This window comes from Vicia villosa, linkage group LG6 (assembly GCF_029867415.1).
Source record: "Vicia villosa cultivar HV-30 ecotype Madison, WI linkage group LG6, Vvil1.0, whole genome shotgun sequence".
In the NCBI taxonomy this organism is placed as follows: domain Eukaryota; kingdom Viridiplantae; phylum Streptophyta; class Magnoliopsida; order Fabales; family Fabaceae; genus Vicia; species Vicia villosa.
In genome coordinates this window covers 156,431,585-156,503,673 of record NC_081185.1, presented here as the reverse complement: position 1 = coordinate 156,503,673, position 72,089 = coordinate 156,431,585, and the positions used below count along the sequence as shown (strand labels likewise).

General features: G+C 32.8%; 2 protein-coding genes and 2 long non-coding RNA genes across 4 annotated transcripts; 1 reads left to right on the top strand and 3 right to left on the bottom strand.

The window, feature by feature from the left end:
- The first annotated feature begins 6,960 nt into the window (after window positions 1-6,960).
- Window positions 6,961-7,787, top strand: LOC131612907 (uncharacterized). Its single transcript, XR_009287497.1, has 4 exons — window positions 6,961-7,043; window positions 7,218-7,295; window positions 7,502-7,587; window positions 7,680-7,787. It is a non-coding gene; the product is annotated as an uncharacterized LOC131612907 (long non-coding RNA).
- A 28,920-nt stretch (window positions 7,788-36,707) lies between these two features.
- On the bottom strand, window positions 36,708-39,512 carry LOC131615085 (BTB/POZ domain-containing protein POB1-like). Its single transcript, XM_058886592.1, has 6 exons — window positions 39,299-39,512; window positions 38,626-38,718; window positions 38,191-38,315; window positions 38,048-38,111; window positions 37,668-37,947; window positions 36,708-37,524 (listed from the first exon to the last, which is right to left on the bottom strand). Exons 1-6 carry the CDS (start codon window positions 39,510-39,512, stop codon window positions 36,708-36,710), a joined length of 1,593 nt encoding a protein of 530 aa, XP_058742575.1.
- Window positions 39,513-41,483: 1,971 nt separating this feature from the next.
- LOC131612906 (pentatricopeptide repeat-containing protein At4g37170) lies at window positions 41,484-42,058 on the bottom strand. Its single transcript, XM_058884651.1, is given in 2 exon segments — window positions 41,484-41,737; window positions 41,740-42,058. Coding segments are annotated over 2 exon segments (465 nt in total). The 5' UTR covers window positions 41,993-42,058; the 3' UTR covers window positions 41,484-41,525.
- A 10,445-nt stretch (window positions 42,059-52,503) lies between these two features.
- LOC131612905 (uncharacterized) lies at window positions 52,504-53,326 on the bottom strand. Its single transcript, XR_009287496.1, has 2 exons — window positions 52,955-53,326; window positions 52,504-52,704 (listed from the first exon to the last, which is right to left on the bottom strand). It is a non-coding gene; the product is annotated as an uncharacterized LOC131612905 (long non-coding RNA).
- Window positions 53,327-72,089: the final 18,763 nt, after the last annotated feature.

Sequence of the window (72,089 nt, the reverse complement as noted above, 5' to 3'; positions counted from 1 at the left end):
TTCTATATGCATTTGTGGAGTGACTCTTATTAACATCTGGGAAAACTTCAATAAAATCCTTCATGATTTTGAGATGAATGATTCTATCGGAACCTCTGTTTCTAGAGGTATCTGAGTTGAAAGCAAAGTCATAATTAAATTGCAGAATATTTTCTCGAATAAAATTATTTTGCTCGAAATCATGTAGATCTTATTGTGGTTTTTGGGGATCTGCGCATTAGTTCTAGAGTTTTGTTTACCGTAAACTCATGAGCAATATATGAGTTTTTTCAATACTTTATTTTCTATTATGTGTTATGTCTAAAATGTTTTAATAGTGAATTCTTGTGATTATAGTTAAATATGATTAGTTATGATAGGAGCAAAAGAATGTTAAAATGTAATTACGTGCATAGGTGTTTGCCTAAAAGGTCTCATTTAATACGACTTTTCTAAATTGTTTGTGACATAGATTTAGAGTTAAACCAGAGATATTGAATAGATTTAATGTAGCAGTCTAAAAAAAAGATATAGCTTTAGAACAACTATTAATTATGTCACAAAACACTAAATTTAGACTATGACAACAACATGAAGCATAAAATGATTCTAAATCTTGGATGTTATATATATATATATATATATATATATATATATATATATATATATATATATATATATATATATATATATATATATATATATATATATATATATATATATATATATATATATATATATACGTATCATATGAGAATGACATTTTTATGCGAGAATATGAGAATGAATCTAAACCATTAGATTTTAAAATAAATGGTGAAGATTTTGTGTCATTATTTTTTTCTCTTTCCTCAATTATTAAAATAAATGATGCAAGAGAGAGAAAAAAGATAATGACACAAAATCTCCACCATTTATTTTAAAATTCAATGGTTCAGATTCATTCTCATATATATATATATATATATATATATATATATATATATATATATATATATATATATATATATATATATATAAGGATATATAGAAAGAGAAACCAATACAGTCAATTAAAATTAATAAAATCAAAATCTAATGGTCGTGATTCATTGTTCTCATTTCTCATAATAATCAAGTGTTCTCACTTGAGTCGTCCCCTATATATATATATATATATATATATATATATATATATATATATATATATATATATATATATATATATATATATATATATATATATATATATATATATAACATCCAAGATTTAGAATCATTTTATGCTTCATGTTGTTGTCATAGTCTAAATTTAGTGTTTTGTGACATAATTAATAGTTGTTCTAAAGCTATATCTTTTTTTTAGACTGCTACATTAAATCTATTCAATATCTCTGGTTTAACTCTAAATCTATGTCACAAACAATTTAGAAAAGTCGTATTAAATGTGTAAAATCTTTGAGATTTTAAATATTACAAATAAAAGTTGCTTTATTGGAATTAGGTGAAGTTAAAGACTTAAGAGCTACAAAAGTTTAAATTTTAGACATGACCATTTGGTATATGAGATAGTGTTTGAAGTAAATTTACTTAGTAAAATTTTTCATTCTATGGATATGCATATTGACGCTGCTATAGATCAATTGAAAGGTCTAATTATAATTTAAAAAAAAAATAGGGAATATGGTTTTGAAAATGCTAAAGAAGTCGTTTTTGAAATTGATATAATTCAAATTTCATAAAAAAGTTAACTATTCGTAAAAAGAAATAATTTTAGGAAAATATCAATAATGAAGTTGTTAAATCTCCTTAAAAATTATTTAAAGTTGATTATCTTTTATATAAAATAGATAAAACAATGACTTCATTTCAAAATAGGTGTGAAAATTTTAAATTGTATAATGTGTTATGAAATTAATCAAAACAATATAGATGAAGGAGAGATAAATGAGAGAAAAGAAGAGAAAAAGTAATATTGTATTATCATCTTTTAAGTAGATAGTTTTACATTGCAAAGTGGTCTCTATTTATATGACATTAGGAAGGTGAAAAATCATAACCTTACTATACCACTTAATAGGGAATATGAAGATGAAAGATAAGAATATATATGGGCATCCACAATAATATTTATTCATAACACTCCCCCTTGGATGTCCATTGAGGATATGCCTCGTTAAAACCTTTCTAGAGAAAACCCAGTGGAAAAAATCTAGTGAAGAAAAAAGAGTACAATATCCTTTGAATGTGAACTCCCTCGTTAAAAATCTTACCAGAAAAACTCAGTGGGACAAAACCATGGTGAAGGGAAAAAGAGTGCAGAAAATATTTATTTCTCCCCCTCATACATACATTTATATGTGAGACGATATTATTTCTAGTAGTTACTTAAAATGTCTTCTTCGAAGTGACTTCATGTAGTGTTAATAGTTATGCGAGACTTTATGAAGTTGTTGCTATGATTTGTTTCATAGATCTCCATGAAATGGTTGTACCATCACATGTAAACAAATAACTTCTTTCTGATCTACCATTGTGAGAATACAAGGACAAATTGAGTTATTTGTATATCCATCCTTTAGTAGATATTCATTGTGGTGATTATACCACATGCGTCCAGATTGTTTCAACCCATAGAGAAACTTGTTCAATTTGATGGAATAGTTTTCTCGAGATCTAAAATTATGTGCCTCTAGTATATTGAACCTTTCAATAACTTTCATGTAAATGTCACTATTAAATGAACCATATAAATAATATGTCATAACATCCATCATATTTGAATTAAGCCCTTCATGTGTTACGAGGCTAATTAATTATAAAAAATCGATTGAATCCACTACAGGTGAATATGTTTTATCAAAATCAATATTAGGTCTTTGTGAAAATAATTGAGCAATAAATAAAACTTTATATCATTCTTTTATTTTTCACAAAAACTAATTTATATCCAATTAGTTTCACACCTTGAGCTGTTCGGACTACAGGTCCAAAAGTGAGTCAATTGTAAAGTGATTTTAATTCTTCTTCAATTGAATATATTTATTTTGATCAATTTTCACTTAGACTCTAATCTTTAATAGACTTTGAATCATGATCCTCGTTATCATTGATCACTTTTAGCGCTATATTGTATACAAAGACATTGTCAATATTGACATTATTTGGCTATCTCAATTTTGGTTCCATTCCATTTCATCCGTGACATAATTTATCAAGATCTTTTTATTTCATATTTTAAGCACTTGATTTGTTCTTCTGGAACTGAAAATTAAATTAGATCAAAGTGCTCTTAGCATTTTCATATCCTCACTTGGGTCATCTTTAGTTTCTTTTCTTAGTAGAGGACTTTTAATATTGGAACCGACTTTCATACCACGCTTCAGGCGCAACTACAACTCATTTGCAATATTATATTATCCAATAGGAGAATCCACTTTGATTGGAGTATTACCAGTTGATAATTTATTTCATAAACTTTGCAAATGAATAATATTTTGAATTTTTTGTTCATATTGATTTGTAAGAGGATCAAGACAACAATTTATTTTAACTTGTTCATTTGAACTTCTTGTTCATGATTTCAGCTGTTCATTTCCCTCCCCCTAATATTGGGAAAATTAATTTATCAAGTGATAATCAGCCTACTGGGCTACAATCGAGTATTTGATTATTTTCTCAAATTGTATCCTCAAAATTGATAGTCATATTAATTATATTTTTCCAATATTCTTTCATGACTCATCTTAATGTATTATATTAGAGCAATTGGAATGTACACAACACATCCAAATGTTCACTAAGATTGAAAATATTAGAATAAACTAGGGAAGACTAAGATATAGTATCTTGTTGGCTTAATGCGAATAAATATCTTAATATCATAGTTTGGGTGTTTCAAATATATAATTTAGAATTGATGATCTCATAAGTATCAACCATATAAGTAACTTTAGACGTCTAAAGAATGGATCTTCGGGTCCATTTTCTTTTTATGAACATATATTACATGATATTCAATATCAATTTTAATAATATATGTGATACTTATACAGGAATTTCTATAAAAGAATCCAAAAAACAAGATCTTAGTCTAATTAGTTGAGAAAATATTTTCACAAACTTCTAGTTGTGAGGAGAGACATATGCATGATATTTTAGTCAATGCAACAATTAATGTCATAAAAACGCAATTTCCCAAATTTTTATTTTCCTTTAGAAACACACAAAAATTAACTGGATTGAAGAAACTTCTGATTCTTCAATACAAATTATTCGCATCATATTATATCCGAGATGACCCAACCGGTTTTACCAACGACACATTTAAGTGTAATTTGTAAATTACTGGTTTACAATGATATGTGCTTCAATTATACTAATATAAGTGTAGTACAAGCCCGAGGGAAAAGTCGATAGCTTTTCTATTATACATTTTATGTCCAAATTCATTGGTGTAATACAAAAATATTCAATACCTTCAATATAATTCATGTGAATTATCTATGACGAAAATATTTGGCAAGACATAAAGAGAACACACAAAAATAAAATGTAAAGGATTAAAGTTCATTCGAATTTCGACTCTATCAAAATGTGAGATTACTTTCGTGTGCCTTTAAGATGGACTAACAAATGTCATCCATACACTATACTTGTAAAAAGAAAAGAATAGTATAATTAAGATTTATATGAGAAATCTAAACAATATTATAACAACTTTAAAATATGTAGCAACTTTCACTACTAGAAATTTGGCCTAAGGCCACGCTAAAATTTTCCACGGCTCATAAACTGTGGCCACATATATGATTTGGCCGAGGTTTTCAAAACGTAGAATTATGTTATAAAATATTGAATCCGGAGTATGAAACTGTGGCCTTTACTTCAATTGCCACGGTTAAACAACTGCAGATATTTTTAACCGCAAAGGAAAACTGCGGCCTTATAATCTTCACTTCAAACTATGGCCCAAATCCAAAAAAATATATCCCTCCAAAATTTCCCTCTTCTTTTTTAGTTTCCCTCTCATAATTATTTTTTTTCTAAATTATTTTAATTAAAAATATATAAAAAGAATTGAAAAGGTAAATACATCTTTCACCTCCTCCACCGAATCAGTTCCTTTCTTCAGATTTTCCAAACCCTAAAATCTCTCTCACACCTCACGTCTCTTCTCACCACAAATTTCTCTCACCCTAACCACAAATTTCTCTCACACCTCTCGCCGTTGTGTGTTGCTTCAAATCCCTAACCACAAATCTCTCTCACACCTCACGCCATTGTGAAAGCACTCTCCGCTTCACTAAGATCTCTCCAACGACTGCGATTAAAGAGAGGATTCAGTAGAGAATTCGTTATCACAATCATCGATTTATGGAATCAAATTTTCAGGTAAGGTTCACGGATCACTCGCTCGTGCCGGTAAGGTGAGAGGCCAAATAGGACAAGAAGAAGAAGTCCCATGGTCGTGCCCACAAGCGCTTGCAGTACAATCGTAGATTCGTCACTGCTGGTATGCATCGAAACCCTAATTTGTGTCTTTAAATTTTTGAGATTTGCAAACCCTATCAAATAGTTTTGTGTTGGTTTTTACATGCTTTGCATCCCGTGATATTTTCCCTTGCGTTTTCACGCTTTGAAGCGGAATGAGTTTGATGTTGCGTTTTCAAAACATTAATAAGTCATGGGATGATATGTCTCTAATTTACTAGTTTGTGAATTTCTTTTGATGAAAAACTGTTTCAAAACATATTGAGAAAATTAATTATCAGCAATAGGAGTATTTGTATTCCTATTTTCCCTTTTGTAGCATAATTCTAGTAGGTAATTATTGTCAACGATCTAGTGCAGACATTGCTTGCAGTAAGTATTGATATATTTTTTCTCATTATCTACATTTGTCTGTCAGCGGATGTGTTCTTCAATCCTATATTATTGTTTTTGCTTTATTCCCAAGTGACCTTAGTGAAATAATGTGCAATAACTATTCGAGGGTTAGTTTGCTCTTCTATTGATTATAATACTATAAATCTTATTATATATTTCTGTTTTTGTGCTATTTTGATAGCTGCACGGCCTTGAAGGTGAACTTGAATGCAGAACAGTGACCTATACTTTGTGGAACCAATCGGCAACAAAAACAGATAATAAAGGCTGGCATCCTCGGTTGTCTCTTCCTCAAGGTTTCAATGAAGTGCCATTTGTTGTACCACATTTAAGTAAGTTAAAGGACTGTCTTTGTTTTTCTCATGATTTCCGAAAAACTCATTTTGTAATTTGGCAAATGAAGGAATTTGGAGTTGAAGAGTCTTGGACACAATTCTTTAAAATTAGATATCATGATCTTCAAATATATGATAACTTTTGTATCCGGCAGATTAAGTTGCTGCCATTATGCTTATTTGAGAAGAGAAATACTCTATTATTGACAAATCCAAAGAATTCAATTCTCTATAACTGGAGATATAACAAAATAGAGAGTACGGATATACTTTGGCCGTTTGGTAGCCCTTATTACAATGAAAGCTTGGTTTCATATCATTGAAAGTAAGTTTCTTTACTATGATTTATTTGTTTGAATTTAATTGACTTGTGTGATCTTTTTCTCATGATGGTTTTTATTTGATTTTACTATTGAATGATTATGTATTGGATATTGTTAGCAAGTTAGAAGATGACTTTACTTTGACAACAAGACCTAATACTCATAATTAATTCTATACTTAATAATTATATGTGTATGTAATCTAATCAGTGGTGTAGGCTTGTATTCATGGTAGCATCGTTGAAGGTTTTTGCAGCACACTTGAACGTGGATCAACTCCTTGCCAAGCATATTGATCAATGAAATTTGTTCTCTTTCTTTAATTTTGTATTATATATGCATTGATACAAAGTTATTTGGTTTCAATTTAGTTTTCTGAAACATGTTCTTAACTCATCTGAGATTGATGGAGGAAACAACTGAAATATGGCCCTAATGTACGTTAGTGCATCTATATAGAAGGGCAATGTAAGAGTTTGTGAGTGTCCTATTGTGGAAGGTGTTCAATATAAGGGTGATGGTTATACAACATGTGAAGGTATTCCTTCTAGAATATATTAAAGTTTCATCTTCATTTTATTTTTCAAATATGAAAATATATATTCTGGTTTCGGATCATTATTCACTGCAGTCACCGGCTTGTTATCTGTAATCAAAATGATAAGCAAGTTTCCATGTTGTTGATGATATGTTTACTCTTCCCATATGACAGCTTTTGGACCTGCAAGATGTGAACAATGGAGGCTGTTGGTCAGAAACTGGAAATAAAATTACTTTCTCAGCTTGTTCAGTTAGTACTGCTTAACTAAATCTTCATCTTTTCTTCTTTTATTTCATCTTGTTTAATTGTAAATATAGCTTTTGATCCATGTAATTGAAGCTATAGTATTGACGTCTTCTTTCTGTCCAAGTTTGATGATATGTAGTTTTTGTCTTGTAAAAAACTTGATGATTAATGGTCCAAGCTCAGTTTTCTGTCTCCTTTTCTTCTTGTAGTCATGCAACATTGGGACTCTACAAAAAGGTTCTTTATCGAGCTCCAAAAGCTTTAAATAGGTACTGTGATGGTTCTGATCTATAAGGTAACATTGCTATAAATTGTGTGGTAACATACTAGTAATCTCCTAATCATTCTAATATAAGGAAACTTACGCAAGTATTGATTTGATTGCAGAGATAGGAATACATGAATTTGGGATGAAGTTTCCATTTCTGTTACTGGGGTAAGTCGCCTGAACTATAATTGATGATACTTCCAGCAACCCTTTGGTACGATGATTCTGGTTTCTGTGTTTGGTGCAGCCAGTAAAAATAATTGATCCCCACTTGGTGTCGTCATTTTTTGACAATTATAAGAGAGTATATCTACATGCAACTACTGAGTTGGAAAATCGAAGCTCCTGAGCTGCTGAATGCTCTTTGAGTATCCATGTCACAACAGAACTTGAGGGGAGCATTCACTTGGTAGAGCAGCTTCAAACGCAAAATGTTTCGGTTCCAGCAAAATCACGAATGCAATATACATTTCCCGAGGTCAGTGACACCATTTATTCTGTTAAAGACCTCGATCCACTATCTAAATGCATCTGGCTTTTAATACATGAGAAGAACTCGTATGCCATATTTCTTTCATTTGTTTCCCTAAGTTAAGAAAATGTGTAATCCAGGATTGACAACATTTTGTATCCTCGTCTTACTATTGATCATGTTAACTTGCATAACTTGGGGTTTAAGTTTTAATACTTACTTTCAAGTTGTCTGAATGGGCAGCTCTTTTTCTACAAGCCTGATTTATGGTGGCCCAATGGAATGGGGAAGCAATCTTTGTACAATGTTGTTATTAACATTGATGTTAAAGGATTTGGTGAATCTGTTTCATGGAGCCATTACTTTGGATTCCACAAAATTGAGTCATATTGATAGTGCCCTCTGTCATAGTGTTAGATTTTCTACTAATTTTTTTTATGCATTTGCTGTTTTGCAGAAAAGCTACTACCAATGGGAAGAATCAAGGTTCTTGAAATAATATGTTATGGTGATTGAGGTATTGTTTTTCCACTCAATGGTAACTATAGTTATATTAACCTCAATATCTTTGAAATATGTTAAAGTTGGGACATCAACACTTTGCTTATTGTTTGGGTTGTACTTTGATTATTTTGTCATGTAATCTTAATTTTGCCATTCTGATGGTGACCTTTTTACTCTTCTCTCTGTGTACAAAGAATGGGAGGCTCTGCCTCGGGAGAGGAGGAATAAATGGTGTTGGGAAAATAACATCAATGCTAAATGTATGATAAATGGTGTTGATGTTAGATATAGTTTGAATTCTATTAGTGAAGTTAGTTTAGAAGTTAAACTGTTATTATAGAACTGTTATGCAGAGTTATGAAGGGAAATTTTAAATTCTGTTAAGACTAAAAAAACAGTTAAAGTTAACCTCTTTTCTTCTTCTTTTGAATATGATTTGTGGGCTGCTGAGTGGTTGTGTGCAGGGAGTTGATTTTTGTTTGATGTGCATTGTGTTGTTATGGTTGGCTGGATGAATTTTAATGTGCCTTCATTCTGATTTTCTGTCTTAAGCAAGTGTAGGTTCTGACTTTGGTTTATGTTTTTTTCTATCAAGTGCAGGGCTGTTGAAGGCTTTCTTCTCAATATGAGTAAGCTTGAACTTTTTCTTCTGTTGTTTGCAAGAAAATGAGTCTTGGAAGAGAATGCAGTAGCTGCTGAAGAAAAGAAGTGTGATAATAAATGTTTGAGAAGTAATGGTAGATAGCTTAGGGATTTATAATTTGGGAAGTTAGTTTTAGATGCATAGGTTCTGTTATTGTGGATTCAGTTTTCTGTTTGAGAACTATATGGCAGCTAGCTAGGTTAACATGTATTTTCAATCATTGAACAAAATATTAAAATATTTGTATCATTTGATGCAGCTGGTAATAATTATTGGTTTTTGATTATTAATACATGTGCATATATATATATATATATATATATATATATATATATATATATATATATATATATATATATATATATATAATATGATACAGAAATAAACTGTGGCAAGATTAATGGTTTAGAATGCATAACATATAACCACGGTTTTACATTTGTGGTCATAACCAAACCGTGGCTATATCTTGAACCAAAACTGTATGTTAATTAAACGTTAAACGTGAAACTGTGGCTTTATCATATGGCCACAGTTCTGTAATCATGGCAAATATAAACCGCGACCTTAATCAAGCTACCTAAAACGTGGCCTAAAAAAGCCACGGTTGTAAAAAAGGCGTGGTCTATATCAAAAAACCGTGGACTTTACTTTAGGCCACGGCCGTATACTCCACAGTTGGATTTCCGTGGCCAAACCGTGGCGCCACGGTTATTTTGCATATAGCCTCGGTTTTCTGGGCGTGGCAGGAGGCCTTTTTTCCTGTAGTGTTTAGACTATTGATATATTCTTTAATAGATTGCAATGTCTTAATTCTCTTGGTAAAATATCAATATTTAGAAATAATATGAATAAAGAAATTGTATCAGCAAGACTTTGTTTAATATGAGGTATTACAATTGAGTACATAAATTAAACACTGATCATCCTAATTTTGGAGCATCAAGAACTATATCTAACTTGTGTAATGATTGACAATATATTCAAAACCAATATGATAGTATCCCATGATTAATAATTTTAATCATACACACGCATATGAACATATTATCATATAATTATCAAAATTATACAAAATCATATCATCAAAATTATATCATCATATAATTATGTTGTTTTACTATCCTTCAAGGATGTTTGATAAGATCTTCAGTAACTATATAAATAATTTGTTATAAATAATGATCAAAAACATATAACCATCCTGCCGGGATGCGTTAAAATTATTTGTGTTACTCTTGCAATATTTTTGGGATGCATGAAGATCATCCTCAAAATCATACCTCAAAATCATCCTTCTAGGATACTTCAATATTATTGATTCAATCATTTTAGAATTCGATAATATTATTGAAGCAATCATTTTGTTAGTTTTTAACATAATTGATACAATCCTTCTAGGATTCAATAATATTATAGATGCGGCCTTTTAAAGGTGATTGAAAGTTGAATTCTTCTGGAATTCATCAATTTTTATAAACACAATAATCGATTAAGCTCAATCTTTGAAAAATAATTGAAAGATAGTTTAATATTAATCTTTAGTTCTACAAATATCACATCACTAACTATTTCCATAAACAACGCTCAAGAAAAATTATTCTTTGTGTAATCCTTCAGGGATATGTTATTAGTATAGATGCAATCCTTCTGGGATTCACTAATATCATGATGAAATTCTTCTAATATTATAGATACAATATTTTAAGGTGTGAGAAATCCTTATTTTAAAACTTTAACTCTTAGGGAATTATATATCACAAATGATCTTCGTAGTGATAAAAAGTTTTTTTGTGTGTGTAGTTCTTCAGGAACTCAATCACAATCAACATTTTTTTTATAGTTCTTCAGGAATTATATATCAAACTCAATAATATCCTTCTAGGATATTTTATATGTTCTTCAAGAACTATATAACAAACTTAATACTATCTTTAATGGATATTTGATAAGTTCTTCAGGAACTATATAACAAACACGTTGTTTTGTAATCCTTTAGAGATTATTGATAATTTAATAAGATATAATGTCAAAATTCAATACGGATAATGAGAAAGTAAAATAATAAAATAATTAACTTATATTACCTATAACAGTTAGAGCTTCAAAAAATTTTTCAAGTTTGATAGAGCTTCGTGCTGATAACGTGTTATGAAATTAACCAAAACAATATAGATGAAGGAGAGATAAATGAGAGAAAAGAAGAGAAAAAATAATATTGTATTATCATATTTCAAGTAGATAGCTTTACATTGCAAAGTGGTCTCTATTTATAGGACATTAGAAAGGTGAAAAATCATAACCTTACTATACCACTTAATAGGAAATATGAAGATGAAAGATAAAAATATATATGGACATCCACAATAATATTTATTCATAACATAATGATATTTTTTGGATTTGTTTTTAGCATTGAGAAAATAAAGTCATTTGATAATGAAAAGTTGAAATTAATGGTGTCTTAATCTTGAAAGTTCATTATAACATATTGATGGATTCAATTTATTTACATAATATATATTTTAAAAGAAACTATACATGTAGAAAATGATACATTAATTGACATACTTAGGTAGAAAAAATTGATTCTTTCCAAATGCGTAAATTGTTTATAGAGTAATTTAACAATCCCTGTAAATGTTGTTTCTGGAGAACCAAATTTTTCAAAATTAAAATTAATAAAATTCTATCTAAGATTAATAATTTCTCGAAAAAAATTAAAAGTGTTGACTTTATTAGCTTTTAAAAAAGAAATTTCATAAAAAAATCAATTATAATAATTTAATAAACAATTTTGTATCTCAAAATACTTGAGAAATACAATTTATTTAAATTATTTATATAAAAAATTAATTTTATAAAGGCTTAGTTCTTAGAATTTGCTTTAAGTCTTAATAATGATTGAGACGACCCTGCTTACTGGAATTTAAAAGGACGATTAGTCAAAAAAATTCCTCGATTGTTAGCTAAACCAAGAGAATAAATCATAAAAAAAGTAGTAAAGGACAATTTTGAGATTCGAAGATGTGTTTCCTAAAAGTTTTTTTCCTCGGTTGTCGGCCTAAATAATGGAATTGATATTAAATAAAATAAATAATTGTTTTTAAAATTTAATTGTTAATATTCAAAAGGAGAGGGGTTGATCAATACTTTTTTCTCGGTTGTCAGTTCAACCGAGAAAATAGATAATATTCTATTTTTAAAAAAAAAATTAAAATGTATGTGCATATAACTTATACATTGGTTGGTTTGTTTTTTTTTAAACAAGATATATTAGATATATTAGATGGAGAAATAAGAATTCTCAACACCAATTACACAAGCGCGAGATAAATTTGACAACTTTATTATAGAGTCTATTATTTATTTAATTTATACATAACTTTAATTTTTTTATTCGGAATATCCAAGTTTACAAAAAATTTATACACTGTACCCAACTTTCATTAATTTATAATTGAAAATATATATAGGAAATGAAATTTTAGTCTGGAAACTACTATCCTAATAAAAAATGAAAATTTCTTTACCCACCTCCCTATGGGGGTCACCCCCAGCGAAAAACCAAAACTGCCCCTGCTTCGGAGATTCATCTCCGAAGTTATTTTTTTTTGAATTTTTTTTAACTTCGGAAATGCATCTCCGAAAACACCAAAAAAGTGGTGTTTCCGGAGATACATCTCCGAAGTTAAAAAAATTTAAAAACGTGAATATTTTCGGAAGTTCATTTCCGAAAATATTCCTGCATATACAAATTTCCCTCCTTCACTATTTCATCATTTTTCTCCAAAACATCTCAAAACCCTCTCCAAAACCCAATCAATCTCCATCCATTTTTCGCCCTAAAATCAAGTTTCAAACCGTTGATCACGTTAAAGGGAGCATAGAAAGCTACAATTTCAGGTAAACATCACTCATTTCATCCCCTATTTCACTACATTGATTGATAAATTTTATGCTGAAACTGATATGGTTCGGAAGTTCATTTCCGAAATATATTACCTAATAAATTTCGGAAATGAACTTCCGAAATATGCCCTGGCAGTTAAAAAAAACAGTTTTGGCCAATTTTGCTAATTTATTCATTTGTTAGGTATGGTGCATCCGGACAACATTGTGCAAGACGATGGAGTATTAGTTCCGGAAATTGTCAACGTTAATAACGATCCAATTATTGACGTTACTCCTATGATCAATGTTGTCGATGTTCGGCAACATTTTACAAATGATCGGAGCTTCGGTAGTCGCGAACAATTGATTGATTGGGTTCGGAAGGAAGCTAACAAACATGGATTTGGAATTGTTATTTTAAGGTCGGACAACGGAAATAGTAGGCGGAAAGCTTTCTTTGTTTTGAATTGCGAACGGGGTGGTAGTTATGTACAATCAAACCGGGTGCTAAAACACGAGGACACGGGATCGAGAAAGTGCGGGTGTCTGTTTAAGTTGCGTGCTACTCGGAGGGTTGATGATTTGTGGCGGTTAACCGTAATTTGTGGAATTCATAATCATGCCTTGGATGTCAAGTTACACGGACATCCAATGGCGTGTCGTTTGTCCCGCGAAGAGAGGAATGTGATATCGGACCTAACGATAGTCAAAGTGGCGCCTCGCAACATACTTGCCAATTTGAAGCGTAAGAATCCGGATAGCGTTTCAAATATCAAGCAAGTTTACAATGAATGGCACAATCTCAAAGTATTGAATATGGGCCCTCGGTCGGAAATGCAACAACTTTTGAAACTACTAGGCGATAACAAATATGTTTCAAGCTTCCGAACCTCCGAGGATAAAGTTACGGTGCGTGATATTTTTTGGACTCATCCCGAAAGTATCAAATTATTCAACACATTTCCAACCGTTCTAGTCATGGATTCGACGTACAAGACAAACAAATATAGGCTTCCGCTTCTAGAGATAGTCGGTGTGACCTCGACGGACAAGACTTATTCGGTGGGGTTTGCTTTTTTGAAGTGTGAAAAAGAAGACAACTTTACGTGGGCCTTGGGAATTTGCAAGTCTTTGTTAGTTGATCAAGAGGTTATGCCAAACGTCATTGTCATCGATCGGGACAATGCTTTGATGAATGCGGTCGATACCGTCTTCCCGACATCTACCGCTTTACTTTCCCGGTATCACATAACTTGCAACGTGAGAAGCAAGTTGAAACCCACGGTTGGGACAAAAGATAGACCGGATGAAAATCGTAAAGTTGTCAAAGCCGGTGTTGTGGTTGATAGGATAATGGCGGCATTGAGGGAAATTTTGGATGCATACTCCGAAGAGGTGTATACCAAGAAATTGGTACACTTTAGGTCTTTGTGTGGTTCCATTAAAACTTTTTGTCATTACGTCGAATCCACCATTCTTGACAAAGTTAGAGAAAAAGTCGTGTGCGCTTGGACAAATCGGGTTAGACATCTTGGTTGCACCACGACTAACCGAGTTGAATCCGCACATGCGGTCTTCAAGAGGTGGTTGGGTGATAGCAAGGGAGATTTGTGTCGGGGATGGGACACCGTCAACCAAATGCTCCAAAATCAACACAATGAAATTCAAACATCGTTCGGTCGGAGCAAGACGGTTATGAAACACCGGTATAAGGGCCAAATTCTATTCTCCCAATTGATTTACAACATATCTCGAACGGGTTTGAATTTTTTGTTTCATGAAGCTAAGCGGTCGGAGACCACGGGGACGGATAGTTCATTATGTGGGTGCACCATTAGAAAGACATACGGCCTTCCATGTGCTTGTATACTTGCAAAAAAGAAAAAGTTGAATTCACCCATACGCATGGATGAGGTAGCCGACCATTGGAAGAAACTTCGTTTTGATGATTTTGACCCGCCGAAAGAAAATGACTCCAAAATCACCATCTCCGACGAGTTGGAAGTGATAATGGAGAAGTTTGCTAAAGCGGACGACATAACAAAAATGCATATAAAAGAACAATTGCGAAAGATCGCATTTCCGGAGACCACCGATTTGAAACCGCCATCTCAACCGGTTAAGACGAAAGGTGCACCGAAAAAGTCCAAAATTACACAAGATGACATGTCAACAAAACGATCTCCTTCCTACTTTGAACATGTTGATGCATCGTTCCCGGAAATTCATGAGACACCTAAGTCCAAGTGTAGTGGTAACAAAGGTGCCCGTATTTCGAAGCCACCTCGCACACCGCCGATAAAAAAATCACCCATTGTCTACATTGATGAGATGCCACTTTTTATGCACAAATATATCGATAACATCGTTGATGTTGGAGGCGACGATAATTGTGGATATCGGGCCGTTGCGGGTTTGCTCGGTAAAGGGGAAAATAATCACACTTTAGTCCGACAGGAACTTATTGCGGAGTTGACTTCGTATCGGGACATCTACGGCCGACTATATGAAAATCAAGAAAAGTTTGCGAAAGTTCATGATTCACTTGTTCCATCACATACCGGTATCGCTCCGGTCTCGAAGTGGATGTCATTCCCCGATATGGGTCATCTAATAGCAAGTGCATATGATATTGTATGCATCGATTTGACGAGGTTTGGACTAAGTGAGACTTTCTTTCCACTTCATAGTCGACCGCCATTGGACTCGTCGGGCCGGATCATATGCATCGGGTATCTACGATCGCGGCACTTCGTCCAAGTGTTTTTGAAACCGGGGTGTCCTATACCGGCTACTTGTTGTCAATGGACCGCACATCGTTCAAATGAGGCGGAGACTTGACCGGATCCTTTCGTTTCAAGAATGGCGGAGTTTGAAGAAATGATGAGCCAAGAGCGCGAGCAAAATAGAGAGCGGTCGAAGAACGTGCCTATTTTGGACTTAGGATCCACCGATTGGTTCGGTGAATTTTAGTTCGTTCCTATTCGTTTTTTGTTTGTAATGACCATTTTTGTATGTATTGTTGTTTATCATGTAAAATCGGACCGATTCAATACATATATAATATAAGTATGTTTTATGTCATCTTTGTCTAATTTATGTTTAATGTCAATTCCATTTGTTCAATTTACACAACACACTAAGCAATCAACAAAATGTAAAATTTATGTTTGTTTCTGCATAATTCGGAAATGAACTTCCGAAATATACATGTCTGCCTCCAATTTTCGGAAGTTCATTTCTGAAAAGTCCCCTGAGGCAGGATAAGGTTTGTTGGGCCATCAATGCTCCAATAATTCTATAAATACTACACACTCTTCTTCATCCTCTTCACACCACAAAACACAAATGACACAAACCTACCCCCACCTAGCATTCGTCTACTTTGAAACCGGCTACCCGATGCCGTTCCAATTTCGCTTCTCGCGCGACACGCCGTTTGCGGAGTTGATACCGTCGCTTAACACGCTTTTGCACTATCCCGAGAATCGAAAGGTTGTCAAGCTCGAGTACCGCTCGCCATCGCTTAACGACGAGGGAGCCAAAACTTTGTTCTTCTTATTATGAGTGGTATAAGTTACCGCTTAGGTGTTTTATTTCCTTGTAATTCTGTAAAAGGGTTGCACCCCTAGTGCGATTTCTTTAATCAATTGCCTATTGAAAAAAAAAAAATTCACACCTTTTGAGATCAAGAACGACGAAGATTTAGCGGTTTTGTGGACAACGTTCGACCGATTTTCTTCGAAAGGCCCGATCGAGTTGGACGCGAAACTTCAAAGATCGGCGGACGACGTTATCAAAATGTTGACTCATCCCCACCTACCCGTGTTCAACAATATGTAACTTTAATTTTCAGTAATATTATCGTTGTAATCTTCACCCGATTAAATAAAGCGAATCGTTGTTGTTTTTCATTTTTCTTCTGTCCAGACATAAATTCGGAGGTTCATTTCCGAATTCCCTCAAGGGGGGGCGTTCGGAGATGAACTTCCGAAAACACCACATTTTCTAAAAAGTAACTTTATTTCGGAGATGCATCTCCGAAATCAATATTTTATATTAAAAAAAACACGTTTTCGGAGATACATTTCTGAAAACACCTTTTTTTACAAAAAAAGTACCTTTTCGGAAATGAACTTCCGAAACAAGGGGTAGTGTGGTAAATTCACCAGGGGTGGGCAAGAAGGTTAGGAGGTGGGTGAAGAAATTTTCTAAAAAATTGAATACATATTTTTTAATCAAATACTTTGAATGATGACAAATATAAATGGAAGAATCGATTACATGTTGATATCTGATTTTGTTGTAAAAATATCATATTATTCTACTTACCAAAAGTTTCGAATTTACTATCTTTTAAAAAGAAAATGAAAAAAAATAGTTTTGATAATAACTTTTATTACTAAATTTCATTTTTATTTTAATTTTAAACTTTATGATATTTTCTTTCCATTTTTTATTTGTTTCAATCCCTTTAATATTTTTATTCCTTATAACATATAACTAACATTTGTTATACGGAATCATCTTTATATATTTATTTTTTTTATAAAAAAAATATATGTTTTAAAATAAAATATGAGAAAAAAATTATCCAGACAATATAAAATATTTTTATACTTTCAATCAATTACGGGTGTGTCCATCAAATCACACTTTTAATTTTAAAATATTAATAACTTGATTGAATGTTATAATTTTATTAGATGATGGTATGAAATTAATTAACACTGACAATGCACTCACTATCTTTAATCTCATAAATATATGAGTCCGTTTGGTTAGGTGGTTAGGGGGTTAAGGAGGGGAGGGGAGGGGAGGGAATATTTTAAGTTAAGTATGTTTGGTTCAATTTTTTATGAGGAGAGGGAAGAGGATTGGAGGTAATCAGATTCCCTCCTGAAGTAACTTTTCGTTCTCCCAAATCAGAGGAATTTGGAGGGGAGGGGAGGGAGATGAGTTATGATAAAATCTATATTGACAAAATCACCCTCACTTTTTAATTAACACTTTGATGTCAAAAAGTGTTGAAGAAGCAATTGCTATCATTGATAGAATGGACTTGAATGATCATCAAAGGCAACACAACCGTAGTACATTACAAAGAAAGCCGAGAGTTCTCGAGTTGAACACGAATGATGCAATACTTGCTCAAAACAAGTTATTGACACAACAAGTAGAATTGCTTACTCAACAAATGACGAAACTCCCTCAACACCTCAAAGAGATACATGGGATCCCTACTAAAAATCAACAAGTGATGTGTTGTAATTTGTGTAGGGGTGATCATCAAACTGGTTTTTATCCTCTACCCGGTGAAGAAGTGGATTATGTTTCAAATCCTAATCAAGGCTATGGCGGGCGACAACAACAACCTTACAACAATAACCAAGATTACCAACAAAGAGGTAATCAAGGTTATCAACAAGGATGGAGGCCGGATGCGGGTCCTTCAAATCGTCAAAATCCTTATCTAGGTGGTTACAATCAACAACCTCAACAACCTCAACAAACAAAGCTTTCAATGAAGGACACTCTTAGTCAATTCATGCAATTGTCAATTGCGAACAACAAGAGTACGGATGCGGCCATTAAGAACCTTGAGACACAAGTCGGGCAATTGTCAAAACAACTTGCCGAACAAAACAAAGGTCCTTTTCCGGCCACTACTCAAGAGAATCCTCGAGAGCATTGTAAGTCTATTCTAACCCGTAGCGGTAGAACTATTGATATGGGGGTAGGAGAGGTGGATGAGGAAGAAATTGTTGAAGTTGAAAAAGATCAAGTGATTGAAGTAGAAAAAAATGTTGAGGGTGACTTAGTTGAAAATGAGAAAGAGAAAGAATTAGTTGAGAAAGAAAATCTTGAAAAAGAAAAGAAAAAATTGAGTGAGAGTGAGAAAGGGAAGAAAAAAGAGGATTCAATTCCTGTGAAAAGATTGCCTTATCCTCTAGGTCAGTCAAAGAAAGATGATGCCAAGCACTATGCTCGGTTCTTGGACATTTTCAGTAAATTGCAAATAAATGTTCCTTTTTTAGAGGCTTTAGAGCAAATGCCGATGTATGCTAAATTTATCAAATACATCATCACCAAAAAGAGAAGATTCTTGGATCCTGAGTTAGTGACAGTGAGCTCTTGTTGTAATGCGTTAATTCAACGCACTACACCGATTAAATCAAATGATCCTGGAAGGGTAACGTTGTCGGTGTCTATTGGCAATGTTCGTATAGGCAAAGGTTTGGTGGATACCGGTTCTAGTATAAATTTGATCCCATTGTCTATGGTGAGAAGATTAGGAATTGATGATTTGAAGGAAAATCGAATGACGTTATCATTAGCTGATAAATCCATAGCTCATCCTTATGGAGTTGCGGAAGACTTGCTTGTCAAGGTAGACAAATTTTGGTTTCCTGTTGATTTTGTTGTCATAGACATGGAAGAAGATCCAGATATATCGTTGATCCTAGGAAGGCCTTTCATGAAGACGGCCAGAATGATGATAGACATTGACGATGGCTTAATGAAATTGCGATACCAAGACGAGGAATTATGTCTTGATCTCTTTGAAGCTATCAAGCATCCGAGTGATGAAGATGATTATTTTAGAATTGATGCTACAGAAAAAGCTATTATGAAAGTGGAGAATCAAATGCATTTGTCTAATCCTCTTGAGAAAACTTTGATGGAAGCTCTTGAAATGCTTAATGAAAATCAAGAGAAAGAAATTGAAGAATGCTTGAGAAATCTTGAGGCATGTGATGAAATAAATCCTTTTGAAGCTCAAATTAAGAATATCACATTGTTTTTATTTGATTTAGCATGAGTGTTATATTATTTTAAGAGTTAAAAGGTAAATTAGTTTTAAAATCATTCCCCTTTCCTCCTCTTTTAATTAAAATACCTCCCTCCCCTACCCTACCTTCCCCTCCCCTTTATTAAATTCCCTCCTCTTCCTTCCCCTCCCCTTTATTAAATTCCCTGTAACAGGTCAAAAAAAATTTAATCACATAAAAATTATACATTTTTAGATTACAATCAGCAAAAAAAAAAATAGTAAATTTTCATCTTAGTTTTACTATTTTTTTTAAATATTGTTATATTTAATCCTTATAAAAAATAGGACAATAATTAACATTTATAATTTTAAGTCTTCTTCTACCTCGCGAACCCGATCATTATATTTGATATCTCAATCATTTGATCTTGTCTGTATATAGAGACATGGTTCATCTTCAACCCAAAGATATTTTATAATCTAAAAAATCTTATGTTCAGTGGTCTCAAATGTTTGTAATATCCCTCTTTTACAACTTCCCTAACCTTAAATAAAGGGAGATAGAATGAGTTACATAATCTTTGACTTTTGAATTTATTTTTAAAATAATAATTCTTGCATATCTCAAAATTACAATTCCAAATTTTTTTATAAATTATGAAATTTATTTAATTTAAAATTACTTAAATAATTAGACAACAATAATTTCTTCCTTTTAACAAAAATTTTGAATTTTAACCGATCAACAAAAAATTAAATTATTTTCAATCAAACTCTAAGACTGATTTTAATTTACTATCACTATAAAGTATTTTATATTTTCAAACAATCAATACTGTCACTTGTATTACTTTTAAATGAATTTTATTAATTTTAAATAACTTTTCATTAAATATAAATTTATACTATTATTACAAATGTATCAAAGATCACATTTATTTACCCAAAGTAAAATTCTAAACAATTTCATTGAATATAAATTGCAAAATAAATCAACATTTGTAGAAATAATTTGTTTTTTTTTTTAGTAATCAAGATATATTAAAAGGGAGAACTAAGGGTTCTCCAACCCGATTACAAAAAGATCGGTAAAAACCGACAAAAAGAAAATTACAAACCAATTACAATTACGATAATTTGTAACAGTAGTCTGATTAAATGTATCGATAAACAAATTGTATATTTTATAAATTCTATGAATAAAGCCTTGACCAAAAAAATATTCTATGAATAAAGTCATAAAATAAAACAAAATTGTAGATAAAATTTTATATTAGCATTTTAATTTTCTTTATAAATAGAGAGACACTGAAAGTTAGTACCTTACTACTCATAGTTAGAGAGGTTATACCTTCATTCCTCATCCTCTTTCCCATTTTCCTGTTCTTCTTTGCAACAAAAAAAAATTGTGTTCCTTTATCCAAGTCTTCCCTTTTTCTTTCATTGCAGTTACTTCGATTGGCATTTATGGAGCGACTCTTAACATCTGGAAAAACTTCAATAAGTTCCTTTATGATTTCGAGATGAATGATTCTATCAGAACCTTCGTTTCTAGAGGTATCCGAGTTGAAAGAAAGTCATATCTAAATTGTAAGATATTTTCTCGAAAAGAATCATTTTACTCGAAATCATGAAGATCTTATTGAAGTTTTTGGAGATCTGTTGAATAATTTTAGAATTTTTTCTACGGTGAAGTGATGATCAATATCTGAGTTTTTTCTATACTTTATTTTCTATTATATGTTATGTCTAAATTATTTACTAGTGGATTTGTGATTATAGTTCAATATGATTTGGCTTGCCTAAAAAGAAGTGTCACTCTATTTATATTAGGTTTTCGTCATACTAATATATGCTTTCTCCCTTTTTTTTTTTTTAGCAAAATTATTGTCGGACCAGCATGATGTAAACGATAATGCGGCGCGTAAACCTCATGATTCAGAGGCGGATGCAATGGTTGAAGCACTCAGGACTCATAATCATTTTATGATCCATGTTTTTGTCATAGTCTAAATTTAATGTTTTGTGATATGATTAATTGTTCTCCTAAAGCTGTATATATTTTTAGAGTGCTACAATGAATCTATTCAATATTTTTTTCTATTAAAAGATGGAAAATTCTACCAGATGATATTCCTAGCTTAACTCTTAAATTTACGGCACAAATGATTTAGAAAAATTGTCTTAAGTGAGTAACATGTTTGAGATTTCAAACATTACAAATAAAAGATGTTTTATTGGAATTAGTAGAAGTTAAAAACATATGAGCAAGAAAATTTTAAATTTTTGGTACGCATGACTATTTAGTATATGAGATATTGTTTGAAGTAAATTTACTTAGTAAAACTTTTCATTCTATGGATATAGGTATTGAGGCTGCTATAGATCAATTGTCTAATTACAATTTTTTTTTTTATAAAAAGAAAAATAGAACATGGTTATGAAAATGCTTAAGAAATTGTTTTTGAAATTAATATATAATTCAAATTTTGTAAAAAAAAAAAATTAACTATTCGTAGAAAAACAAATACTCTCTTGGTTGAGCTATGCACTGACAGCATAAAGTATTTTTACACTGTTAATCAATCATGTATGTGTATCCCGACAAACCACACATTTAATTTTAAAATATTTATATGACATGGCTGAATGTTATAATTTTATTGGATGATGGTGTAAAAACAATTTTCACTGACATTGCTTAGATTGAATAGGTTTTTAATCTCACTAAAATTATGAGTTTTTAGATTATTATCAGAAAAAAATAAAAATAGTAAATTTTAATCTTAGTTTTATTAATTTTTTTAAAACATAAATATTTTGTTATATTTAATCCTTATAAAACTTTAGGTTTCTTTCCACCATCGGACATTAGAACTAGGTTTTCTACCCTGGTCATTATATCTGATATCTCAATCCTTTGACCCAGTCTATATGGAGACATGGTTCATTCAATTCAACTCAATGATATTCTAACAATTCAACTCAATAATATTCTAAAATCTAAAACATCTTATGTTCAGGTGGTCTCAAATGTTTGTAACATCCTTCTTTTGCAACTTCCCCGACCTTGAGTAAAGGGAGATAGAATAAGTTTACATATTTTTGATTTTTGAATTTATTTTTAAAATAATGTTTCTTGCATATCTCAAAATTATAACTTCAAAATAATTTTTTTATATATTGTTAAAATTTATTTTATCTAAAAATACTTAAATAATTAGACAACAATAATTTCTTTCTTTTAACTATAAACTTTGAATTTTAACGAATAAAAAAAATAAATAGGTGACCAACTTTATTTGAAGAAGTCACAGTGGGTTCCTGTCCCGATGGTATTCTAGAACCCGTCAAGTTATAGATATGGAGAGGTCGAAAAGTCCTATCGGGATTCCGACTCATTTGTTAATTCTTTTATTCATTCAATGTTTGGCCTTGCGATTTATGATCGCAACAGATCATGAAAGGCTTTAGATGCTCTAAAGCCTAGAAACTCATGAGTAGACCTTGCTTATTTTTTACATGAGCCTCGGGGTATCAAGATTTGTTCCTTGGAGATTCTTTTAAGCCTATTTATGACCTTTGTTGATAACCCAGGTGTATATGAATAGATTAATTTCTGCCCGATCTGTATATGCATTTGGGCGCTTAACCCGATCACATAGGTTAAATAACTTGCTAGAGGTTTTGATAACTTGGTCTCGGACGGAGGTCTTCTTGATCTTAACCGGTGCCAAAAAAGCATTTGTTTAGCATAATAAGTAAGTTATTCGACAAAGTCTTTTTATCGAATATGATCAATGTTTAAACGCTTTGTTAGGTTCAACTAAAAATAGTGTTAGAGGCGCGAGGGCGTGACCGACGTCAGAGTCCCTTGCGAGATGATGTTGTAAAGTAGGTTAGATGCGTGAAGGCGTGATTGCGTGCAGTGAAGGATAGAAAAACACTTAGAAAGGGGGGGTTTGAATAAGTGTATCTTTAAAAACTTGACAGATAAAAATAAATTGCACAGTTATTTTTATCCTGGTTCGTTGTTAACTAAACTACTCCAGTCCACCCCCGCAGAGATGATTTACCTCAACTGAGGATTTAATCCACTAATCGCACGGATTACAATGGTTCTCCACTTAGTCAGCAACTAAGTCTTCCAGAGTCTTCTGATCACACACTGATCACTCCAGGAACAACTGCTTAGATACCCTCTAAGACTTTCTAGAGTATTCTGATCCACACGATCACTCTAGTTACAACCTGCTTAGATAACCTCTAAGACTTCCTAGAGTATTCTGATCCACACGATCACTCTAGTTCCTTACAACTTAATGTAATCAATTCTAAGAGTATTACAATTGCTTCTTGAAAGCTATAATCACAAACTGTGATATTTCTCTTAACGTTTAAGCTTAATCTCACTAATATATTACAACAGCAATGTAGTGAGCTTTGATGAAGATGAAGATTCTGAGCTTTGAGTAGAACAGAGTTTCAGCAAGTTAATATGAGTTGTTTTTGTTCAGGATCGTTAACCTTGCTTCTCATCAGAACTTCATATTTATAGGCGTTGGAGAAGATGACCGTTGAGTGCATTTAATGCTTTGCGTGTTCCGTACAGCATCGCATTTAATGTTATACGCTTTTGTCAACTACCTCGAGCCTTGTTCACGCTGTGTCTACTGACGTTGCCTATAATAGCTTTTAACGTTCCTTTTGTCAGTCAGCGTAGCTTGCCACGTGTACTTCCTTCTGATCTGATGTTTGTGAATACAATGTTTGAATATCATCAGAGTCAAACAGCTTGGTGCAAAGCATCTTCTGATCTTCTGACCTTGAAGTGCTTCTGAGCGTGATACCATCAGAACTTCAGTGCTTCTGATCTCATGTTCTTCTGATGCTTCCATAGACCCATGTTCTGATTCTGCTTCGACCATCTTCTGATGTCTTGCCAGACCATGTTCTGATGTTGCATGCTGAACCCTTTGAGACAAAGCTTCTGAGCGCTGAATTATGCATACTCTTTATATATTTCCTGAAAAGGAAATTGCATTGGATTAGAGTACCATATTATCTTAAGCAAAATTCATATTATTGTTATCATCAAAACTAAGATAATTGATCAGAACAAATCTTGTTCTAACAATCTCCCCCTTTTTGATGATGACAAAAACATATATAAATGATATGAATTTGCGATCAGAAAGAGCAGACGGCAAAATACAAATTACACAGCTATAGCATAAGCATATGAATATGTCTCCCCCTGAGATTAACAATCTCCCCCTGAGATAAATAATCTCCCCCTGAAATAAATACTCGAAGAACTTTAATAAAAGACTTCCCTGATTATTTCGGTAGAGACGATCACATAAGCTTCTGTCTTCAGAGAATTTGTAGCTTCTGACTTCTGCTTCCATTGGACAGCTTCAGAACTAGAATTTCTTTAGATCCTTAGAATACTCACAGCTTCTGATTCCTGCTTCCATCTAGGACAGCTTCAGAACTTGAATTTCTTTGATCTTCAGAACATTCACAGCTTCTGATTTCTGCTTCCATTTAGGACAGCTTCAGAACTTGAGTTTTCTGGATCTTTAGAACAATCACAGCTTCTGATTTCTGCTTCCCTCGGATAGCTTCAGAGCTTTGAATTTCTACCAACATCACTTCATGCTAGATTTGTATCAGAACATTGTTGAATGTACCAGAGCATCATCAGAGCATCTCTACATCCTGAAATGTTACAGAACAAAAAACTAAACGACAAAAGTCAGCATGAACGAGTCAGAACATAAAATGTATATACACATGATATGTATCAGAGCCATATAGGCTAAAATAATGTTATCAGAGCAAATAGAATTTTGTCAGAGCAAATAGACAAATATGGATCAAATTCTATTATCAGTGCTTCTGATTCATTCTTCTTTCTTGCTTCTGATTTCTGAAACTTGACAGCACTCAGCTTGCTTCAGTTTCCATGAGCTTATTCTTTTTACAGAATAACACTTCTTATGGTTTTGCTTTGAAGATTCTCTTCACTTCTTTATACCTGCAAAACACTTAAACCATATAGAACTTGCAGTTCTTGTTAGAAAATGTGTGGGAGCTTTACCCAGCAACTGATAGATTAATCAAATCATTTATCATTTATTTTTCTCCCCCTTTTTGTCATAACATCAAAAAGAATACATCAAAAGATTCAGATGAATAAAACGACAAATAAAATCACTGGAATGTAAAAACAAAGAAACTTTTCATTGATAATCAAAGGATATTACAAAAGGTTCCTATGTTTAACAAGCAGATGCAACAAGGAAAGAAAACTACTAAGACCAAAGAGGAAGAGAGGGACAGTTCACAGACAGAGAACTGCTGTTGCAAACGGGGCTTTCCCTTAACATAGAAGTTAAGAATATCATTCTTAACCTCTTCCCATAACTCACGAAAGTCTTCTGTCTTTGGGTGAAAGTTGATAACAACATCACAGAAGAGGTCTGACTTGAGAGGTATTAGGAGAGCCATCCCGAGATATGCAGAGATCTGCCGCCTTTGAGTCATAGATCTTCAACAGGCTTAGAGCAAGATTAAGAGATCCAGACAAAGGATTCAAGATGAATGCTAGGTTTGAACTAGGATTTTAAAAAAAACTTTATAAGGAATGCAAAGAGATAGAGAAGGAAAAACAAAGACAGAGTGTAATATAGAAAATATAAGAGGCAAGGAGAAGCGTTTGAAGAGTATTTAAAAGAAAATAAAATGAAACAACTGATGGATAGCATTTAATGTTACGTGACATGAGGAGAGATAATAAAGACAAATGAGGTGACTAGCACAGTTACCTATGGTCGGCGTCCCTCCAACTGCACGCGCACTTATCCATGAACAGTAACGACAGGTTTACCATCCCGAGATAAAACGTTACAGCTGTTTTGCTTTAAAAGAGGTTCTGAATCAACTTAGACAATGAAACGTTAGTAATAACCGAATCATAATTTCTAAAAGATTTCAATCAGAACTTCTGATTAAAAAAAACTTTCATTTCAGAAGATACTCATACATAAGAACTTTTCATCTTTTCATTCTGGGCATAAATCCATACTGATGTTCTTCAGAATGAACTTAAACCTATCTTCAGCCAGGGGTTTTGTAAAGATATCAGCCCATTGATGGTCTGTATCAACAAAGTTTAAAGATATAACACCCTTCTGAACATAGTCCCTTATGAAATGATGTTTAATCTCAATATGTTTAGCCTTTGAATGAAGAATAGGATTCTTAGATAAACATATAGCAGAAGTATTATCACAGAATATAGGAATGTTACTCTCATATATCTGATAATCTTCTAACTGACTCTTCATCCAGAGCATCTGTGTACTGCAACCAGCAGCAGCGACATATTCTGCTTCTGTTGTTGAGAGAGCAATAGTTGCTTGCTTCTTGCTATACCAGGAGATCAAATGACTTCCAAGAAATTGGCAACTTCCTGAAGTACTCTTTCTTTCAATTCTGTCTCCAGCATAGTCAGTATCGCAGAATCCTACTAAGTTGTATTCTTTAGATTTTCTGTAAACTAAGCCAACATTAGTAGTACCTTTCAGATACCTTAGAATTCTATTAACAGCAGTTAAATGAGATTCTCTAGGATCTGATTGGAATCTAGCACACAAACAAACACTGAACAGAATGTCAGGTCTAGAAGCAGTCAAATATAGAAGAGATCCAATCATACCTCTGTATAACTTCTGATCTACCTTCTTACTTACCTCATCCTTACCTAGGATGCATGTTGGATGCATAGGAGTTTTGGCTTCTTTGCAGTCTAGAAGATTAAACTTCTTCAGAAGTTCCCTCACATACTTGGTTTGGTGAACATACGTTCCTTCTGATGTTTGATTTATTTGTATTCCAAGGAAATACTTGAGTTCTCCCATCATGCTCATTTCAAACTCAGCCTGCATAGACTCAGCAAACTCCTTTCCAAGTGTAGCATTAGATGTTCCAAAAATAATATCATCTACATATATTTGACAAATTAAAATATCCCTTTTAAAGGTTTTACAAAAGAGAGTAGTGTCCACTTTTCCTCTAGTGAAACCATTATCCAGAAGGAAAGAACTTAAGCGTTCATACCAAGCTCTGGGAGCTTGTCTCAATCCATACAACGATTTCTTTAGTTTAAAAACATGATTAGGAGACATAGAGTCTTCAAAACCAGGAGGTTGATGGACATAAACTTCTTCATCTATATAACCATTTAAGAAGGCACTCTTAACATCCATCTGATAGAGAGTGATGTTATGTTGAGTGGCAAATGAAATTAATAGACGAATAGATTCTAACCTGGCCACTGGTGCAAAGGTTTCTGTATAGTCAATCCCTTCTTGCTGAATATAACCCTGAGCCACCAGTCTGGCTTTGTTCCTTACCACTTCACCTTTCTCACTGAGCTTGTTTCTGAAGACCCATTTTGTACCGATTATATTGAATCCATCTGGTCTAGGAACAAGATCCCAAACATCATTCCTTGTAAACTGATTCAGTTCTTCTTGCATAGCAATTATCCAGTCTGGATCTTCTAGAGCATGATCAACAGAAGATGGCTCGATCAAAGATACAAGACCTAATTGACAGTCTGCATTGTTCTTAAGGAATGCTCTTGTTCTGATTGGATCATCCTTCTTTCCAAGAATGACATCTTCTGAATGACCAGAGATGAGTCTGGATGATCTTCTGACAGATGGTTCTTCAGAAATGTTTAGATTCTCCAGAGAAGATGATACTTGATCTTCCGATTCTTTGCTTCTGAGAAGCTCTGCTTCTGATGCGTTGCTTCTTGGCTCAACAACTTCTGATATATCAATATCACAATCTGCAAAATTATCAAACTGCTTTGGTTTTACAGAACCAAGCTTATCATCAAACCTGATATTGATTGATTCTTCTACAATCAATGTTTCAGTATTGTATACTCTGTAGCCTTTTGAGCGTTCAGAATATCCAAGAAGGAAACATTTTTGTGCTTTGGAATCAAACTTACCAAGATGATCTTTAGTGTTCAGAATAAAGCATACACATCCAAAAGGATGGAAATATGAAATGTTGGGCTTTTTATTCTTCCACAATTCATAAGGAGTCTTATTTAGAATAGGTCTGATAGAGATTCTATTCTGAATATAGCATGCAGTGTTTATTGCTTCTGCCCAGAAATGCTTAGCCATATTGGTTTCATTGATCATGGTTCTGGCCATTTCTTGCAGAGTCCTATTCTTTCGTTCTACAACTCCATTTTGCCGTGGAGTTCTAGGACAAGAGAAATCATGGGCAATACCATTTTCTTTGAAGAATTCTTCAAAGAATCTGTTCTCAAATTCACCACCATGATCACTTCTGACCTTTATGATTTTACACTCTTTTTCAGATTGAATCTGAATGCAGAAATCAAAGAACATTGAATAAGTCTCATCCTTGTGTTTCAAGAATTTTACCCACGTCCAGCGGCTATAATCATCTATGATGACTAATCCATATTTCTTCCTTCTGACAGATGCTGTTTTGACTGGGCCAAACAGATCAATGTGCAAGAGTTCTAATGGCCTTGAGGTAGAAACAACATTCTTGGACTTGAATGCAGGTTTGGAGAACTTGCCCTTCTGACATGCTTCACAAAGAGCATCTGATTTGAATTTCAGATTAGGGAGTCCTCTGACAAGATCCAGTTTGTTAATCTGAGAAATCTTTCTCAAACTAGCATGACCTAATCTTCTGTGCCAGACCCATGCTCTTCAGAAACAGACATAAGACAAGTCACCTTCTGACTCATAAGATCTTGCAGATCTGTCTTATAAATGTTGTTCTTCCTCTTGCCTGTAAATAGAATTGAGCCATCCTTCTGATTTACAGCCTTGCAAGACTTTTGATTAAAGATTATATCATAACCATTGTCACTCAATTGACTGATAGATAAGAGGTTATGTGTTAATCCTTCTACAAGAAGTACATTAAAAATGGAAGGAGAGTTACCAGACTTTATAGATCCAGAGCCAATTATCTTGCCCTTCTGATCTCCTCCAAACTTGACTTCTCCTCCAGACTTAAGCACCAGGTCTTGGAACATAGACCTTCTTCGTGTCATGTGTCGTGAGCATCCAGAGTCCAGGTACCATGACATGTTGTGCTTTGTCCTTTTTGCAGCCAAGGATATCTGCAATAGGAATAATCTTATCCTTAGGTACCCACATCTTCTTGGGTCCTTTCTTGTTAGATTTTCTCAAGTTCTGATTGAACTTGGGTTTAACATTGTAAGCAATAGGAGGAACAGCATGATAATTTTTAATGTGAGTTTCATGATATTTCCTAGGTTGTGTCACATGCTTTTTGGTGTGTGTTATGTAAAAACTTTGAGCATGTGAAGTGTGCCTAATATCATGGGAGTGGCCATACTTGAACTGATCATACAATGGCTTGTATGTGAATTTCATTTCATCAACAGGTTCAAGTTTGTATGGGGTTTCACCCTCAAAACCAATGCCAACTCTTTTGTTTCCAGACACAGCATATATCATAGAAGCTAGCTGACTTCTGCCAATACTTCTAGATAAGAACTTCCTGAAACTTAAATCATATTCTTTCAGAATATGGTTTAGACTAGGAGTGGATTTTTCTGAATCAGAAGGAGATCCAACATTATTGGATAATTTTAAAAGTTTTTCTTTTAATTCAGAATTCTCCAACTCAAGCTTCTTTGTTTCAAATTCAAATAGCTTTTTCAGCTCTTTGTATTTGAGACTAATCTGAGACTTGAATTCCAGAAGTTCAGTTAGACCGGAAACTAACTCATCTCTAGTAAGTTCAGAAAATACCTCTTCAGAATCTGATTCTGATGTAGATTCTGATCCGTCATCTTCTGTCGCCATCAGCGCACAGTTAGCCTGCTCATCTTCAGAGTCTGAATCATCTTCTGACTCATCCCAGGTTGCCATAAGACCTTTCTTCTTATGAAACTTCTTCTTGGGATTTTCCTTCTGAAGTTTTGGACATTCATTCTTGAAGTGTCCAGGCTCATTGCATTCATAGCACATGACCTTCTTCTTGTCAAATCTTCTGTCATCAGAAGATTCTCCACGTTCAAATTTCTTTGAACTTCTGACGCCTCTGAACTTCCTTTGCTTGTTCTTCCAGAGTTGATTTAGCCTTCTAGAGATCAAGGACAGTTCATCTTCTTCTTCAGATTCTGATTCTTCAGGATCTTCTTCTCTAGCCTGAAAAGCGTTAGTGCATTTCTTGATATTGGATTTTAATGCAATAGACTTACCTTTCTTTTGAGGCTCATTTGCGTCCAGCTCTATTTCATGGCTTCTCAAGGCACTGATAAGCTCTTCCAGAGAAACTTCATTCAGATTCTTTGCAATCTTGAATGCAGTCACCATAGGACCCCATCTTCTGGGTAAGCTTCTGATGATCTTCTTTACGTGATCAGCCTTGGTGTATCCCTTGTCAAGAACTCTCAATCCAGCAGTAAGAGTTTGAAATCTTGAAAACATCTTTTCAATGTCTTCATCATCCTCCATCTTGAAGGCTTCATACTTCTGGATTAAAGCGAGAGCTTTAGTCTCCTTGACTTGAGCATTTCCTTCATGAGTCATTTTCAAGGACTCATATATGTCATAGGTCGTTTCCCTGTTAGATATCTTCTCATACTCAGCATGAGAGATAGCATTCAGCAAAACAGTTCTGCATTTATGATGATTCCTGAAAAGCTTCTTCTGATCATCATTCATTTCTTGCCTTGTCAGCTTTACGCCACTGGCATTTACTGGATGTTTGTAACCATCCATCAGAGGATCCCATAGATCACCATCTAGACCAAGAAAGTAACTTTCCAGTTTATCTTTCCAGTATTCAAAGTTTTCACCATCAAATACCGGCGGTCTAGTATAACCATTGTTACCGTTGTGTTGCTCAGCAGAGCCAGATGTAGATGCAGGTGTAGACTTTGCAGTTTCATCAACCATCTTTTACTGAAGCGTTTTTCTCTTCCTGAATCTTTTCTAAACACGGTTAAGTGCTTGCACCTTAGAACCGGCGCTCTGATGCCAATTGAAGGATAGAAAAACACTTAGAAAGGGGGGGTTTGAATAAGTGTAGCTTTAAAAACTTGACAGATAAAAATAAATTGCACAGTTATTTTTATCCTGGTTCGTTGTTAACTAAACTACTCCAGTCCACCCCCGCAGAGATGATTTACCTCAACTGAGGATTTAATCCACTAATCGCACGGATTACAATGGTTCTCCACTTAGTCAGCAACTAAGTCTTCCAGAGTCTTCTGATCACACACTGATCACTCCAGGAACAACTGCTTAGATACCCTCTAAGACTTTCTAGAGTATTCTGATCCACGCGATCACTCTAGTTACAACCTGCTTAGATAACCTCTAAGACTTCCTAGAGTATTCTGATCCACACGATCACTCTAGTTCCTTACAACTTAATGTAATCAATTCTAAGAGTATTACAATTGCTTCTTGAAAGCTATAATCACAAACTGTGATATTTCTCTTAACGTTTAAGCTTAATCTCACTAATATATTACAACAGCAATGTAGTGAGCTTTGATGAAGATGAAGATTCTGAGCTTTGAGTAGAACAGAGTTTCAGCAAGTTAATATGAGTTGTTTTTGTTCAGGATCGTTAACCTTGCTTCTCATCAGAACTTCATATTTATAGGCGTTGGAGAAGATGACCGTTGAGTGCATTTAATGCTTTGCGTGTTCCGTACAGCATCGCATTTAATGTTATACGCTTTTGTCAACTACCTCGAGCCTTGTTCACGCTGTGTCTACTGACGTTGCCTATAATAGCTTTTAACGTTCCTTTTGTCAGTCAGCGTAGCTTGCCACGTGTACTTCCTTCTGATCTGATGTTTGTGAATACAACGTTTGAATATCATCAGAGTCAAACAGCTTGGTGCAAAGCATCTTCTGATCTTCTGACCTTGAAGTGCTTCTGAGCGTGATACCATCAGAACTTCAGTGCTTCTGATCTCATGTTCTTCTGATGCTTCCATAGACCCATGTTCTGATTCTGCTTCGACCATCTTCTGATGTCTTGCCAGACCATGTTCTGATGTTGCATGCTGAACCCTTTGAGACAAAGCTTCTGAGCGCTGAATTATGCATACTCTTTATATATTTCCTGAAAAGGAAATTGCATTGGATTAGAGTACCATATTATCTTAAGCAAAATTCATATTATTGTTATCATCAAAACTAAGATAATTGATCAGAACAAATCTTGTTCTAACATGCAGTTCAGAGGCCCAAAGGCCTAACTAGTTTAAGTGCAGTTTAGAGGCCCGAGGGCTTAACCGATTTAGGTGCGGTTCAGAGGCGTAAAGGCTTAACCGGTTTAACCAACGTCACATGCATAGGGAGTGACGCTGTATTATTTGAATCATGAGGAGGAACGCAAACTCAGCCCGGGTTGGATTAGGGAGCACAGTAGGTAGGAATTTAACCTTGATCTGGTAAAGTATTCGACTCCCAAAGGAGGAATGTAAACTCGACCCGGGTTTGATATGGGAGCACAGCCGGAAGGGACTTAACCATGATCGGGTACTCAACTCTCGAAGAAGGAGTGCCGTCGGATGAGACTTAACTCGGATCTGGTATCTAAGCGCGATCGTGACTCCTTTCCTGTAAAATTGACAAACAACAAAGAGAATTTCAATATGTTATTAGTAATGATTTTATCAGTTTCTTTCACTAATAAGATGAGTCGACTTTGTCCAATCATTGACTTTCCTTCTTTAATTTATGATTTACTTTTACCGTAATGTACGGTATTTGACTTCTTTAGTAGGATATAGATTCCTCCGATGACACTCTTGTATAATTTCTAAGAATTCAGAAAAAGAGAAGGTGCCTCCCGCCCGCGCAGGAAAATGAGCGACACTTATAATTTGATTGAGCTCTAAAAAAATCTTTAAAATAATTACCAACGGAAAAGATCGTATAAATACCGGACTTTTAATTGTATAAATTTATTAATTGTATTATTTAGTTTTGAATTCAATAATAATAATTTTATTCAACATTATAATTATCATTTAATTTAATTTCAGTCAAACCTTAAAATTTATCCAGAAGGATATACAATAGATTAATTAAAACGAAAGTGATTTAAAATGAAATAAAAGCAAGCACGCACACACATAGAGACTATCTAGCAAACTCACGTAGGGGTACGAAACCAAATAGCAAAAAAATTCTTGTGTGAGCCTTTACTTTTTAAGATGGCGAACAAACCAATCCCCAACACGGATTAATTCACGAACCAATAACTTGTTTAAAAAATCAGCATGCAAGAAAGTATCTTTCAAGACAAACAATCCAACATCAAAAATATAGAATGATATGAATATTAAATCAATTCAACAACAATCACGTTGAGTGATGCGAATATTGAGTCAGCTCCAGCATAGAGGAGACCGTCCTTAATTCTTAAAACTTACATTTTCAACAGATATGGAGATAATGAGAATCAAAAGCTCAAGATATCAACTTTGCACCAGAAACACAAACATGTGACTATGGCTAAACCATTTTCGTTTAAAATTACTTACAGCACACAACAATCTGCCGGCGAAAAGCTACGCCTCAAGCAGGGGCGGCTCAACCCGTTTAGAGGCCTAAAGCAAATTTTAAAGTGAGGTCTTTAAAATGTATTTCAAAATATTAATTTTGTGGTTGTTAAGATCATACCAATAGGAAAAGAGGCCTATATATTAACAATTCAACTACAATAATATATGTACTTCAAATGTTATTATATCTAAATAAAAAAATTTGAGGCCTTTTTTAAGCCCAAACTTGTGAGGCCTAAAGCCCTAGCTTTAGCAGTTTGGCCTTGGGCCGGCCCTGGCCTCAAGAGATCCATACTCTGTTGTGAACTCAACCGAAAAAAATCTCACTAGTGAAACAGAAACACAACTCGAATTTGACCAACCGGTTTCTGATCTGCCTGCAATGTTCGTTTACCAACGATACCAGATGCCGCCAGAACAAAATCATTGGAATAAAGGGAACTAAGAAGCAACCAAAATGAAGGTCTGAAGGAAAGAAACATGATGAGATGCATGCGGCGGTGCCGTTCTGAGATAACCACCCGAAGACTACATCAAAACTATCGATGATGATGATGATTGTTCAACTTCAAGGGTAAAAGAATGTTGCGGAAGAAGAACATCATTGCACCGCCAAGCATAGCTACATGTTGAATCTAGAAAATTGGATTTTGGGAGATGAAACGTGGTGAGCGGCGGAAAGGGTTCCCACATGTAATCAACCTTCAAAAATAATAAAATAACATTTTTGTTTTATGATATAGCTCGGAAAACAAAATTAAAACAAAATTTATTTTTAAATATTTAAATTTTAAAAGAGATCACCTATAAATTTTTTATTAAATATTACATGCACATTTTAAAGTTAATAACATTTATTACAAGGAAGTAATTAAAGAGCAGATAAATAATTATTAGTTAATTATTAGAATATTTTTCAAGGGATCCAACTTTCTATTATTATTTTTTAACTAATGAAATTTATTATTAGTTAGTTATTAGAAAATAAGTCACCCATTATTAGCAACTAATTAGATAATTAAAGACAAAAGTTGTCTTATCATTTTCACCATCCCAACCTTAAGTAATTGAAAACTAGAAAAGAAAAATCTTAAACACCCTAACAAACATTAGTAAATTAAAAAACAAGCCAATAATAAAACTTATAATTAGAGATATTTGTTGTCTTAATCCTCTCAACCTTAGTTAATAAAAAAATAGAAGTTGGGATGAAAATTTGGCTCATACGGGTACCTGTCAAAAATGTCTATAACGAGTAGGGTAAAAATTCGTAAAATGACTACTAATACGGGCACGTGTAATTATTCATTAAAATAAGCAAGTATGATGAGTGTGGGCATGTGTATCTAACTACTCACCCCGCCTCATAACCGCACTACATATTTATATCATGTCATTTATACTATTATATAAAAATATATTTATCAATTTTTAAAAAATATATCGCAATTAAACTATTACACATTGTGTTTATTTATTTCTTAACTCAACAATAACATCCATAATTTTTTTAATTTTGTTAAAAAACTTAAAATTATATGAGATTTTATAATTTATCGATTTAATTTTATTAAAAACACGGATAACCGGGTATGGGTATTGAGGTACCCGTATGATATAGATACGGGTACGAACATTGATGTCCATGCGGGTATGGACTCAGGTACATGGGTTTTTTTAAACCGCAGATATGGGTAATGTAGTACCCTGCCCAAACCCTGGTCATTGCCATCCCTAAATAGAAGGAAAAAAATCATAAAACCCTAACACATATTAGTAAGTGCAAAACACAAGTCAATAATAAAACTTACAATTAAAGACATTTGTTTCAATTGTTGATCGTGACCCTCTAACCACAAGTCATCCAAAATAACTTTTACAATATATTAACAAATCACACTAAATTCTGAATCAAAATCACTTAATATAACACAAATTAACAAAAGTCAATTAATTTTATTTCAAACTCAAATTCAACCAAATAAATTTACAAAATTGAAATCATTCATCCCAAATAGACATTATAAAAGAACAAGTTTTGACAAACCATAGCTAGATTGCAGGATATTTTTTACTGTGAATTATGATGCCCCACTAACTAAATAAGAATAATTTGCCAAAAATTTATAACTAAACAATTACTGAGGATTAAAGGGAAATAAGAAAAAAATGCTACAAAATATCAGAAATACAAAATTAAAAGACTATTAAAATAAAGCTAGTTTCTCATTGTTATCTCAACTCTAAGATGGAGAACACCGTTAATGAAGAAAATTAGGTTGTCCTCTGCCATGAACGATGTCCAAGGTGTGGACAAAAAATTTCTGTAACCGACCGCTGCTCGTCCCCCGGTAAATATAAAGTTGCCTTTATATTTGCTAATGTATTCTAAGGTAGGCCTCGACCGAACAGCAAATTCATACTCAACACTGAAGTTCGCAGAGTCCTTCTCCTGCATGCCAAAATAAAAACCGAAGCAATGGTAGAAGCTCTGTTGGTCCATACTACAATGCGCTGACAAGAAAAACCTATGACCGCCTAATTGGAAGGCCTGTGAACAAACTTGGCCAGAGGGGAACAAGTTGGCACACTCCTCCCGCCTTAGGTCTAAGTAGACCACACACTGTTGAAGTGGAAATTCAAATTCCACAACTTTAATGGGACGATACTTGTATGACCGCTCAATAAAGAAGCGGTTAATGGAAGTCGATTCCGCCGCTAGTATTCGTTTCTGGTGTGGTGCCTGAGCCTTGAAATACAAGGCATCAAATACTAGCTTAGAAGTGACTTCATGTTCGAATTCATTGCAACTCTGGACCATCTTCAGCTTGCGACATGTCATGTATGGGAAGCGGATGAAGGGGATAAGTTTTGCTCTTATAACTTCTTTCCTCTCTTCCAGTCTTGGGTATTGGGTTCGAGCCCACATCAGCATGAAGTCGCACACTACATCCTCAGATGCGACCTGCAACTCATCGCTGGATAATAATGCTACAACCCCAGCAAGTGGAAATCCCATCAACTCCTCCCGATGCCTGATCATTAATAAAACTTATTAACATTAAAAAAAATCAGCAGTGATCAATAGACAATTATAAATATATCAATTATGTCCTAAATATCATTTGCAACATATATCGTATAAATTATTTAAACTACACAGAATAAAGAAACATACTTTATGATGTCCTTGTAACGAGAAACGAGATACTGTTTTGCTGCTACAATCAATGGCAGAACAACATCATCCATCACGACACTATAAGGAAGCTCTAGGTAGAGCAATGCATACTCTAGTTTCATGGGTATGTTCAACAATACCCGGATACAGTATCTCATGCAAGACGCTACATTGAACTTGTCTGCTGCCATTAAGACATCCAGTAAGCTAGGCGGTGAGGTGACGTTTAGAGAACTGTTGTACATAAATTTCAAAAGTTCCATGAATGGAGCTTCCTCTGAAACATGAAAATTAAATCAGCATTAGTTTACAAATTGTTGGAGAAAACAAATCTAATTAAAAAAATAATCTATAAAGCTTTTTAAATATGTTTATACCAGATGCAGTGATTCTTAGGATGATGTGCTTCTGCTTGGACTCCATCATCCCGTTAGAAAAGAGCTGCAAAATAATACACATAATAAGCAAACAATATTTAGCAAAAATATTCAAATCTAACAAATAAAGAAGAGACGTTCACCTTGTAGAAGAACAAGCTCTTCACGGCTAGGATGGCGGAGCTGACATACAATGTCTTCACTTTAACAACTGCAGAGTAGTCCATGTGAAAATTTGCAATCTCATCAGCGTTAACAGCCATATAACCTATATTCATAATAACCCAAGTCAAACCAGAGAGCAGAACTAAAAACTCAACATTTATTGAAAACAAATGTTTAGCTTGCAAGAAAAAAAAGTGTTTTTAAGTTTAAGATTATGTTGCCACCCAAGTAATTCAATTAGTGTATCAACATAATTCACAATTATTTCCAAATTGTGCAATAGATTATCAAACCCATAGTTGTTGTCAGAAAAATCAAGATTCTGATAAACATGGTTAAACCAACAACAATGCAAGATGTTGGCTCCATGACTTGAACTAGCCGTAATAGATTTTTTTAAATTAATCATATACCAGTCGTGGACACTTCAACCATTGCTTCTACCTCTGCATCATGATGCTTATGCGGCGCACAATCATCTATGTTAGGCTGTTCCAAAAATAAGTCTACCACCAAAAACAAGAGAGAGCATATTAGAATGATGAAATATTGATAGATAAAACATGTAATTTGATATGCACTAATATGTACAGCGCAAAATTTTTTAGACAAACACCTATACACATAATCATGTTTTATCATTGCTCTGGCTCATGTCATAATAATGATGCAAATCAAATCATATTTAACTATATTGCATGCATTCATACCATATTTACAACTACGGTATTATACCATTAAATTTGGTAGAGTATTATTGAAAAATGGACGCCTTAGTAACCCTGAAATATTTAACTAGATTGCATTCATTTAACATAGAAAAATAATTTTCTTTTCAGTTTGTGGAAACCTAATGTGGTTAATTTGGTATGAGTTATAAATTTCAACTCATTCTCTTTGTTTCCCTCTGATTTCTAGACAAAATCTGAAATAAACACACCAGGGCCACGAGATGAACACCAATCAAATATGTAATCACTCATTTTTGAATTATTAAAAATATTTTTTACACTTGTATCTCAAAAAGTGGAAAAACAAAAAACTCATAAGTTATAAAGAGTTTTGGAGAAAAATATTTGTATTAACCATTGTCTTTCTGGATGTCCTCCCTTCTCCATTCGTTGCGACTAGTTCGATTTGCACTTGTGAAGCAACTCTCGGCATTAGTACAAACTTCAAAAAGATCGTTCATGATTTCGAGTTGAATGATTCTATCTGAAAAAGTAGAATCGTTGAATGCAAAGCTAAAATCAGTGTCATCAGAACCTTCATTTCTAGTAGCATCTGAATCCATCACCATGAATGATTCAACTAAATTGGTGTTCATCTTGTGATTGATAAAAGGACACAGAACTTTCTTGCAAATGATAAAGTAGACGGTGTAAAGTACAGTATTAGTATTACTCTAACAAGGAGAACTTATATATGAGAGGTAGTGGTAATGAAGCAATAAATCGAATAAAGATATGAATTATTTTTCCCATATTTCTATTTGTTAGAATTCTTTGAAAGTGGACACTACACTAACACAAATTTACATAATAAGGAAATTAGTTATTTTTCTCATTTCTGTATATTAGAATACTTTGAATACTATTCACAAAATTATAGAATAAGGAAATTAGTTATTTATTCTATTTATAATATACAATACACAAATTTACAAATACAAATAAGGATATTAATTCTTTTTCCCATTTCTATTTTCTAGAATCCTTAAAATGGGTACACTACACTGTACACAAATTTACAAATAAGGCTATATTTTATTTTTCCCATTTCTATTTATTAGAATACTTTAAATAATATATACAAATTTATATAAATAACTAAATTAGTAGTATTTCCATTTCGGTTAATTAGAATACTTTGAATACTACACAAAATTATATATACTAAGTAAATTAATTGTTTTTTCATTTTAAAATTCACACTTATACCACATATTAATAATGATGTCCCGCATGATGATAAGATAAATGTTACAACATATGTGAACAGACATAACATAGTAGGATAAACTAGACTATAATTATGCAGACATAATTTGTAGAATCAAACCAAGATAATTAAAATCGGACCGAATGTTAAACCAGTGTGTTCGAGGATTCAAAGTTTTAAAGTTCAATCGGAGTATGACTGAGGTCTGACCGGTATTATGATATGATACAAAGTTAAAATACTAAAATAAAATTGATATAAATATTTTAATTAATAAAAATACATGATTTAAAAATTATAATTTTATTAATTAATTTCTCCGTATTTCATTAAACTTTTATGTATGATATGAAACCCAAAACACTAAACCTTGTTGTTCCTAAATACACGTACACATTGTTTGTTTTAAAAGAAACCAAGTGGATGAAAAATATAGAGAATGAAAAGTTTATCGGAATATGAGCTTCCTTCATTTAGATGAATAACAGAGCGGAAAGAAAATGCAGTTTATCTGGGACTCACGTTCAAAAAGATTTCCACTCATATTTGGAAAAAAAGTGAGCATTAGAGATCCAACATTTTAAAAAGACAAATTCAACCATACTTTTACGTGGGGCCCACATCTAAGACTTTAATCTTCATGATTTTCATATTAATAATTTATATTTATATAAGAGTAGATATGTCATTTACTAAATATACATCTTTTTTTCCTTCCACTGTTTTTTCACTTTCACTTCTATCAAATAACAACAAAATCATTTTATTTTCAAGGGTTTAATATACTTCACCCCCCTTTCAATATAGCGAGTTTCGGTTTAGTCCCCTTGAATGTTTTTTTTTTAGCAAACGTCTCTTATAAAACCCAAAATCTGGATTTACCACTCCTTCTTACCATGCTTGCTGACTGGGCAATGTGTTAGTAGACACGATGGCGCTGATTGGGCTCACTACTCTTATCACTATCCCTGCTTCTTTCTTCATTTTCAACAACATTAATAGCAGAACCACCAAAACAACCACCACCACCACCATACACCAAAACAACCACCTCTCCGCCGCCATATTCCACTATCCCTGTTAGGGTCCGGGTTTGATCCGACAACTCTTTACTTTCCATACAACTTCCCAGCATCATCTCAACAATGAATATTTCACTTGCTAGCTAGTGTCACACAGGAATTTCATTTGACTCAATAAATTAGCTTTCTGCTCAAGAGCTGTACCCCGTTTTCTGATAGCATCCCCAACTTGCTACCGTTGTAATGCCTGCACAGTGACTCACATCCTTCTTCCTTTTTTCGCATTTCCGTTGTAATACAATAGCAGCAGTGCATTCAATGCTAAATAAAGCTGCTATTGCAGTATACTACTACCAATAGTCTTTGCATGAGCATCTTCCGTTCTCAAAACAATGAAACCTATTTGAATCTCTCACTATTATTTTTCTTTGAACAATCTTTGATATGTATTTCATTGCAGTGTGACAGTCTACACAAGTTCTTAAATTTTTAAAAACCTTGATTGCAGTTCCTGGTGGAGTTGACATTATTCCAAAGGCAACAGCAAGCCTCTCACCGTGGTAAGAAATGTTTGCTCTTTCTGCTCCTCCTTCACATCATGCAGCACAAAATTTGTGTCTGGAACATAGCCTTCTTCCTTCATTTTCTTTGAGAGCTCTCCTAAGAAATCATGTATATCACTTATTTTAGGGTGAGATGTATCGCCTACTAAGAACACATGCACTTGCCTTTTAATTTCAATCCAGCTCTTCCCTGGCTTCTTTACTATTCCTCTATTGTCCATATCCTTTCTAACCTTGGCTACCTTAGTCCACATACCAGCATTAGCATAAATATTAGCCAGGGTGATATAGGTAGCTGGATTCTCTGGTTCTATCTCAAATAATGCTTTTGCTGCTCTTTCAACTAGTTCAAGGTTCCCATGTATTCTACCTCAACAACTCAATCTTGGTCTCTTTCATCGGATGGGATTCGATATGCGGTTGACTCGTTGACTAAGTACAAGTTTCAAGATTTGCAAAATGCAACCATGTTTTTCAGTGAAGAGAACAAGATTAAAGGTTATGTTTATAGAGCTTCATTTAAAGGTGATGCTGCTGCAGTTAAGATTCTGAAAGGTGATGTTTCTTCTGAGATAAACATTTTGAAGAGGATTAACCATGCTAATATTATAAGGTTTCTTCTGATATGCAGCTAGCTCATGCAAGAGAATGAGAGATACACAGCAAGAAATAGTTTCCTAGTTCTCATATACGAAACAGGAAGCATCTAGACAAAAGAGAAATAAGATGATGACAACTGACGGCGACTTTCTTACATAAACAGCTAATAATAGTACTTATACTGGATCCTCATTTTGAGAGTTGAAACTAGGAGAGAGCTCCAAGGTAACTGGACAATGATCACTTCCATAGAAACCTGCAGAGACAAAAACAAGGTCATACTTCTGAAACATAAGCTGATATCAACAAAAGCTTTACTCTATGGATGCAAGGACGTTGCATTTGCAACTTATGGCGATACTTAGAGACAGAAAAAGAACCTGTGTGTGATTGAGTTGTTGAGTTAGAAAAGGGTGCAATCAGTAGAGTTTATTAGAGAAGAGGAAGCCATGGCATTGGTTAGATACGTAAAGCGTTGAGTTTGAGTGAAGGTTGTTGCACTGAGAACCTTAGTGAGATGTTGATAGCAACTGCAAACAACATTATCTACAAACAAACCATGCTGTCGTTGCTCACTCTCCTTCAAATTACGCCTCCCTGTGTTCGTGGTGATTCCGTTGATGCTTACATTGCTATGTTTCTTGTCATTGTGCCTACCTTGTCTGTTCTTTACATTGCTCATGGTCTGTACTACATTTGGAAGTTGTTTTAGTTTACATTTTGTATTGTTATTGCTATTATTGCTACTCAAATCATGTTTTGTTGTTTGTTATTTGAGGGGAATGATTATTAGAAACATAAACCATTTTATCCTCCACTTAAGTTATAAATAAAGTATTATATAATTTGTCATTAGCTATTTTTTAATTGAATATAAGGGATAAAAGGGTAAAAACCATGGTCATATGCATTCATTAAGTCTTATTTTGCCACATCATCAAAGCCCAGTCAGCAAAGAGGGTAAAAGGGTGTGGTAAATCCAGATTTTGGGTTTTATAAGGGGCGTTTGCTAAAAAAAATATTCAAGGGGGCCAAACCGAAACTCGCTATATTGGCGGGGGTGGAGTATATTAAACCCTATTTTCAATCTACTTTCTATCCAGTTTTATTCCATCAACATTTATTCATCTTATTTTCTTTTCTTCTATTTTCTTTTCTCATCCAAACAAAGCAATAAATTCAGGGAACATGGAAATGGACCACAACAATAATTAGTTGATTCTAAATTCTAAGCCAAAATATTTCAATTGAAAAGTAACCCTAATTTTACTAGTTATATGTTTTTAGCAAAATCTTTTCTCAGATGCCATTTGTGCACCGTCCACAACTTCTCTTCTCTCTTCAATAAAATATATTCCCTCTTTCTTTCCAAATTTTTAATCAAGCCAATCCTTTACCAGAAAAGCATAGAGTATGAAGGAGAAAATAAGAAGGATTTGTATTTTTTTACTGTAGAATATGTATAAGATATATGATATAAAAACACGGTTCAACTTGTACAATCGGTAAAACCACTGGTTTTATCCGGTTTGGCCGGTTTTTATCCGATTTCCCGGTTCATATTTCGGTTTTGTTACAAGCCGGTTTTCAAGGCTCTTCTGACCGGATACATGCCTGGTTAAACCGATTCAACTGGTCTGGTCCGGTTTTGACTACCATGGTCAGGACAAATGTCTTGACATCATCTGCTGACAAAACACACATTTCCCAAATAGAAAATCATGCAGGATTAAATGCAAAATGGTAAATAACACAGTCAACTGTTAACCTAGTTCAATGCAACAACACCTAATCTGGGAGCTATCAAGCCGGTAAGGAAATCTATTATTGGTAGTATCAATTCAAAGCTAAAAAATTTCAGTTTACAACTTCTCACTTAATCATTACCCGGTGCAAATTCTACCTACAAATCAACATCTAGAGATGAGAAATTGACATCTCTCTTAATCACCGCAGTGATAAACAAACAGTCCTAATCATAGTTACTGTTTTAAAACAAGTCACAATCTAAGTGACTTAACTAATCATAAACTAATGACATAAGAGGATTATACTTCCAGTATAATATACTTAGTCTTTCTTCAAAGCTTCTATTAAGAACTATACTTGGCCTTGCTTAAAAGGTCCAATCAAGAACAATACTCAACTCTATGCTAAAAAGCTTAAAGAGTGAGAACAACAATTTGACAAACAGTCAAGTACTAAGAACTATACTTGATCTTGCTTAAAAGGTCCAATCAAGAACAATACTCAACTATATACTTAAAAGCTTAAAGAGTGAGAACAACAACTTGACAAACAGTCAAGTAACATGGGTGAGTTAAACACACAAGAGACTCTCAAAACTTCATACCCGAGACTTCCCCTAATTGTTACAATTGTAAAAGTTGTTCTGCACTAGGTCTAGAGTTCTCTTTAAATACTCCGTAGCAGTCCGTGGGCCTCGAACTCTTTACCCAAATATTTTGTAGAGAAATCTTTTTTAATCTTGAAACAAATCTTCAAGTTTCCTAAATTCTCTCAATATCCAATTTTAGAAACTTTAATTCTGTTGGAGATTTGATTCATTAGTTTCAGATTAAATCTTCTTTACCTGCATAAATCATTGAGATATATCTGAAAGAGATATCACAAAATCAAATCAAATTTTTCAAAATTTAAAACAAAATATATTGATGTTTTAGTTCAGCATGTCACGACATCTGTCATAACATATGTCTTCAAAGCAACCGTCTCATTCTGCAGTACCAGCTTGATCTAGATGTTATGACATCTTTTTCAGCATCTATCATGAATCATGTTTTAGAACAATTGTTGTCAACCCTAAAACCATGGTACTAACACATTTCTATTTGTTAGAATCCTTTGATTGTGTACACTACTCTAAACACAAATTTACAAAATAAGGATATTAGTTATTTTTTCCTATTTCTATTTATTAGAATCCTTTGAATGTGTACATTACACTATATATAAATTATAAAATAAAGAGTCCCACGAAATTAAGGAGTCTATCTTGATAAATTTTCATTCCGACTTTACCTTTTGCCCAGGAAATCGTGTCTTGATTTGAGTGGGTGTGGATAAGCGAACTAAATCATCTCCTTTCTTTCCCATAATAGACCATTTTAAGGTTATCACTCTAACAGAATTATTTGTAGCAAGTACCGGTTAGTTGTGTGGTATCCAATCTGAGGTGTTTCCATCCATGACCCGAACATGAATCGAAGATCGAAAAAACTTTCTCCGTGCAATTTGGATTTAAGGTTGAAATACTAAAGGACGATGAAGTGTTTTGAAGCCTAATCCTTTTGCCTCTTTAGGTTGCTTCTTCCTCGATTAATTCTTACCCATGAATGAATAAGCCTCTAAAGAGTTGGGTTTTGCACAGTTGTGTCATATGGAATAAAGCCTTCCAATAATTTATCGTCGGGTTTATACGCCAAAGGATAGCCGAGTTGTCTCAAGGCTAAGTTTGAGTTGTCACTTATATAGTCCCTTGAACCTATGAGAGGTTGTTTTTACGGTAAAGCAGCAAAGAAAAGTAAGTATTTTTATTTTACCGTCTCCATAGGGAAAAGTGTGATATCAAATGTCGTTCAATAAGTACTAGGATTTTAAGCTTACGTTTGCAAGATGTTTGAAAGTTTAAAGTTTCGGAAAGTAAAACGGTCGAACAATAAATAATGTTTTGAAGAGATATGAGAACTTGTAAGGATTGGAGTTCTTCCACCGATAGAATATACATTTTCACAATCAGTTATACACAATCTAAACATTCATCAATATCATAACGTATCACTCACAATAGAGTTTATGTCTAAAATTCTGATGAGTTTTCAACCTTATTGTTTAATCAACGATGTCTCGACCTATCAAATAAAATGGAAACATTAAGAATGGATACTTAATGTGAATGTTAAGCCTAACGATATGTCTAGCATTTAGAATCTAAGAGAGGTCTACCTTAGATCAAGATTCGAATTGTATCTCTCAATAGTAATTCAAATCCATGGTTAAACATTGAAACCAAGATATCCTCAATATTAAATCAGGAATAGATTAGAAAATAACAACATGATGAATAAAAACCTATGGCATGTGCATTATCTTAATCTTAGCATGTGAAAAAAGTTATTCATCTCTACAATCACATATCATTCGTCAACACCGTTTACGTCTAAAGCGGCGTTGTGGGATTTTATCGATTAGAATAACATATGATGTCTCAATCTATTAAACAACACACAAACATTAAGATCTGATACAAAGTGAATACTAACTCCTAAATATATGTCTAAAATTTGGTCATTGATAGATGATAATATTAGATCAAGAGTTTGAAAGATATTTCTCAATATTGATTCAAACCATGATAAAATATGAAAACAATGATTAACATCTATATTAATTCATAACTAGATCACTATACAAAGATTAAAAGAAATACATACTACTATGGTGGAATACTTCTAATCCCAACAAGAAAAGGAATTAGCTACACATGACAACTAAATACAAAGTGAAAAATGGAGAATAATAAATATCTACCGTGATTCCTCTCTGATTGATGCAAACCCCAACTCTAATTCTTCAAGACGCATCCATGTTTTCCAAGCCTCCCACTCTCCAAAATTGGTTTCTAAACCCTAAAATGATAACCTATTCCCAAAAAATCCGTTTCTGCCTTATTTAAAGAGATTATGCTTAGACAAATTGTCCCGGCGAGCTTGGGGAGAATTTGACAGTATTGAGAAAATAAGTTCTTGTTTTCTCCATAACTCGAGAATCGTAACTCCGATTTATCCATGGTCAAAAGCGTTGGAAAGCTTATCCAATGCCATATCTTATAATGACTAAATATCGTAATTTTATGACAATTTGAAATATTTGACAAGTTTATGATTAATTGCATGTTTAATGTTACACAGTCTCGCCCGAAGAATTAACCTTTTTCAACTTCTTTCCTTTGTGCCTTCTCTTCCATTGCTTGTGCCTTCTTCTTTTAGGCTTGATCTAACACTTTTCTGCACAATAACACACAAATAAAAAATTCTACTACTAAAAACTAAAAACGATTAATTCTAGCAAAACTTGGGGAAAACAATAATTGAAAACGCAAAATGGAGCCAAAAAGTTCCAAGTTTTCAAGCGGGAATTTACACACATTTGGCACTTATCAGAGGCCCATTTGGAAAGTCCCCAAAACTAATGATAATAACTTCTCAGTTGAGGATCTGAGGATACCATATGATATAATTCTACTTAGTGATACCAAATATCGAGACCATTCATACCCATTCATAATTCCAACACCCGACATGTCCTTAGAGATGCGGGAAATGAAACACTTGTTGAGTAAGTTTGCATAACACAACATCATACCCCATTATTTTTATGGTGTACATGAAGGGTATAATAGATATCAGTGATTAGGGCTGATGTAGGTTCTTCATCTTCAACTTTTACTGCTAAGAACGCGTTTACAACAGTTAGGTCAACAAAGTTCTCTTCACTAGGGAACAAAACTAAGCCAGAGATGATAAGAGCCATGATAGTTCTAAAGAGTCCCATTTTTTAGCGGTTGTGAAATCCCTAGCCGTCTTCTCTATGTATTCTTTAGGAAATCCTTGGAAATCCCTTCAAGTCTTTGGGTTAGCCTTCAAGTCGGAGACACTGATATCATGAACTTTGGCCATTTCCCCATGAGTGGGAGTCTGCCTATCTTCTTGTAAGGACCGCTTGTTGGTTTAGAAGAATTTAGGATTTTGATAAACTCTTCAATGGTGGGATTTAGTTGAAAGTCTTGGAAAACATCTTAATGTCAGATCATATAACAGTACCAAAGCCGTTATAACTTTTGTTTGCACTGGGACAATCAAGAGGTCAAAGATTTTTCCTTACTTGTACGTAATTAGGGCACCCATTCGGATATTAGTCAACCCTATGTTGTAGGCCTTTACACTCTCTATAGCTGGAACTCTTAACTTGATTTGAAAGGTATTTGATTTGTTGGATTCCATTCTCTTCTATAGCGCTCAGCAATAATTTATTTTATCAAGATTCCCTGAAATTAATGATGCAAAAAATGTTTTAATGATATGACACAATGTGATTGTTTAAGTTCAAAGTGTAACCATAAGGACCGATTTTTAGGGTATTTGGAGATCATATGACCTAATTAAAGAGGTCTCCATATGATAGGATGGTTCTAAATATTTTACTATCTAATCTCCTCATGTGTAGTCTCTCATATTTTTGGATAAAGGAACCTAGAGTCATGGACTATACCCAGATTTTCACCATAATGAGGGGCAAGCCCTACCATGGTGACCCTTATGGATAAGTCTCATCTAGGTGAGACCTTAGTACTGATCTTTGAGACGTACATCCCAGTGAATGATAATATAAGGTCACCATAGGTGAAGCATGCTTTAGATAAAGGTTCCTAGAGTCTTGGACCGTACCCATATTATCAACATAAAGAGGGGCTACCTCTACCATGTAGACGAGTCTGGATATATCTTTTATGAGTGAAGTCTTCATACCATATTTTGAGATGTACATCTCACCGATAAATATGACATGACTATCGTTTTAAGGCTACGTTTTTTCTCAAACTCAGGGGTAGAGATTCACACAATGAACAATCCCAAAATGACATATATAATATAAAAAATCTGTCTAAAATTCTTTTTTTTTGTTGGAGGATTATTCTTAATAGAGTAGCGGCCAAGGACCAATTGCATAAAAGGGGAATAACGACGGTTAGTAGTGATTTACTTTGTGTGTTTTGTTCGCTGGAGGATGAAACATTACCTCACTTGCTAGGGAGATGTGCGATAGTGTCGATAATTTGGAGGAAAGTCTATGTTTGGATGGGATCCTTGGAGGAGATTTCGTTGGAGGAGTTTAAGGGGGTTTTCACGCATTGTGAAAAGGTTAAGAGTTTAGCTAGAAGGTACATTGTTGCAGTCATTTGGCTAGCATCGGTTTGGAGCATTTGGTTAAAGCGTAATGTCGCCATTTTTAATGGTGATGTGTTTAGTTTTACCGAATGTATGACGGAGATTATTCTTAACTCTTGGAGGTGGTTATACTCTTATTATAAGTTAATAGACAATTGTAATTTTCATATTTGGAATATCCTTCCGCTCACTTGTTTTGAGAAGTAGGAGTTTTTCATTTTGTTCTCAGTCGGAGTATCCATTATACTCCCCTTAATAGTATCTTTGCCTATTTAAAAAAAGTATTATACATAAATGGAAGACAAGTGTACAACAAATTGCTTCTTTATCCTTTTTGAAATCAATTATTTTAAAAAGGTTATAAATACCTCTTTTCATCTTATATCTTTGACTCGGAATCCAGTTTAATCTCTTAATTTAAATTAAAAAAACTATTTTGATCACTTAACTCTGCAAATTGAATCAGATTAATCATTTTCATATAATTATCATTAACAATGTTAGTTTTTGCTGATATCACAAATGACATATAGTATTTAACTTTTCTGATTGATTTATCATGAAAAAATTGGTCACTAGAAGAGGTTTTTATATATTCTTCATCTTCTTCAATAGCTCAAACTCAAAAAATATATTTGAAACCGAAAACGGAAGATAGAGTATAGAGGCAAAGAGAGAGATGAAATTCATTAAATTTAAATTTTAAAACTTCAAATACTTTTAATAATATATTATTTTATTAAGTTTTATCAAAGCCATATGTAAGCAAAATCATTTGTATAAAATGATAAACATTGTTTCCAAAGAACTTATGTAAAATGATTAGTTATTTCATAAGCTAATAAGTCTATATAATTAAACAATTTTCTTAATAATTAACACATGTAAAGTATATAAGCCACTTATTGAAAGTATATAATGCACAAACAAGACATAATAGTAATATTAGTAAATTAGTGCATTGATAATTAATAATGAAAGTTTACTTTCAGTCTTTCATTCTCTAAAACGCCCAAAATAAATACTCAGATTAAAAGGGCAAGTAAGCAATAATGCCAAATAATACTCCCAATATTAAATGGGTTAGGGAATATTAATTTATTATTATTTAGAAAAGAGTATTTATATAAGTTATTAACTATTATAAGGGTTTAATGCAATTTTGAGGCTCCGATTATTTGAGGTTTGTGCAATAGACCAGGTTGCACTGATCATTACGACCCTACTTCTACATTCCGTTGAAAGGATTTTTAAGAGGTAGAAGTTTATTTTTATACATAACATTGAAAGGATACCATGTCTAATCCAACAGCCAAAATATCATTTTTGAATTTATATAGATTGCTAATAACAAAAATAGATTGGATGTGTAAAGAATCATATTTTGGAAGAAAATTGAATGCAATGAAGAAGACAAATGTGTTTTTCAAGCAAAGTTGTTTAGCCATTCCTGATATTTTAATGAAAAGAAATAATTGGAATATTTTTCATGCATATTTTGGAGAAATAGACATTGACAAATCAGCTTTCAGCCAGCTACAAAATACATGAAGAAAATCCAGGACAGCTCTTGCCATATCTAAATCTATAATATATGTACTAATTTAAATTTTTAAAATGCATGCTTTCCTAAATTCTGTTGTTATTCTAATTGGATTTTGTGAATTTATTTCCCTTTTGATCTTTGATTAGGCCTTCTTATTTCTATTAAGCTTAGCCTGAGCTTGATTCATGAAGAATGAATCTTAATGATTAGTGAAAAGTCTCAAGACTATACTAGTGTGCATATTTTATGCTTCCAAATACTTGATTATGTCATTCGGTGATTTATATGAATGGATTGTAAATTTTTATTTTTATTTTTATTTTTTTAAAGGAAAATATAATATATAAATAAAAATGAAATAAGCATTAACGAAAGTACACAAAGATCGCCATGAAGAAACGACACGAGAAGTGCCAATCCATACCAAAAGCATCCAAACAACAACAAACAACAAAAAGTCACAAAAGAATCAACAAAACAACCCGAACCACAAAAAACACGAGCGGTGCCGACCAGAGAGAACAAGGAACCAGAATCTAAACAAAGTTAGATCTCTCCAACAAAGGACACCAATGAAACAAAAACCGACAAGAACTAACAAGAATACGTCTAAAGAGAGACTGAAGCCACTCACCCTGCTATTGGCTCAAAAACATGATAGGATTCTCAAGTCAGGCTGAGAAGGTACAAGAGTTCCTCATAGTCCTTCCGAAAAACCATTTCCAAGCCAAAATGATACTCATGTCTTCCACGTTTTTTGATGTCACCAAAGAATAAAAGAAAATGATATCATTTCTAGATTTTCAAATTGATTAGACCACGACATGCCAAATCATCAACAACCCCCTCTGGTCTTATGTCCTCCACTCAGAAGAGTAAACATCTGAAAATGAGTCAAGACATCACTAGGTAAAGCAGTACACCAGTCCAACCACCTAAAAATCTTATACCATACAGAGGAAGTAACCTCACAAGTCAAAAAGAGATGAGTAGACGACTCAACAAACTGAGAACAAAAAGGGAAGAGTAAGTTCCTGATGTCAATTGAACTCCCCTAAGTAAGTTATCTCTGGTAGGAATGCAATCTCTTATAAACTGCCAAAAGAAAACTATAACTTTAAAGGGTGCCCAATTAATCCAAATAGCAAGAAGAACTAAGGGTTCGTTTGGAATAAGAGAAATTGAAGCGAGAGAAATATGGAAGAGAAAAGTAGGGGAGAGATGGAACATTTCTTTTGTTTGGAGTATCACATAGTTTGTGCAGAGAGAACAAAATCCTATGGGTCCCACCATTTCTCCAATTCTCCCCATACTGTAAAGAAAGAAGAATAGATGTTGGATTTTCGATTTATATCCTTTCATTTATATAGCTAGCACATGTTTATATTTATTTAATTGCAAATTTTTTATTATAATGATTTAATAATAATAACTAATATGCAATGTACTATTTTATGAATATTAAAATATAAATTAAATTAAACGAGTTGTATCATAATTTTAAATATTAAATTTATTTATATCAAAATTATTATTTAACAATATCAAATATATATATATATATATATATTCAAATAGTTTATTTTATTTAATTATTTAAAATTATGCTAACTAAATTAAAATAAAAAAATAATATTTAAATAACATAAAATTATATGAAGGGTGTTTTTGTTATTTTATAAATTAAACACATCTTTTTTCTTCTATTTCTCATTTCTTTCTCTTCTACCAAACAATATATCAAATCTACTCTATTTCTCTCATACTTCTCTCTTATCACACTTTTTTCACCTATTTTTCTCTTTACAACTTCTTCCCTCAACCAAACACACCCTAAGTCAATTGAAGGAACCTGAATGTTCGAGGGAAATATTAATTGTTTGATCAATTTTTTTAAAATAGTTTTTGTTAATAAATTCTAATAAAGAAATATTAATTGTTTGATCAATTTTTTTAAAATATAAATATATAAAGTAATTCTTCAATTATAAGCATGTCGAATTATATATATATATATATATATATATATATATATATATATATATATATATAATATTTGTATGACAAATTGCAAAATCGAGTTTAATTTCAAAAACCCTTACCCTTCGCCCTTCTCTTTGAACTTTGATCAACATGCCTAAGGCCATCTCCGATGCCAATCCCGCTGATAACCGGTTGAAGTGCAGGGGCTCTGGAACGGGAACTAAGCAATCGAGAAACAAACAAACAATGTTGATCAAAGTATTTAATTGCACAGTGTATAGCAACTTGTTGCATCAACCATGAACCTGTTGCATTTATGGTTTTGGAACAATGAACTTGCTTGGCTTTAGTGGTTTCCTGATATTTAACAAATGATGCATCAACAATGAACTTGCTGGTTGCAAGTGTTTTTCTTCTTAATTGTCAAATGTTATTTCATTCATATGTGTGACTTGAAATTCTTGTATTAATAATAAATTAATCCTTTGATGTTTTTAAATATATGTATTGAATAATGAATTCCATTTTTTTGATGGTTCTAAAGATGGATTTCTGAGTTTTAATTTATGTTTTTAGTTGTCTTTGATGGATATAACCATGTGTATGTTTTGACATGTTAGGATAGCCCTGTGTCTGACTTGGTTTGATGCATATGTTTTGACATGTTAGCATAGCCCTTTGTTCTTGACACGTATGGATAGTCTCAAACAGAATACTGATGCCATTCTTTAACTGACATTTTTTAACAAATCATAGCTCATTTGATAAAGTTTTATTTTTGCTGAAATATAGTTGTTATTATTAAATCACTAATAATTAAAAATATTTAAAAATAAATATGTAGTAAATTATCACTAATATGTTTAATAATTATAAATATTTTGTTTATTAAAATAAAAACGGTGTTGTGGTGATACTGACCCGTAAAAATAATGAGTTTCAGTAATAAAATTCACGAGTTGATAAAGCTTATTCTCATCGAGTGATAATAAATTCTCCTCAATATATTGCAAAGTGTAAAATGATGATATCATTAGAAATTCCTTACAGTAGATATATTAAACTTTACTGGAATTGTTAGTGCCAACGAACTATTAATTTATAAAAATAAATCAATTTACTCTTAACATCAAAATATATAAAACTATATTGTGTAATTTTATATATTTCAGGAACCATTTATTATATTTATATAGTTTAATTGATAACTTCAAAGACCATCTAGTAGAAAACCCGTATTTATATCTTAAATGGTCCATGTTCAATTGAAAAGAATATAAAATTGAGAAATTCAAAAAATTATCATAGAATGGTAAACACTGGTTAAACAGGTAGCACATTTGGCAGTGGCATAGGATCGTAGACAGTTGGGATTCAAATTACAGACGAACTGAACAAATATAAAAAAAAGTTGAGATGGAACAACAAAATTGACAGGACAGGAAATTGAAAATATCTATAGCAAGATACTATATGTTACTTACATTCAGAAACATTACTTGTTGAGGTGATCAAGCTGTTGTACTCTGCAAAGCTTGTGAATGTCAATTTAAAAAGTATTAAATAAGCATTATAAAAAATGAATAACTGCATCAGGAAAGGGACTATACTGTACACGACTTACAAGTAAAAGGCAATATTCAAAAGATACATGAAGCAACTGAAAATAAGGCTTTACAATTTAGTCTCTTGGTTGTGAGCCAGCAACCAGCAATCATAGTAGCAACCCTGCTACAGATGGCTGTCTAGCAGCAGTCACATCACATGAGCCACAAGTGACATAGTACCTGCATTTTTTAATTTTTTAATCAGTTAAATATAAAAGAAACCATTAGTAATTATGAACCAAAGGTGTTTTGTAGATATAAAGGTTTTCATAGTTAAACATGAAATTAGTACTATGAACCAAAGGTAGTTTATTCATGGATAAACATGAACCAAAAGTAAGAAAGTGACTATATCTTTTCGTAAAAAATAAAGGATATTATTATATTAACATGGAACTCAACAAAACTCTTAAAGGTGTGGTAGTACAGAAACATGAGACAGATTAAAATACTGACGTAGAATGAAAAACTAAGGCAAGCTAAATTAGACCATGTACATTAAAGTTACCTTATAGTCAAATGATTTTGTACATAGATAAGAATGGTTTTGAAACCCGATATAGTAGTTTGTAGCTGTCCACATGGCTACTCATGTACTTGGTGAAACCGAGAGAGTAGAAATGCAATGTTTGAAAACATGCTGTCAACATCTTAAATAAAATATAGTTACACAGAAAGCAAAAAGCCATTGACATATTATTTTATATTATGAGACACTAAGTATGATGCTTCAGAATTTGGTTTATATTTAGTTGTGAAAATAATTCTGAATCTGTTATGGATTTAGTTTAGTGTAATATGAGTAGTTCATATTATCAGGACAAACTAAAACGTATAGATTCCCAATAGAGAATTTCTTAACTCATAAAATATTTAATAAAGTTGTCTATTAAAAAAATGTTCAATTTAAGTTGTATAATTGAGCTATAAAGGACTTCCAAAAAAAGTAGAAAATAGATAGTAATAAAGGATAATCTATCTTGGTGAGTGAGTAGATTTTGGGATGAACTTTATTAGTCTTTGTCGGTTGTAGTCAAAAATTGAGAATCATATTACTCTTGTAGCTTACAATATTACACACTTCTTATGTACAAACAGATACATGTGTAATATTATTCATGTACTGAACAAATAAGTTATGTTCACATGTTGTCAGTAAAATATTTTTACTATGGGCCATGAACACCAACTAATACAGTTGCTAAACACGAGCAGCCTCCACTACCCTTTTAGTCAGAGCACCATCCCCAACTTTCAATAGTGCCATTTCAGCTAACTTCTTCTCAGGAGCACCAGTTCCTCCTAGCACAATTCCATGCAAAGTTGAATATACAACATTAAACACCCTCTCAAACACAGCATCCCCGAGGACATAAAGGATATCAAAAGTCCAGCTGGTAATAAAAGTGTAAAAATCCAGCATAAATAAAATGGTGTGAATGATATTCTAATAGAATAAAAGATATTAACATGGAACAGGTCTCGAAGAATAAAATGAAAATCCAGAATAAAATGATATTCTAAAACCTTACCCTTTAAACAGAACCAAACCAGCTGGTCCAAGACAAAAGCATATATGGTGAGTATTGAAATGCAAACAAAACCACCATTATTTTTAAGCTTCAACAGAAATGAAAACAAAACCACCATTATAAAGATAAAAGTCTCATGCTCCTTAACTTGTTCAATCCAATCTTTGAAGTCTCGGTTACTTGTGGTCACATGAATCTTATCAGTTATCACCCTATGAAATGCATTAACATACAATGTGCATAAATAACAAACAATGGTCATAAACCTTCAAATAACAAACAAATCTATAAAATGTTTTGATCCTGAAACAAACAAATAAACAAACCTTTCCATCCTGCAACACCATTTCAAGGTGTTGTTGTCCATTTTTCTCAAGAACAACCCACAAATCAACAACCATAATAAGCATTTTCCAGACTTGGTTTCTCTGATCCTTAATGAGAATGGGAGCCATTGACATAGTTCCTGTGGTAGATGGCAAGTGTAACATATAAGAGATAAAACCAAAACTTTTTGAAAGAGATAAATGCAAAACTTTTTGAATCAAAACGAACAATAGATGCAGATGTCTGAAAACCAACTTTTCAGAATATTTTTGAAAGTAGGCCTTTTTGAAATCGATGGAAAAGATACAAGCAAAATATAAAAATCTAAACTTGCTGTTAAAACAGATAAACGAAAAAATGAGCCAAAACCGGCAAACCCAAACCATAGCAACATGAAATAAACAGATAACAACAACAAAGACAGAGCATAAAGCAACACATTAAAAGGAAGCAAAAGAAATGGTGAAACTATCAAACCTGAGTACGCAAGGCAGGCAGAAGCAAAATGAATACTTGAGAGCAATGTAGGCGAAAGCAAAAGGAAGACTTGATGTCAGTAAAAGGCGGAAGCAAAAGAGTGAGTTGAGACTTGAGAGACAGAGAAGTAGCTATGCAAAGCTTGGCATTTGTGTTGGAGGGAAACGTAAAGTTTTGACCAAGTACAAAAGTTGGATTAAGTGACCAATGAGAGGAACACACTTGGCATGTAGTAGCATATGAATTTGTTAATTATTTGAATGTCCTTTAGGTATGAGAAACAATTTTTAATGGAAGGGCAAAATAGTCAGTTTGGCCAATACTTTAGTATTGGGTAGATAGTAGATGACTCACTTATGGTGGGACACATTGAGTAGCTTGAGTAGCACACAGTATATTCATTCACGTGAGAGGGAGAGCAAACATAAAGACTCTCTTTTCTTCTTTGAACTGATGTTGCTATAAATATATTTACATGTCTGTTAGGCTTGTTGTAACCGTTTCTTATCAGCTGTGGAGTATTTCATTATCTTCTATTCATAAACAACAAACAATAGTTACCTTGAACAAATTCACAAAGCAATTGTAACAACTCTCAATAGCTTAACTTCACTTCACATAATGAAAAATAAGACAAAAGTAAGAAGTGGACAAATATTTTGTCTTCAAATGAACAAATTTCACTTTACATAAATGAATTTTAATTTTACGCAAATATCATATATTTCACGTGGATTGATGAGTTAACAATATCTTAAACATTATTATTTTATAAATGGACGATAAAATTTTGTTACTTGACTTTTTCATCAAAATTGAACATTTAAATATAGATGCATGATTCGAAGGTGTGTTTTTTTATATTTTTTCTCTCAGTTGTAAGCTTAACCAAAAGAAATATGTATTAAATAAATAAAAGACGCTAAAATGTAGTTTCTAATATTCGAGAAAAAAAAAAAGGGAGTGATCAATATTTTTTTCTTTCCGTTGTCAGCTCAAATTGAAAAAATAAAAATATTTTATTAAAAAATATTAAAATGTGGTGTGCCGGTATTTTATAGATGGATTGATTGTTGAATGAGGTAAAAAATATATTATCTATTATTTATTGTAATGTATATACAGATTTACTCTTCTTTTTTTATATGGAATACCCAAAAAAACTATCCTACTAAAAAAATTGAATAAATATATATTTTTCATCAAATACTTTGAATGATGACAAATATAAATAAAATGCGTATTTTTCATCAAATACTTTGAATGATGATGAATATAAATGGAAGAATCGATTGCATGTTGAGTATCGGATTTTATTGTTAAAATATCAACTTATTATATATACTTATTTAAAATATCCAATTTACTATCTTTTTTTAATTTAAAGAACATGTGACGAATTGAAAGAAAAAATGTGTAATGGATTGAATATTATACACTAAAATTATGAGTTTTTAGTTTACTATCAGCAAAATATTAAGTAAATTTTAATCTTAGTTTTGTTAATTTCTTTTAAAGAATAATTATTTTTAGTCATTATATTTAATCTTTATAAAAAAAATAGAGTTACAATTGAATAAAAATTTGTACATATGAAAATTTAAAATCAAAAAAAAAAATTACGAGAATTAAATTTTTTGTGTGGATTTCACCACTAATTATTGTATCAAGTGGTTCAAATTCCCTTCAGATCGCAGTTGAGGGGATGAAATTATGCTCTTCCCTACCAAATCGCTGCTAATAATTTTGATAATTTAAAATGTATTCAAGTGTATAAAAACTTAGGATTTATTAGGTTACTGATATTACTGATATTTTGACAAAACACGATTAGGGTCCTAGTAAAAATGTTTTCTTTGGTTCTTTAATTCTTCTTCTTTCACCGTACATAAGAATTAGGTTTTCGGCACGGATCATAATATCTGATGTCTCAATTTCTTGGCCTTGTTTGTATAAAGACATTTTTATCCGTTCAACACAAAAATACTTCAAAAGATATTACGAAATCTCAAAAATATTTTATTCCAAAAGACATTTTAAATATAATAATCAAACAATAGTGTGAGATTTATATTTTATGTCGCTCCGTTCTATTCTGTTATATTAATTTTCGTTCCATTTCGCTCTGTTGTGTTTCATCAATCCAAACATAACCTTAATCTTTAATCCCAATGGTCACCAACTCCACAGGAGAGAGCAGCAAGGAAACAACATGAAAGGATTTCTGTGGGCAATTTCGACACCAATCAATTTACATTATCTTTGACTTTTAAATTTTTTCAAAATAATATTTCTCGCTAATCTCAAAATTACCATTCTTCAATATATATTTACTATATTATTCAGAATTAATTTTATCTAAAAATAGTTAGACAACAATAATTTTTTCCTCTTAATTATATATTTTGAATTTAAACCCATCTGTAAAAAAACAAATAGGCTTTTTAATCGAACTAAGAGACTAATTTTAATTTACTATCAATATAAAAAAATTTACATTTTCAAACGATCAAAACTATCATTTGTATTGTTTTGATAATTTTATTATTTTTAAATAATATTTTGTATTTTAACAATTTATATTAATTAAAAGTTTATAATATTTTTATATTACTATTATTACCTATTAATCAAAGATTAAATTTTATTTACCAAAAGTAAAAAACATTTTTAATATTTTCATTAATGAATATTCCTATAATAAATCAATATTTGTAGAAATAATTTATATTAATAGTTTGATTAAATGTACCGATAAAGAAAGATTTTAAATGTATACAAACTGAATTCTATGGATTTGACCAAATAAAAATTATATGAATTAAGTCTTGACAAAATTAAATTCAATGGATTAAGTCTTGACAATATTCGATGAATTAAGTCTTGACCAAAAAAAATTATATGAATTAAGTCTTGACAAAATTAAATTCAATGGATTAAGTCTTGACAATATTCGATGAATTAAGTCTTGACCAAAAATAGTTTCTATGATGTAAGTCTAGTCCAAAAAAATTCTATTAATTAAGTCGTGACCAGAAAATTCTAATAATTAAGTTTTTTAAATTTTTTCTATGAATTAAGTCTTGACCGAAAAAATTCTAATAATTAAGTCTTGACCAAAAAATAGTTCTATGAATTAAGTCATAAAATAAAACAAAATTGTAGACAAAATTATAAATTAAAATTTTAATATTGAGGATAAATAGAGAAACAGTTGAACATTATTTTCATTATTACTCATACTTATAGAGACTTATACCTTCATTCATCCTCCTCCTTCCCATTTTCTTTGTTCTTCTCTGAAAAAAAAGTTATATGTCTCTTTATCATTGTCTCCCCTTCTCCTTTTGTTGCGGCTATTTTGATTAGCACTTGTGGAATGACGGTTGACATTAGGGAAAACTTCAATAAGATCCTTCATGATTTTGAGATGAATGATTTTATCAGAACCTTTATTTCTAGAGGTATCTGAGTTGAAGGTGAAGCCATAACTAGATTGCAGGATATTTTCTCTAATAGAATCATTTATCTTGAAATCATAAAGGATTTTATTGAAGTTTTCCCTAATGTCAAGATTCATTCCACAAGTGTCTGTCGAAGTAGCCGCAATAAAAGGAGAATGAAAGAAAATGATATACCAAAATATATTTTTTCCAACTCTCTTAACTTTTAACTTTTTTGTGTTTTTTTTCCAGGTGTTAAAAAGTGGGTGATTATATAACTTGATTGGTGTTCATTTCGTGTTTGAGAAATTATTTTTGATGTCTTATTGTTGTTTAAATATTTTTTATTCATTTAATCTTCTAGAGTTGTTAGGTTATACTTTCAACCGAATGTTATTGTGATTCAATTCATGTGGATTTTTCTCTAAAAATCAAAGGTAACACAAAGAGAATAAGTTGAAATTTAAAACTCGTATCGAGTTAACCATATTAGGGTTTCCACAAATTGAAAAGGAAATTCTGGTTATGTTAAATGTAATGCAATCTTACTTAAATATGATTTTCAAAAGCTGCTGAATTGTTCACTGATACTATAATCACATTACAGTTACTTAGGCAGACATCTTTCAATTATAATATACTTAATTTATTGGTATATACAATAGTGCTAATAATGGTAAATATCTGCTACCAATCAATGGTTGACAATATCTGAGTTTTTTCAAATCTTTTTTCAATACTATTTAGTTTGCATCATTATCATAGGATTCAAAGCAATGATAAAACATAATGCTGATGTGCATAGGTGTTTTTCTAAAAGTGTCACTCTATACATATGATGGGTTATGTGTTTTATATACCAAATTTGTATTATACTAACATATGTTCTCTCTTGTTTTTCTTAGCAAAGTTATTGTCAGACAAGTTTGATGTAGATGATTGTGCATTGTGTAAGCCTCGGGATGCAGAGGTGGATGTAATGGTTGAAGCATCCATGAGTGATACTTGAATAACTTAAAAAATCTCTTAACTTATTTCTAAAATTTATGATTTTTTTTATTGTAAGAAATGTTATGGTTCAAGTGATTTGAGTTTGGTTATTAAGCTGAAAATAATTTCTTTCTACTCACTAATTCGAGTTTGGTTATTATTAATATAGGTAATATGGTTTTCAATCCCACAAATGTTGCATATTCTCACATGGATTGCTCTCCAGTACTTAAAATTAGACTCTCCCATCTTGGCTTGGAAGAGTATGGTCTTAGGTAGATAGATGTGTTTTCTTTATTAGTTAGATTTTAATATTTTTTGTAAATATTATTCGCTTAGTTATGTGTATTATTTTGCAGTTCTTCTCTAATGGGATGAGGGAGTCGTAGTAGACGCACGTAACCTTGAAAATCAATGTATCAAGTGCAAATATTTAGTAAAAGATTTTTAGTTTATTTCCTAAATTATATTTTTTATCCTATAGTTTACTAATGCTGAATTATTATGCATGTGACACATGAAGTTTCATTCATGGAGCTTTTGAACTTGTCGCAAACAACTCATCCTTTCACAAGCGCACCAAGCACATAGACTTGGATTTCCACCTTGTTCGACAGAAGCTTCAACATGGTATTTTTTATCTCTTACTTGTCCCTTCATCTCAATGGGCTGTTGATATTCTGACAAAACCTCTCCACCTCAAGCCCTTTCAATTGAATCTTTCTAAACTTGGAGTTAATTCCATTTACCCTCAAGCTAACGGGGGTATTACAAAAATTCCTCGTTTATTTAATTTTTTTTATTATCGGATTTGTTAAGTAGTTATGGGCTTTAGGAGTTTGTTAGGAAAGGGCCAAGCTCTATATAAACTTGTTGTACACAGTATCTTGGATATATAATTCATTTACTCTTTCTGTCTCATAATAAGTGTCTCATTTGCACTTTTTATATGTCTCAAAATATATGTCTCTTTAGAATGTCAATGCAACATTTGTTATTTTTTCCACTACTATACCCCTATATATTAACTTTCACGTTTTTCAACTACTCCACTAACTATAATAAATAAGGGTACTTTAGTAAATGATATTAATTTTATCATTAAAATCATCACATCTAATCATTTTCTTAAAAAACGTGCAAAACTCAAATAAAACACTTATTATGAGATAGAGGAAATAATATTTTTTGCCCAATGGGTCACATTCATTCAGTCGTAATTCCTTCAAACTAGAACATTATTGAATTATGAAATCAATTCGATAGTGTGTTTCCCCATTTCTTTGAGCTCAATTTTTTTACATATCATTAATATCTTACTTGTTTAAGCAATATTTTAAAAAAAAAATGTTTTGAGTAATATTTTAACTATTGTAACAGAATAATATTTCAAATCTTATATATCTTCATATCATATAAAAATTATTTTATTCTAAAATGGTTAACATTTATTTATAGAGCAATACTATTTATAGCGAATAATAATCATCGTGCATTCATCGTTTTCACTTTTAATGTCTGAGTTCAGAGACTTTTAAAAAGGAAAATCCTAATAACAATTCCGTAACTATAGTTGGAAAGGCTGGTGGAAACAAATGGAGAGCATTGTCTGCTGATAAGGCTCCTTATGTTGATATTGCAGAAAAGAAGAAAGAGGAGTATGAGAAGGCTCTCAATGCCTACAACATTTCATTGGCTGAGGAAAAAACTCATTCTCAGAAAGAGGAATCTGACAAATCAAAGTCTCAAGTTAATGATGATGAGGAAGCAAAGTAGTAATTGTCATATTATAATAATAATAATAATAATAATAATAATAATAATAATAATAATAATAATAATAATAATAATAATAATATAAATAATAATAGTAATGATAATATTAATATTAATATTAATAATAATAATGTTGGTAAGTTTTCATGAATTTTGAGGATATTTTGGATCCACACAGTTGTTTTTGATGTGATAAATAGTTTTCAGTCCCTTAGATTTATATTAAAAATTTAATTGGAATATATTGGTGATGTGATAAATAGTTTTCATCTTTATTATTAATACAAACTCAATTATGTTTTTATGTTTTTATGTTTTTTCACCCTCCAGCCCTAATATTTGTGTATTTTTATGTTTTTTCAATCTTAATTATAGTATATTTGATCAAAATATAATAATAATAATATATTTTAATATATTTTTATAGAAGTTGAGACTACGTGTACCTGAAAATAAATTAAAAATTGCCAAAATATTTTACATTTAAAAAATAATGATTGTATTTGATATTTCTATAATATTTAAATTTCTTTTTTTTATTAATTTGTATAAAAAATACCTTTTATTATTTATATAAAAAATAAACTATTTTTAAAGAATATGAGCTGTTTATTTACAATAAACATATTAAATATTTTCTCATTTTTATTTATGTGAAATCCTTTGAATATTCATAAATTTCAACAGAATTGTTACACAGAAAATATATTGTTTTTAATTTTTTCTAAATTAAAATTTAACATTTTATATTTAAATTATCTTAAAATAATGTTTAGCTTGGAAGCAAAATAAAAGTATTTTCAGCTTAAGATTAGCCACATAAGCTATTTTCATATTGTATAATTTCATGAATTATCAATAAGCATAGAAGACATCATAATCATTGTTAAATAATATAATATTCTGACAAATATTGTCAAACCAACTACAAGATGTTGCAAGAAGAGAGAGTGAGTGGCGCCCCTAGGCGATTTGGGTTTTTTTTTTTTTGCGATCTCCATCCTCGACCCAGATCTGAGACACGACAGGTTTTCCGGTAGCATTTTCGGTCAACTCTGTATATTAGGATTCAACACCTCTTCGATTTCGGTTTAAATTCCTGGCCTTAGGGTCAGGGACCTTGTTGGGGAGGGTGTTTGGATTTCGCGGTTTCTAGGGTTGACTAAAAAATCTAGTTTCTAGTGTACTCTGATCTGTTGCGTTTTTGTTTCAACTTTTGGGGTTAGCGTGGTGTTTTCTTTATGTAGACGTAGGCTTGGAAGAAGGTTACTTACAATAAGCGTTATGGGCCAAGATGGGATATTTTCCCGTTTGGGGGAAGGAATCGAAATTTATCGAACAAGGTGATTACCTTTATGTAGGTTTCTATGTTCCCAGAGGATTACACGGCCAAGGAACTCTTCGAACTGCTAGGCTGTTCACCGAGAAGAAATAAGTTTGGGAAGCGCTTTGGTTTTGCAAGGTTTATCGAGGTGGAGGATGGTAGGTTGTTGGCGGTTCGCTTGGACAACATTATTATTGAGGGTAGGAAGATTCACGTTAATTTACCTAGATACCAGAGGGGCATATAGGAGAGGTGGGGAGGAAGGGGGCTACGGGGAGAGTCCATACCGATAGGGTTTCTCAGCAAGGCAAGGTGACTAACAGGTTCAGAGAAAGGGAGATGTTCAGAAGGAATAATGTCTCGTATGCAGAAGCAGTGACCAAAGTTACTGGGCGGTTCGAGAACAAGGAGGAGGAGAATATCTTATTGAGCTTTCAATTTGATAGTGTTCTTAGAAGCAGGTTTGAGAAGGTATACATGGGTAAGGTGAGTATACCAGGGTCCACATACAATGTCCAAACTCATATGGAAATGGAGGGTGTTTTCGCAATCAAGGTAACTCCTTTAGGTGGTAACTTTTGTTTGCTTGAAGAAAGGGAGGAGGGATTCATCCGTGATCTTGTTGAAGAGGGAGAAATGTGGTGGAAGTCTTGGTTTTCGGAGATTGAGAAGTGGTAGGTGGGGAAGATTGATTTCAGCAGGGACGCTTGGTTCAGGATATATGGTGTTCCCGCTCATGTTTAGAGTTCGTAATTTTTCGTCGCGTTGGCTGGAACTTGGGGGAGGTTTATTTATGTTGACGAGAATACGTCCAAAGGTGAAGCTCTCGATGTTTCTAGAGTTATAGTGAACATCCCCGTTTCCTTCTCAATTCTGGATACCGTGATTGTGAACATTGACGGGAGTCCTTGTAGACTTTTTATTAGAGAAGACCCAGCTGGTTTGTTCCGTTTGACTGTTAGAAAACAGGCTCTACAATTCTTTGAAGTTGATTCAAGTGATACCGATTCTATTTGGCAACAGGAGAACATGGCATCGGAAACAGCAACGGGTTCGGAATGTTCAACAGATAGCTTCGAATAATTTTTGGTGGAAGGAGGACATATATTTGGAACCGGTGGCTGTAATGGTAAGAAGGAAGTCTTGAACGATGGAGGTAATGCGTTTAATACCTTTTCTGTTAACGCTGTGAGGGATAAGGGCAGATTGTTTGACGAATCGTTATCCAAATTTCAAAAAATATCGGAGGAAGGAAGTGTGAATGTTGTGTCTAATAATTTTGTGACTTGTAATAATGAAGCTGGGAGTTTACGATTGATACCGGCTTGCCCAATAAGTTTTGCTGGGACTACATGCAATAAAAGAATAGAGGGGGAGTTAAAGGAAGGAACATATGTGGGACTATCCAATAGCTTTGAGCATGTGGCAGTCTCTAAGATGGGTAACAAAATCTCTTTTTTATCTATGGTGAATTGTATATAAGGGGTTTGTGGGGGAAGGTGCGATGGGAAAAATGTGAAAGTTATCAAATTGAATGACACTGTCGGTATTTCAAAGAAGGGTGGTAATAATACAAAGAAGGAGCATAACAGGAGGATAAAGGGAAGAGGGGTGAAGAATAAGGGCGGGAACATAATGAACCAAAACGCCAAGGGGCAGCTGCCTTTAGTAAGAACAATGGGAGCGGGAAGCTACCAAAGTGGAAGCTATTCAGTTTGCTATGGGGAATAATTGGAGGAATCGGATATTTGTAGAAATAACAGAATATAATAGGAGTTCTTAAAGCGGTATGTAGGAGATAAATTGTGGGCGGCTATTGTTGTTTTGGGGGTGGTAGACAAAGAGGGGAGGCACAAAATTGGGAGTTACAATGAAGGTGAGGAGAAAAGTTGTTATATAGAAGGGGAAGGAATGAAGGAGTGCAAAAACAAAGTTCAATGATTATAAGATCCTTTAATCTAAGAGGGGGAGTGAGTGCACTCAAAAGAAGGAGAATAAATTCTATAATAATCAAAGGGAAGACGGACATTTTTCTTATCCAAGAAACAAAGGTAACTAGTATGAGTGATGTTGTGGCAAATAGTTTTTGGAGATATCCGGAGATGAGTTTTACTTTCTCTAATTCGGCGGGTAGATCGGGGGGTTAATTACTTTGTGGAAGAAGGATGGTATGGAGGTGTTGAATAGTTTTAAAGGTGATGGTTTTTTGGGGATAAAGGTAAGATGGGAGGAAAATTTTTACTATGTTGTGAACATTTATTCTTCTTATGATATCAATAAAAATAAAATCATGTGGGGTGAATTGCTTGATTTGATGAGGTCCTTTAATGATGGTGAATGGATTATGGGAGGAGACTTCAACGCTATTAAGGATGGTAGGGAGAGGAAAGGAAGAGCGATTTTGGTGAATAATAAGGAAATGGAGCTTTTCGCAGATTTTATTTACACGAGTGATTTCGTGGACGTGTCATGTAAGAATAATAAGGAAATGGAGCTTTTCGCGGATTTTATTTACAAGAGTGATTTCATGGACGTGTCGTGTAAAGGAAGAAAATTTACTTGGTTTAGCGGGGATGGCAAAACAAAGAGTAGGATTGACTGTTTCCTTCTATCTAGAAGCGTGGTGAATAGATGGGACGTCGTTGGCCAAATGGTTGGAGATAGGGATATATCAGATCATTGTCCTATTTGGATTGTGGTTGATAAGCACAATTGGGGGCCGAAACCATTCAAATTCAATAATGAGTGGTTCTCTTTTGAATCGTTTATACCTTTTGTGGAAAAGGAGTGGAAAAGCTTGAAGTTCCATGGAAGAAGAGATCATGTCTTAAAGGAGAAACTTAGACTTCTTAAAGATAAGCTAAAGAGATGGAACAAGGAGGTATTCGGGAGGATCGATTTAGAGGTAGAGGAAGGAGTTCATGATATCAATGTCGTTGATGAAAGGTTAGATTTCACATCGCGTTCTTCTTCTTTTGAGGATGATCTTGTCTTTAGAAAAGAAGCGTCTTGTAGACTTTGGAGGAATTTACAGATTAAAGAAAACATGCTTTTACAAAGATCTAGATTGTCTTGGCTTAGGGAGGGCAATTCGAATAGCGGATTTTTTCACAAAGTAATGAAACAAAGAAGAAGAAACAACTATATTGGACCTATTTTTTCTTTGAGAGGAGTGGCAAAAATTGGTGGAAAAGGTTAGGGAGGAAGTTTTCAACCATTTAGAACGCAAGTTTTTGGATTCGGAATCGAATCGTCCGTTGTTGGAAGGTATTCCTTTCAAGGCTATCAATAGGGAGGAGGCGGCAGATCTTGAGAAATCGTTCCAAGAGATAGAAATTAAGAAGGCGGTTTGGGAGTGTGGATGGCCGAAAAGCCCGGGGCCGGATGGATATTCCTTTCTTTTCTTAAAGAAATGTTGGCATATTATTAAAGAAGATGTTATTAATATTTTCAACTATTTCTTTCAAGGAAGTTCTATTTCAAAGGGAATCACCTCCTCCTTTTTTACGTTAATTCCTAAGTCTAACAACCCGATCGGTTTGGACGGTTTTAGACCCATTTGTTTGGTAGGATGTTTATACAAGATGGTGGCTAAACTTTTGGCGGGTAGATTAAAAATGGTGCTCAATTCTATAATTTCTCCTTGTCAAAATGCGTTTGTTCCCAGTAGGCAATTATTAGACGGAGTGGTTGTGGCGAATGAGGTGGTGGATCATGCAAACAAAGAAGGGAGAAATTGTGTTCTCTTCAAAGTGGATTTTGAAAAAGTGTACGATAATGTGGATTGGAATTTTCTAAGATACATGTTCAATAGAATGGGGTTCGGTGAAACGTGGAAAAGATGGATGGAGCTTTTGGTGTTTTCTAGCAACATGTCGGTCTTTGTCAACGGAAGTCCAACCAAGGAATTCAAGGTTTCTAAAGGTTTAAGACAAGGTGACCCTCTTTTACCTTTCTTATTTGTTTTAGTGGTGGAAGGTCTTACGGGGCTTGTAAAAAAAATCTATTGCAATGGGTGAATTTCAAATCTACTCCATTAATGGAAGGTGCGAAGTGGGTATTCTTCAATTTGCGGATGACACTCTTATGTTGGAGAGGGTAGTTGGAAACATGTGTGGGCGGTTCGAGCGATGCTTCGGACTTTTGAACTAGTGTCGGGGCTTGGAATCAACTAGAATAAAAGTAAGTTGATTGGTATTAATTCAAATAATCATTTCCTAGAGGCGGTATCCCACTTTCTATCTTGTAGGTTGGAAGAGAACAATTTTTATTTTTTGGGTATTCCTATCGGTTTCAACCCGAGGAAGAAGGCCACGTGGAACCTTTTCTGTTAAAAATGAGAAGGCGGTTGGAAGGATGGACGAATCGCTTCTTGAATTTGGAAGGAAGAATTACTCGTTTAAAATCCGTGCTTAGCTCGTTGTGCATATTCACCATGTCTTTCTTCAAGATGCCAAAAAAAGTGGTAAAAAAATTCATTAGTGTGCAAAGTAAATTCTTATGGGGCAGTGTGGAAGATAGAAGGTGCATTCATTGGATAAAGTGGGGGGTGTTACTTTACCTTTGAGTAAAGGAGGGCTAGGTATAAAAAATTTGGCTATGTTTAATTTGACTCTTCTCAATAAGTGGAGGTGGCAGATTCTTGAAGGGCATCACTCCTTGTGGTTAAATGTTTTGAAAACGCGGTACGTCGACTTGTCCTCAAAGGTGTGCGGATCAGATGGCAAGGTAAATCTTCTTTCATCTTGTTCTGTATGGTGGAAAGACATCTTAAAGATTAATTCTTCTACTACTTCTTCTTCTATTATCAAAGATCCTATTATTGATAGAAGTAGATTTATTATCCGTAATGGTCATAACACCGTTTTGGAATTCTATTTGGTTTGAAGAATTTGTCGGTGGCGGCAATGGGGGGTATGGTGGATGATGTGTGGCGGTGGGGTGATATCGGGTTGTCCGATTTAGTGGAGGAGGATCCGGTTTATCGGTTCAATTATTGTCTTTAAAGGGCCGGTTGGAGGATTTCAACGGGTGGACGGTTGGTAAGGACACCGTGGTTTGGTCCGGGAATTCGGAGAGGGATTTTACGGTGGCCTCGTTTTATGAATATTATGAGAATTTACAGATACCGTTTGGTCCGCCGTTTAAACATGCGGAAGCTTTTGGCCTATTTTGGAAAATGGAGGTACCTTTCAAGATATAGGCGTTTGGATGAAGGTTTTTTCATAATAGGCTCCCAATGAAGGACCTTTTGGTGATTAGAGGTATGTCTTTTCATTCGGAAGATTTAAAGTGTATTTTTTGTGGCTATTATGTGGAAACTAGGGATCTCTTCTTTTTTGGTTGTTGGGTGGTAAAAAATATTTGGAGAGGAGTAGCTTTTTGGGTGGGTAAAGGGGTTTTTTTTTGAAGAAGAGTGTTTATCAAATTTTATGGATTGGCTCACTTTCTTCCATAGTAAAAAGGTGTTGGATAGAAAATTGGATGTTATTTGGATAGCTACAACGTGGAGCATTTGGTTGGTTAGAAACGGCGTGTGCTTCCGTAAGGAAGGGTGGAATGTGAATAATATAGTTTGGAACGTTAAGTTGTTAATATGGAGATGGTCTTATTGCGGGAAAATTACACACCCCAATTACTCTTTCTACGAGTTTTGTATTATCTCTCGTAATGTAATTGGTTTGTAATTTTTTTCCTTTTGGCGGGGATTCTCGTTCTTTTCGTAATTGGGTTGGAGAATCCTTAGTTCTCCCTTTAATGTTATCTTGCTTTAAAAAAAACTACAAGATGTTGCCTCCATGAACTATGGTATATCTTATTATAAATAAAGAATAATAAAATAAAGAAATTATAAAAGAATTTTTAAATTATCCAAGCATCAGCCGTGGGCACTTCAACCATTGCATTGGCCTCTGCATCCTCCCGAGGCTCACGTAACGCACAATTGTCTGTATTAAATTTTTCGATAATAAATCTGTTACCAAAAATAAGAGACGAAAAAAAGTGTGTAAAAACTTATAGGCAAACACATCCACATAATCAAGTTTTATCCTTGTTATAGGGGTGGAAATAAGCTAGGCTTTAGAAGGCCTGAGCCTGACCTACGAAAAACTTAAAAGGCCTAAGGCCTATCATAGACTCAGTTTTTTGGCCTGGCCTGCCCTTTTTAAAAGTCTAGCCTGGCCTGAAAGCCTATTTAAAAAGCCTGTATCTCATTAAAGTTTTCAATTAATCTATATAACTTAAGAAGTCTTGTAGGTCGGCCTATATATACATATATAAGTGATTATATTTAGCATTTGTTATTTATATATATATATATATATATATATATATATATATATATATATATATATATATATGGTAGCCTATTTACCTTTTTTTCTAATATATATGCATACATGAACCAACTTATTTAACATATCTCCAATATATATGAAAATAAAGGCCGACCTATAAGGTTTTATGGGCTTTTTTAATAGCCTAAGTCTGACCTATTTAATAAAATAGGCTTTTAAAAAAGTCTAAATCTGACCTCTTTATTAAATAGGTTTGGCCTAGCCTAGGCCTATATAGGCTGGGCCGTAGGCCCCTGTAGGCAGGCCTGGTCTATTCCCACCCCTAGTTATGGCTCCTATCATAATGATGCAAACCAAATCATATTTAACTACTATCATAATGATGAAAATCAAATCATATTTAACTAAAATCACAGGATCTATTTTTGAAATATATTTAGATATAACTCATAATAAAAAATATTGAAAAAAAAAAGTCAATACTGGTTTAAAATCAATGAACATATCCCAAAAAATTGAGAACTAATCAGTATACTATGTTTACAACTAGTACTACATATCCCTAAAAATTCCTTTTGAAAAAACAAATCTAAGTATGATTGTATTCATTTAATATAGAAAAAAATTCCTTTTCAGTTTGTGGAAAGCATAACGTGGCTCATTTGATATGAGTTTTAAATTTCAACTCATTCTCTTTGTTTTCTGGATAAATTTTGAAATAAACATGCATGGCTACAAAATGAACACCAATCAAATTATGTAATCATTTCCTTTTGAATTTTTTAAAACAAATTTGATCTCATGTCTCAGCAACTGGAAGAATAAAAAACACAAAAATTTGAACTCTAATTCTCATTGTAGATAAATTTTGAAATAAAAAAATAAAGCTACCAAATGAAGAAAATGTAAAAACACAAAAAAAGTCTTCTCCTTTTGCCGATGCTAGTTTGATTGGCACTTGAGGAACAACTCTTGACATTAGGAAAAATTCCAATAAAATCATTCATGATTTCAAGTTGAATGATTCTATCTGAGAAACTATAATTGTTAAAGGCAAAGCTAAGATCTCAATCATCAGAACCTCCATTTATAGGAGCATCCGAGTCCATCAAAATTAAAGATGCAACTTAATTGATATTGTTGATAGTGATTGATAAAGTGACACAGAAGTGAAGAGCAAGGAAAGGAAGAACAAGGAAAATGAGTGATTAAAGTTATAACTCTCAACTATGAGAAAACAACTAGAATGAAAATAATTCAAATGTTCCTCTATTAATTTCAATAAAATTATTGAAAACTAAATTGTTAAAAATAATAAATAAATAAATAAATAAAAATATGATAAAATCCTTTGTCTGGGAAGTCCTTTGATTATGTACATTACATATTTATTTTTAATTTTTTTCTAATTTTAAATTACTATTTTATATTTAAATTATTTTAAATTAAGAATTTAATAAAGTTTTGGGAAATCCTTTG

Excerpts from the sequence above, each read along its gene's own strand:
- LOC131615085 (XM_058886592.1), bottom strand. The coding sequence starts at position 39,512 with ATGGTGATGGATTCAGATGCTACTAGAAATGAAGGTTCTGATGACACT. Across the intron at positions 38,112-38,190 it reads AGAGCTTGTTCTTCTACAAG|CTCTTTTCTAACGGGATGAT; the intron begins GTGAACGTCTCT and ends ATTATTTTGCAG. Across the intron at positions 37,525-37,667 it reads CGTTACAAGGACATCATAAA|GCATCGGGAGGAGTTGATGG; the intron begins GTATGTTTCTTT and ends ATTAATGATCAG.